Source organism: Trichomycterus rosablanca, chromosome 4, assembly GCF_030014385.1.
Source record: "Trichomycterus rosablanca isolate fTriRos1 chromosome 4, fTriRos1.hap1, whole genome shotgun sequence".
Taxonomy (NCBI): Eukaryota; Metazoa; Chordata; class Actinopteri; order Siluriformes; family Trichomycteridae; genus Trichomycterus; species Trichomycterus rosablanca.
Window position 1 is genome coordinate 15,846,895 of NC_085991.1, and position 72,089 is coordinate 15,918,983.

The 72,089-nt window shown below is 41.1% G+C and overlaps 1 protein-coding gene, 1 long non-coding RNA gene and 2 other non-coding genes across 4 annotated transcripts; 3 read left to right on the forward strand and 1 right to left on the reverse strand.

The window, feature by feature from the left end:
* Positions 1–7,481: 7,481 nt before the first annotated feature.
* trnap-agg (transfer RNA proline (anticodon AGG)) lies at positions 7,482–7,553 on the forward strand. The gene has a single exon. It is a non-coding gene; the product is annotated as a tRNA-Pro (tRNA).
* A 1,256-nt stretch (positions 7,554–8,809) lies between these two features.
* On the forward strand, positions 8,810–14,139 carry LOC134311850 (uncharacterized). Its single transcript, XM_062993505.1, has 2 exons — positions 8,810–11,224; positions 14,092–14,139. The coding sequence occupies exons 1-2, from the start codon at positions 8,810–8,812 to the stop codon at positions 14,137–14,139; spliced, it is 2,463 nt and encodes an 820-aa protein (XP_062849575.1).
* A 1,293-nt stretch (positions 14,140–15,432) lies between these two features.
* LOC134311419 (uncharacterized) lies at positions 15,433–17,439 on the reverse strand. Its single transcript, XR_010011416.1, has 3 exons — positions 17,056–17,439; positions 16,670–16,813; positions 15,433–15,570 (listed from the first exon to the last, which is right to left on the reverse strand). It is a non-coding gene; the product is annotated as an uncharacterized LOC134311419 (long non-coding RNA).
* Positions 17,440–28,527: 11,088 nt separating this feature from the next.
* Positions 28,528–28,599, forward strand: trnap-agg (transfer RNA proline (anticodon AGG)). Its single transcript has one exon. It is a non-coding gene; the product is annotated as a tRNA-Pro (tRNA).
* The last annotated feature ends 43,490 nt before the right edge of the window (positions 28,600–72,089 follow it).

A 72,089-nucleotide genomic window follows, 5' to 3' on the forward strand; every position in this document is an offset into this window, starting at 1 on the left:
AATTAACGCTGGAAAAACACACACAGAGGCAACACTTGGGCAGTTTAACGTAACAGGGAGGAGAAATGATCGTGATACCAACCCCTTAGTGGGAATACTCACCACATTAGCGTGTAAAGAGAACTTTCCTGGGGTCGGCGCCAATCGTCGTGGATTTACAGGGCAGTTGCGCACCTGATGTCCAGACTCACCGCAGTACAAGCACAAGCCCTCATAAAATCGACGACGTCTCTCCTCCGGGGTTAAACGTGTAGAATCACACTGCATGAGGTTCTCTGGATCAGCAGAGCTTCGAGGGTTAAACTCCCATTCTTGATACCCCTGCGGCTGTGCAGGAACATTGCGCTTCCTCACAAGTCTTGTAGCCATTCGGTCTGGTTTGCGTGCATTCAAGAGATGATCCAAACGAGTAGCTAAATTATAAAGTTCTTCCAAAGTTAAATCCTCATCCTTGCATGCCAACTCCTTCAGAATGTCCGTGTTCAATCCATTCCGAAAAATTACTCGTAATGCCGGCTCATTCCAGCCACTATCTGCAGCCATGGTACGAAACTGTAAAACATAGTCTGCCACAGATCGATTACCTTGAGATAATAGTGACAAAAGTTCACCAGAGGAACGACCCCCGTGAGGACGGTCAAAAATGTTTCTAAACTCCGTTTCAAACTGAGTATAGGTGTACCCTTGTACTTTAGGCCAGACTGCTGTGGCCCATTCCAAAGCTTTGCCAGTCAAACATGATATTAAAAACGAAATGCGGGCTTGATCAGCACGGGGAGGAGTGTTACTAAAATACAACGAGCATTGCAACAAAAACCCCTTGCACTTATCAAACGCCCCATCGTATTTATCCGGTGCACTAACAGGATAAAAAGATTCCTGTTGGTTAGGCGAGGCGTCCGCAGGTGTGGGAGTGACCAAAGAAGTGGAAGGACGAGACCCCAGCAAATAGGTGGACAATTCCTTCAATTGGTCCTCAATGCGTTCCAGATGAGAATACTGAAGGGTCTGCTGTTGAGATAAACTCTCAACTGAACGCGAGAGATTTTCAATAACAGTGCGGTGCTCACCTAACATCTGTCCTTGCGTGGAAACTGCATTGATGATCCTTTCTGGGTCCGCCGTCTGCATGATGTGGCGAAGTATTCTGTCACGCTGAGTAGAAAGTGGACAGACGCTCGCGGAGAAAGATCCAAGCAGTTTAATAAAGTGCACAAACACAGCAAACAAATCCAAAAACACGAGGCTAAGAGAGGTCAAAAAACGAATACAAAAGTCCGATGCCGAAATAAACAAGCCAAGGAGAATCCAAAAAGCGATATCCAAAAACGGTAAGAAAAGGGTCATACACGATAAAGACTATCAGAACTATCAGAAACGCTCGGTATACCACAAGAATTGGCAATACTTCGCAATCTGGTAACAGATTGTGCTGCCTTAAATAACATTCTTAATTGGCCAAGTGCACACAGGTGTGTGACTAGAACTCAGGAGAGGGGGGTCGCTGAAATGCGTCCGTCTGGTATTCAGCGCATGTCAACAGTTCCGTACGTTCATCTACTGCACTCTGGGAATCGTAGTCATGCGTGACACTCAGGTTCAGACAAAGTTACAAAAAGGTCCAAATTAATGTAAATTTACATTTTATGAGCTGTTCCTTGTCACGACTTACGGATAAAATAAACTCTGAACTGCAAACATTAGCAACTACCAAGAACTACACTTAACTACACTCAGCAGAGTTGTAATTGACTTCAAAAGAACTGAGAGAAAACTTACCAGATTAATGTTCCAAGCAACAGGAGAACGGTCACCGTAAGAAGAATAAATAGCAGATGTGTGGAATCTGGATAATTCGATAGCAGGGGCTCACTTTGCATATTCAGGATCTCCTCCGTCCCTTTCAGGTCCGACCGTTAATTAAGCGCGCGGATAACGACTCACAAACGCGCGCGCTATTCAAAAGAGTTCTTAAATAAAACAAACTTGTACTTTATCGCAATCAAAGCAGAGCACTAACACAAACTGAATGTCTGTGGACCACGGTTTAGAGAGTAAATGCTGTGTTGTATTAAACTATTAATAAGAAACTTGTTTTCTTGCACCTGCAGTTGAATCCACCATTTTGCTCAAAAATCACAATATGCTAATTAGATGGTTTTAACCAATAGCAAAAGAGTAACGTATTACGTCAGACGCTTGTTAAATATTAAATTAAAATCATTGCGTTTAAAGGTTACTTTTACTTAAAAATTTTAAGTTTTTTTGAATTAAAACTGGCCATTTCGTTGTATGGACTTAAATGTTTTAAGCTGTTTGAACTATTTTGCATGTTTTGAGTAAAGATAGAATAATTTTAATGAGTCAGTTATACTATCAGGGAATACAGTGTTGGATTTCCTGTCACTGTGGGCCGCAGAGCACAGTAGTAGAGAGCAGAATCTGATACTGCAGCAGAGGAGATGATCAGATCCACTCGATTTTTATCTTCATTTATCTTTGCAGAAAACTTAGAACCTGTAGCTTCTTTTTGATATTCAGCAACCAGAATAATGAACTCTGGTCTGAATGTGGAGAACTGACGATACCACAGCAGGTTATCATTTCCTGATCCACTGTAATTACAGGATAAAGTAACAGAGTTTCCCTCCAAGAAAGTGTCTTCAGTGGTAGAAACTGATGTAATAGTCTGTGCAGAGGTATCAATTGTAAAAAAAGGAAAATAAATGTCATTTAATTAAAAACAAATAAAAGCATTAGATTATTAAAAATACATTAGATATAATAGTATTTCTCACCTAAAATGACTGAAAGAAGGGAAACAAATCCAAGCAATGCCATGACTGAACTGCAGACTGGTGCAGCTTAAAGCCTGTTATCATTCTTATACATGTTTGAATCACTTCCTTTATTCAGCTTCTCTTTCCAACAGTGCAGCTCTGTTACAGTGTTTAGTAAAATGTAGATGGGAGTCTGCCATCATGTGTTTACTTTCCTTTCTACATCTGTGTGCAGAAAAAAAAAAATTCAGCTGTTCTACAACTGATCAGTTATCCGGGGGTGGGATAACTGTGCTGACATGCATATATTTACTTCATATATAAACAGTGTAAATCAAGCACAAGTGTTGAAAAAGTAATAATAACGTAACAACGCATCTCCTGTAGTTCTGACTTTTGTGTTTGTATATTTGACGTGCACATATTTGCTCTATCTGCAAAAAATTAAACAATATGGGGAAGCGATTTTCGTACTGGACGTTGTACACCGCCGTGGTCATATACTGGATGATCGGCCTGACGTCCGAGACTTCATTTATTTATTTTTCTTGTATTAAAGTATTTCTTGTTCTCAGCCAATAAACATCCAAAAATGAATACAATTGCACGAACTAACTCTGCAGTAAACAATGTTCATATGCGAGGTTCATATCCGATAACAAACTAAGTGAGCTGATTAAAATGCATTAAATGTTGTACTGGTGCTGGTCATAAAATTAGAATATCATGAAAAAGTTGATTTATTTCAGTAATTCCATTCAAAAAGTGAAACTTGTATATTATATTCTTTCATTACACACAGACTGATATATTTCAAATGTTTATTTCTTTTAATGTTGATGATTATAACTGACAACTAATGAAAACCCCAAATTCAGTATCTCAGAAAATTAGAATATTACTTAAGACCAATACAAAATTTTTTTAGAAATGTTGGCCAACTGAAAAGTATGAACATGAAAAGTATGAGCATGTACAGCACTCAATACTTAGTTGGGGCTCCTTTTGCCTGGATTACTGCAGCATTGCGGCGTGGCATGGAGTCCATCAGTCTGTGGCACTGCTCAGGTGTTATGAGAGCCCAGGTTGCTCTGATAGTGGCCTTCTGAATTGTTGGGTCTGGCATATCGCATCTTCCTCTTCACAATACCCCATACATTTTCTATGGGGTTAAGGTCAGGCGAGTTTGCTGGCCAATTAAGAACAGGGATACCATGGTCCTTAAACCAGGTACTGGTAGCTTTGGCACTGTGTGCAGGTGCCAAGTCCTGTTGGAAAATGAAATCTGCATCTCCATAAAGTTGGTCAGCAGCAGGAAGCATGAAGTGCTCTAAAACTTCCTGGTAGACGGCTGCGTTGACCTTGGACCTCAGAAAACACAGTGGACCAACACCAGCAGATGACATGGCACTCCAAACCATCACTGACTGTGGAAACTTTACACTGGACCTCAAGCAACGTGGATTCTGTGCCTCTGCTCTCTTTCTCCAGACTCTGGGACCTTGATTTCCAAAGGTAATGCACAATTTACTTTCATCAGAGAACATAACTTTGGACCACTCAGCAGCAGTCCAGTCCTTTTTGTCTTTAGCCCAGGCGAGACACTTCTGACGCTGTCTCTTGTTCAAGAGTGGCTTGACACAAGGAATGCGACAGCTGAAACCCATGTCTTGCATACGTCTGTGCGTGGTGGTTCTTGAAGCACTGACTCCAGCTGCAGTCCACTCTTTGTGAATCTCCCCCACATTTTTGAATGGGTTTTGTTTCTCAATCCTCTCCAGGGTGCGGTTATCCCTATTGCTTGTACACTTTTTTCTACCACTTTTTTTTCCTTCCCTTCGCCTCTCTTTTAATGTGCTTGGACACAGAGCTCTGTGAACAGCCAGCCTCTTTAGCAATGACCTTTTGTGTCTTGCCCTCCTTGTGCAAGGTGTCAATGGTCGTCTTTTGGACAACTGTCAAGTCAGCAGTCTTCCCCATGATTGTGTAGCCTACAGAACTAGACTGAGAGACCATTTAAAGGCCTTTGCAGGTGTTTTGAGTTAATTAGCTGATTAGAGTGTGGCACCAGGTGTCTTCAATATTGTACCTTGTCACAATATTCTAATTTTCTGACATACTGAATTTGGGGTTTTCATTAGCTTTCAGTTGTAATCATCAACATTAAAAGAAATAAACATTTGAAATATATCAGTCTGTGTGTAATGAATGAATATAATGTACAAGTTTCACTTTTTGAATGGAATTACTGAAATAAATCTACTTTTTCATGATATTCTAATTTTATGACCAGCACCAGTAATAGTTACACTGTGACATGTACGATTAGTTATGCCTGTATTACAGAATTGAGTCCTACACAGTAATATATATATATATATATATATATATATATATATATACAGTGTATCACAAAAGTGAGTACACCCCTCACATTTCTGCAGATATTTAAGTATATCTTTTCATGTGACAACACTGACAAAATGACACTTTGACACAATGAAAAGTAGTCTGTGTGCAGCTTATATAACAGTGTAAATTTATTCTTCCCTCAAAATAACTCAATATACAGCCATTAATGTCTAAACCACCGGCAACAAAAGTGAGTACACCCCTAAGAGACTACACCCCTAAATGTCCAAATTGAGCACTGCTTGTCATTTTCCCTCCAAAATGTCATGTGACTCGTTAGTGTTACTAGGTCTCAGGTGTGCATAGGGAGCAGGTGTGTTCAATTTAGTAGTACAGCTCTCACACTCTCTCATACTGGTCACTGAAAGTTCCAACATGGCACCTCATGGCAAAGAACTCTTTGAGGATCTTAAAAGATGAATTGTTGTGCTACATGAAGATGGCCAAGGCTACAAGAAGATTGCCAACACCCTGAAACTGAGCTGCAGCACAGTGGCCAAGATCATCCAGCGTTTTAAAAGAGCAGGGTCCACTCAGAACAGACCTCGCGTTGGTCGTCCAAAGAAGCTGAGTGCACGTGCTCAGCGTCACATCCAACCGCTGTCTTTGAAAGATAGGCGCAGGAGTGCTGTCAGCATTGCTGCAGAAATTGAAAAGGTGGGGGGTCAGCCTGTCAGTGCTCAGACCATACGCCGCACACTACATCAAATTGGTCTGCATGGCTGTCACCTCAGAAGGAAGCCTCTTCTGAAGCCTCTACACAAGAAAGCCCCCAAACAGTTTGCTGAAGACATGTCAACAAAGGACATGGATTACTGGAACCATGTCCTATGGTCTGATGAGACCAAGATTAATTTGTTTGGTTCAGATGGTCTCAAGCATGTGTGGCGGCAATCAGGTGAGGAGTACAAAGATAAGTGTGTCATGCCTACAGTCAAGCATGGTGGTGGGAATGCCATGGTCTGGGGCTGCATGAGTGCAGCAGGTGTTGGGGAGTTACATTTCATTGAGGGACACATGAACTCCAATATGTACTGTGAAATACTGAAGCAGAGCATGATCCCCTCCCTCTGGAAACTGGGTCGCAGGGCAGTGTTCCAGCATGATAATGACCCCAAACACACCTCTAAGACGACCACTGCTTTATTGAAGAGGCTGAGGGTAAAGGTGATGGACTGGCCAAGCATGTCTCCAGACCTAAACCCAATAGAACATATTTGGGGCATCCTCAAGCGGAAGGTGGAGGAGCGAAAAGTCTCGAATATCCGCCAGCTCCGTGATGTCGTCATGGAGGAGTGGAAAAGCATTCCAGTGGCAACCTGTGAAGCTCTGGTAAACTCCATGCCCAGGAGAGTTAAGGCAGTTCTGGGAAATAATGGTGGCCACACAAAATATTGACACTTCAGGAACTTTCACTAAGGGGTGTACTCACTTTTGTTGCCGGTGGTTTAGACATTAATGGCTGTATATTGAGTTATTTTGAGGGAAGAATAAATTTACACTGTTATATAAGCTGCACACAAACTACTTTTCATTGTGTCAAAGTGTCATTTTGTCAGTGTTGTCCCATGAAAAGATATACTTAAATATCTGCAGAAATGTGAGGGGTGTACTCACTTTTGTGATACACTGTATATATAAAATCAAAATCAAATCACTTTATTGTCACGTCACATTAACACAGGTGTGAAAGAGGAAAAATAGTTATTGTGTGAATTACAAGAGCAGGAAAAAGTACGTCAGACACAAAAGTCAGAACAGGGGATGTGTCGTCACGATATTACTACTTTTTACTCTGTCTTCTCAACACTTGCTTAATTTACACTGAAGCAAATATGAAGCATTTGCTTATGAAGCAAATATACGCATGTCAGCACATGTACGGTCAGTCACGCAGATCAAACTAACACAAAGACTCTTGTTCATGCTGGCTCGTAGGGGTATGATTCTCGCTTTGGGTGCGAGTGGTCCCGGGTTCAAATCCCGGACGAGCCCTCATTTAGTTGAATGCTTCGTTGAACTATACAAAAAACGTATCAAGTGTCCCGTTAAAATCTAATGATCAAACAAAAATGACACATGCTGATACACTGGTAGAATTTGGTAAGCTTATGTGGATGCAAATACCTTTCATGCCTTTAATGACACCTCATGCTTAAACTGGTAGAAATGCTTTAATGAAGCTCTGCATTGAATTCTGTGTTGTCATGAATACACTTCCCAGTGCAACCAGTGGTTTTGACGCTAAGCCACAGAGGTCAAAGAAATGCCCTGACATTCTTCCAGGTTGGCTCGTTGGTCTAGGGGTATGATTCTCGCTTAGGGTGTGAGAGGTCCCGGGTTCAAATCCCAGACGAGCCCTTGTTTACCCACATTTAATTCACCAACTGCCTCTTCAGGTTTTAATCCCAGTGTGCAAATGGAAATGAAACAGGGCGATTAAATGGCAAAACTTGAACAGCTTTCTACGTGGATGCCAGGCCACATTATTAAAATTCTAACCTTTAGCTTAAACTTTGTCCTCGTACAATTAAAACAAACAAAAAAAACCTTTATAAAATCATGCTGCCAGAGTTATTCTAAAAGCCACTGAACTAAATTGTTAGACAAGATCTGTTTTATTTTTTTTGGTTTGTATTTAAAAAACAACACAAATTGAACCAACTAATCAATGACATGTAAATTAAAGTTTATTTAATTATATATTTAAGATGACCTAAAGAATTGTAACTTTAGTTATTTGGTTACTGTAATATTTGGGTAAATTTAAAGAACATTTAGTTGTAGTAGGTTTGTCCAGGATTTGTGATTCTTGGATAAATTTCGGGAGGTTTTTTTGTTAGAATCCAAGTCTTTACAGTTGACTAATTAAAACCAGTTTGCCAAACTGTTGGCTTTAAATATGATTAAAGTAACACAAAGATTTTTGTTCCCACTGGCTCGTTGGTCTCGTATGATTCTCACTTTGGGTGCAAGAGGTCAAAAATGACACATGCTGATGTAACAGTGTTAAAAGATGCTCATGTTTATGTGTATAGCCAGCACCTTTTTCTAATAAGCTAATTGAATGCTGGGAGATCCGCAGCAGATAGACTGAGCACTGCTGTGGGTAAGTTCGTCTAAGCAAAGCTCCTGAAATACTCTTAAATATATACTTTTATTAAGCTAGTAACTGTTCAGCTCTGCAATATTTTGTTCATTAACAATATGTAGATTGACATTCATGAGCTGGTTGTGAATACAGGCTATTTTACACTCTTTTAATCAAAGTTTGTAAATCACACGTGCTCAGTTACTGATTAGCCTTCGTTGCAGGTGGGTTTGTTTATTTTGTCATAAACAATGTATTATTTATTTTGTCACTGTTAAGTTTACGTTGTAAAAATGTTTTGGCTTTGCCGCCATTATAGTATTTTGTGTCCGCCACAAGACGGCAGTGTTCTTTTTATTTCACTATACTTTTTGTCATGGAAAAATACAAACATGGATGGTGTGGTAACTGTTGATGCATGCTCAATAATCCAGGTACGTACGTTTCGGAAACGTATCTCTACAACAAACTTGTGTCCAGATGAACTGATTCAACTTTGTGGATTTGTGTACCTGGATTATTGAGCATGCATCAACAGATTCTGACTCACTTCGGCAAGGATTGCCTCAAACTCGTACGAGAGTACGAGAAAACGGCACGTAAGATGGCTGACTACAGGAACCACCTGCGATTTAACATCAGATGCAGACAGAGCAGGATCACACCTAAGAGCCTGCAACTCAGATCTTCTGTCAAAGGTCACCGAGCTAGCAAGATCATTCAGAAGGCACAGAACCAGCTATTGAATGAACGGGTGAGACAAACTAACTTCACAATCGATGTCTTAAAAACTAGAGAGGAGCAGATTGTTCAAAGACTTACATCACGTCTAGATGAGCCCACTCTCCAACAGGTGATTAACTTCACGCAGAAGGCTCGTCTAGGACAACATGAAAAGTCAAAAACCAGGCAGCGAAAAAAGTTTGACTTGCTTGCTGCGGGACAGAAACACCAACAGACCATGGATGGCCGAAAGAGGAATGAAGGGCAAACACACGCTGGTGATGTGGACAAGTGGGTGAAGAACTTGTCGGACAGACAACTCACACAAGCAGAGAAAGACATCTTGGCTAAGGGGTTGAATTTCGCTGTTACACCAAAGCAAGTCCCACTAGTGGAACTGATCACAGCCACAGAATCAGCAATCCGCAACAACAACATCTCCGACCTGGAAGCGGAACAGTTGCGGATGAAAGTGTCAGCTTGCCTGAGTAATGCAAAGCCACCGCCATCCAACATCAGCAGAGACGAGAGGTATGCACTTACTACACTTAGTAAGGACAATAACATCATCATACTTCCTGCTGACAAAGGTAGATGTACTGTTCTGTTAAACCAGATAGACTATCATGAGAAAGTGATGTTGTTACTTAGTGACACTAACACATATGAGCTGCTGAAACAAGATCCAGGTAGCAGCTACAAGAAAAAGGTGATAGATTGTCTGAAAGTTTTAGAACAGAACAATGCTATTGACAGGGCTTTGTATTACAAATTATATCCGGGGGAGGCTACTCCTAGTCTGTATGGGTTACCTAAGATACACAAACAGGATGTACCTTTACGACCCATTGTTTGTATGATTAACTCTGTGACTTATAACATTTCTAAGTTTCTAGCATCGATTCTCAACCCGTTGGTAGGTAGCACGGAACATCACATTCAGAACACCATGGACTTTGTGGACAAGGTGAAGGGCGTCATCATTGAGACGGAGGAAACAATGGTCTCGTATGATGTTACATCCCTCTTCACGTGCATTCCGGTTGCTGAGGCAGTGGAGGTGGTCCGTAGGAAACTACAAGGCGACCCCACCCGGAGCACGAGGACCACCCTTACCACGGACCAGGTGTGCACACTCCTAGAACTGTGTCTTCAGTCCACCTACTTCTCGTACAGAGGACAGTTCTACAAACAGAAACATGGGTGTGCTATGGGGTCCCCTGTCTCACCTATTGTTGCAAACCTGTACATGGAGGAAGTGGAAAAGAAGGCACTAAGGACCTACTCAGGGACACCACCGAGTCATTGGTTCAGATATGTGGACGACACCTGGGTTAAAATAAAATCAGAGGAAGTACCACATTTCACGGACCACATCAACTCAGTGGACAAACACATCAAGTTCACAAGGGAGGATGCAAGCGACAACGTTTTAGCCTTCTTAGACTGTGAAATTGCTAGTAAAGATGGGGGACGGTTGAAAGTAAATGTTTACCGCAAACCAACACACACGGACCAGTACTTAAGGTTTGACTCCCATCATCCTCTGGAGCACAAACTAGGAGTCATCAGGACGCTGCACCACCGGGCAAACAGCATCCCCACAGACACTACGGCCAAGGATAGAGAGAAATCTCATGTCAAGAAGGCCCTGGGTGAATGTGGTTATCCCAACTGGGCATTCGTAAAAGCGGGAAAAACGCCCAAACACAGCTCCAGTGGATCAAAGGGAGGAGAAGAACAACCGCGGTCTAGACGCAAACCAGTGGTGATTCCGTATGTGGCGGGAGTATCGGAACAATTAAGACGGATATTCTCCAAACACCGTGTTTCAGTTGCTTTCAAACCCCAGAACACGCTACGCCAGAAATTAGTTCACCCTAAGGACCGGGTTCCTCGACACAAACAGAGTAACGTAGTGTATGCTGTTAGGTGCCGGGAGGATTGTCGGGAACTGTACATCGGGGAAACTAAACAGCCACTGGCGAAACGGATGGCCCAACATAGAAGATCGACCTCTTCTGGCCAGGACTCTGCGGTTTACACCCACCTGCAAGCCAGCGGCCACTCATTTAATGATGAAGATGTGCAGATCCTTGACAAGGAGGAACGCTGGTTTGAACGTGGAGTCAAAGAGGCCATTTACGTGAAGAGGGAACGACCATCTCTGAACCGGGGAGGGGGCCTCAGAGTACATCTCTCACCATCTTACAACGCCGTAATTGGAGCTTTACCCCAATCATGTGTGAAAGACACACATGACCATTGTAATTAATGGTCATTGTGAATTTCATATAGACCTGATCACCAGTTCCATTGTTATGCAATGGGCGGTGATCGGTCGTTATGCAAATCAACTGCATATAAGGTTGGGGTATTCAACACCAGCTCAGACTGAAGAAGTCATTCGGATTGAGTGACGAAACGTATCTCTACAACAAACTTGTGTCCAGATGAACTGATTCAACTTTGTGGATGGTGTGGTAACAATATTTATGTGTAATAAGAACTATAGAGGTATGCATTTATCACTTATTATTGTTATTATAAGTATAAAAATAACTATATTAGATTGCTATAATAGATATTAGAAGCTATAATAGATAATATACTTGAAGCTATAGATATTAGGAGCTATAATATGTATTATATTTATGAATATGGAATTACATGTATAATGTATATGTATTTTAATTATTATTTAATAATATATGTAACTATATGTATATTATTATACTATACGATCATTGGTTTGATAATTTTGTTTATTATATAAAGAAAACTGTAAACAGCCGCAGCAGATAGAGTGAGCACTGCTGTGGGCTGGCTAGCTGACCATTCTGTTGACTTTATGTGGTTGCTGAACTCGTTGCAGATAAATAAAAAAAGCCCTTCATCTACCAACCAGTGTCTGTGATTGAGGCCGGAACGAGACACAAAAGGTCACACAAGCACCACCAAGCACAAGCTAGCCACGCTAATTACTAACTATTAGCATTAGACTGTCGTGTGCAAAAAAAGCAGTTGTGACTTATGAAACCATATCTAAAATGTAATTAACTTAAATAACTTACCTCAGAAAAAGTTCTGAATCCAACAGCTAATCCTGAGTCTGGAAAGTTCTCCCGCTATGCTTTGTTGCACATGCACACTGCAAAGCACAGACTGGAACCAGTGTACTTTAAGTGTACTTTACTCAAGCATATCTAGTTTGAACTTTTTAAAATTAGGGTATGTAGTTTAAGCATATGTGCATATTATTTTACCACAGGGCATCATGGTGGCACAGCTGATAGGCTGGGAGTTACTTCCCAAAATTGTGCAGGTGGACTGGCTGCTATAAATTGGATTTAAAGTTGTTATTAATTTTAAAAAGTGGATGTTGCTCCACTTTTAAATGTTATAGGTAAAAACACAGAAGTTTTCTGTGTCAAACACAAACAGAAACATCTAGACTGTTTACAGCAAAGGTGCAAAAGTCAACAGTCAACAGTCAATAGCATTAAGCTTTCATACCACCCATTGTGTGGTGTACCACTGATGCAAAAATGTATATTGAGATTTTAGAGAGAGACGTGCTGCCATCTAGGTGACATCATTTCCCAGCAGGTTCATGGTTATTTTAGCAAGATTTTCCAGACCTCATTCTGTATGTGCTATAACAGTGTAGCTTTAGTATTTTCAGTTTCCAAATTATTGTAAAGTGTAATAAAGTGTATAAAATGTATTAAGTGTGTCCCATTTTTTTAAATGCTGAATTTGATTACTTTTGTACTTAGAAAATGTTACAAAGTTGGTCAGTAAAAAACATCTTTGTATTTAATATAAATAATATGACTTTATAAGTCTGTCCTGAATCTAAAAAAATAAACCATGTGATACTCAGTCTGTGATCTGTGTACACTGGTTTTTGTACAGTGTAGTAGAGTTTCCTGTTACTGTGGGCTGCATGGCACAGTAGTACAGAGCAGAATCTGATACTGCAGCAGAGGAGATCTTCAGATTCACAAGGTTTTTTGTTCCATCAACTGTAGCTGATAAACCAGAGATGCTGGAACTCTTGTAGGATTCATATGCACTGATAAGAACAATAAACTCTGGTGTAGATCCAGGATACTGACGATACCAATGCAGGTTAGTTGCAGTCTGATATTTACAAGAGAGAACAATGCTGTGACCCACTGCTGCATTTAATGTATCATTCAGTGATGTTATTGACTGTGCCAAACTCCTCCCTGCAAATGAGATAAATATGTTATATGTGATGTAATAAATAAATACAGTCAAACAGCAAAACTGAAACACATTGTGTACTGTGACAGCATAAATAATGAGATGCACTTACATTGTATAGCTGAGAAGAGAAGAAGAGAACACAGGAACATGATGTTTGTATTGTGAGAAGTGAAGGAAGGATGGGGTGATTACTACTTTACAGTTCTATACAAACTCCTCCTATTTTCTATTGATATGAGTGGGGAATAAAAGCAGAACTCTACATTAATCACTCACAGCCATACTAAATATTTTAACTGAATACACTGTATTTTTTTACATAGATAAAAACATTCTATCTAATTACATTATATACATTTTTGTTTGCAACATAATTCCACAATGTATATTAGTTAATTAACTTCTGACTGATACTGTATACATACACACATCTGTTTAGCATTTGCATTTTTTATCAGAGAAGATCAGAAGCGGAAGTGAAAGAATCTATTCCAAAATCATATGTGGAAAAATACTGAAATGATATATGATTGTACAATTACTTTACCATTATCTTAATGTAACCCAAGTTCAGTGCAAGGTGTCATGCTGCCCCCTATCAATGGTATCTTTCCTCTGTGTTTGTTACGGGGTCACATTGGTGGAGGGTTTTAGCCACACCTTTTGTTCTTTTCTTATTGGTGCACGGGGCTTAAGTAGTCTAATCACGAGCACTATATATAGAAGTGGTGTGGGAATCCTTGTTGCCAGTTGGTCTCGTTAGGTCGTCGGACTAGAGCATTCTTAGTAGATCCCTGTTCCTATTTTGTTGAGCCTTTACCTCGGCTGTGTTTATTCTGTTTGTTGCAGGTGGGAGCGGTCCAGGCGATACTGGAGATTGGGACACTTACGTTTTAGAAGCCCTGGAACCGACTCCGTTCGTCTGGACATGTGTTATGTGCTTATGAACATTAACTTCCTTTACTTACGCTGTAGTATTTTGTTACATTGCTGATTGTAGTTTGGGGTACTGGTATTAAAACCCTCTTTCATTGATTTCTGTTTCTGAGCTTGATTTCCCGAGTAGTGGTTCCAAACTAACCTCTAGGGGTTGTTTGAATCCCCATAACAGTGTTTATATATAATAAGGGAGACTGGACACCATGAACGTTCGTTAATGCAAAACATCAGTGGAAAATTGTTCTGCAACACTTCAGTCCAAACAGCAAGGGGCTTTAATTTAATTCAGGGTTCTTGCACCATTTTAAAAGTTTTAAAATTTAAGGCTTTTTAAGACATTTTAAGACCTCAATACATATAATTTAAGACCCAAAAATGTCATAAAAAATTATTTGGTAGAAAATATTCAATTTATTGTCTCCCACATTGGAAATCAAAACTTAACTTAATTGTTATCAACAATCTTTTCAATTTTGTTCCATTGTGATGCAGAACAGAGCCAGCATAAGATACATAAGCTGCATTACATTAAACAACACACTGACTTGCATGTAGAAACCATACAGAATTATAAAATAACACGTAAAGCATACTGCGTTGTAAATATAAGCTAAAAAAAAGTCCTCAAAACAGCTTGTTTGCAAAACAACACAAAATGTTATCACATGAATCTTAGAGAGAAACCAATGAACAGGTCAAATTCAAGAGGTCAAGATTCTCTTCAAGACATGTAGCGTAGCTCTGCCACTCTCTTCTCAATTTCATGGTCTAGGTCCATCAACTCCCCTCTCTTGTCCTTGCATCTTTTTCTCATGGAGTTGGATTTAGTGATGAGCTCTGCCATCTTGGTCCCAGCTGTATTCTCAGCCTTCTCTGCAAGGCTATCTGCCTCCTTCTCTAGAGTGTCACACACAGTTAAGATTGTTCTTCTTTTCTTGCGTAGCTGTTCAAGCTCATTTTCAGCCCCTTTTCTCTTGTTCATCTGTTTTGCCTTTTCCTTTTTCTTCCTCTCATCTTCCAAAAAGATCCTATACCGGTTGCGTGAAGTTGCACATTCATTTAGCAGCTCTTTTGTTAGTGGCACTTTGACCACTCCACCACACATCCTCACATAGTCGCAGATCAGTCTCTGTGAGACTATAGTGTCCTAGTTCATATTGCACATCGCCACCTCCTTGTTTATGGAGAATCCACACTCCACAGTCGCTTGTCCATGGGACAGATGCAGTAGCTTTTCCACAAAGCTCCAAAGTTCTGCATATCCATTCATGGCCTTATGCAGGAAGCTGTCAACTCGCAATGTCCCATCCAATGCACTGAAGACCATGAATTCCTCTCCTCTGGCCTCATTAAACAGGAACTTCTGAAACTGTTGTGCAATCTTATCACCTGCATTTACATAAAGACAAACACATTTGTATATTTTCCAGTTAAAATTATATTTTGTGGAAATCACAAGAGATTTATATTTAATATACTCTGGAAAATGAATCTCAGATTTCCAACTATATTTGAACTAAGTCCAAGAACATTTATTAGGCCTACAGACATGTGTTACAACTCCTACTAGGCTATATTTCCAATAAAATAAAATACAACTAAAAAGATGCAAGTAATAGGCTAGTATAACTTGACATCTAAAATATGGCTATTTACTGAAATAAGATATTGTCTTAGTCAACGACATTGAAGGGAGAGATGCAATAACATTTAGAGCAGTGGTTCTCAAGCTTTCTCATGTCAAGGACCCCGAAACTGGCACAAATTAGACCACAAATCCCCATCTTTTAAGATTTTTGCTTTTAGAGGTCTTATTACAAAAAGTGTATGAATCCTATGACCAAAATTGTCATACATTCTGTCACTGTGTGATTTATTGATGGAATTATAGTGAGAATAAATGATTCCCCTGGAGTTCACTTTTAAAACCACTGGTTTAAAGAAGGTGCCTAAAGACTCCCTTTGCTAAACCATAGGTAACTGTTCTTATTTCTAATATGTCTACAGATGTTACCCGCTGTGACTCCTCCTGACAACTTCTTGTCCTGCACAAATTTCATGACAAGGGCCTTCATTTTTTTCAAGCACATGTCTGGTTCAGTGTGCATCTTTTGGGGGTCCAGGCACAGCATATTTCGGACAGTGGGGTACTTCAGTGGGCACTTCAATAGAATGTTCTGACAAATTTTTGACAGAGCACTCTGGCTGTCTCGCATGAACTGTAACACATCACGCTCACTTCCACCCTGACTGCCTGACATGCCCTGACAAATGCACAAAAGTCATGTGTCACCTGAAACATCAAATAAACTCTCCCTATGTGTAACTTACACTACACAACATTTTACAAATCCTGTGAATAAGTCAACTGCTTGATGTCTAATCTTAATCTAATCTATTGGTTGTTTTAGAATAAATACTTAAGTAGTCAAATTACTTGCAGCTGATGTAGCACATTGTTGAAGTCATCCAAGATAATAACTGGTACCTTGAGGGCAGCTGTGGCTCCCAAGCCAATGTCCACTTGCTTTGGACTGACCCAAAATTTTTGGTCTGTCACATCAAGCTTGACCAGATTTACTGGGGAAACATCAACCTGAACATCTCGCTTTATAAACCGCCTGAGAAGGCTCTGCAATTTCCCTCTGGGATCAATAAAGTATTCTGATTCTGATTCGGAAAACAGAATAGCACAGGCATAGTAATTATTATTAATAATCAAAATCTGAATAAGTATTACTGTATTTACAATATATTCTACAAACATCAACATGCTGAAAATGCATTACTTTGTTTTATCTTTCATATCCTCTGTAAGTAACGATGCTTAAATGACTAAACCTTTAATACATTTTCAGCTGTCATTAGGCCTACCCTGATTAGATCCTCCAAATCTCTGCCTAAGAAGGGAATCATCGGGGCATCTGTCTGGTACTTGGTGAGAAATGGCTGAAAAGTTCTTGAGATACTCATGAAGAAGTGCAACTTTGCCAGGATAATGGGATCCATCCGTGCTTCTGCGATGGTGTCATACGATGATGACCTTGGATTGGGGAGCTTCTTGGCTTTGACCTGATCCACATAGGAGACAATATATGGCCAAATTTCAATGGCTCTCTCAACTGCTGGAAGGTTTTCCAGCCAGCGATGTCCACAAAATGGCAGAGGAAATCTATCACACTTGGTCAATAACACAAAGTCTTCCCTCCTTGCAGGTGCATAATGAAACAGGTAGTGCAGGGCTTTCAGAACTTTTTCAACTTGCCAAACCGTGAAGCCTTTCTTGAATGAGTTGTGCATTGTGTGTGTCACGCTTGGAGCCTCAGGGTGATCCTGTGCTCCAGTGTGCCACGCCCTTCTCTCCCCAGTCTCCAGCCAGCCTCCCTCTCCTGATTGGTTAGCTGGGGCTAATTAGCCCCAGCTGCTACTATTTAGGAGAGGCTCAGGGAAAGGCTGGTTGGAGACTATTGAGTGTAACTCTGTCTGTTTGCCCCTGGTAATTCTGTCTGTTTGCCCCTGGTAATTCTGTCTGTTTGCCCCTGGTAATTCTGTCTGTTTGCCCCTGGTAATTCTGTCAGTTTGCCCCTGGTAATTCTGTCTGTTTGCCCCTGGTAATTCTGTCTGTTTGCCCCTGGTAACTCTGTTTTACCTTCCTCCTAGCTCCTGTCGGTCAGTTTAGCCTGTTCCTGTTATGTTAGCCTGTTTAGTCTGTTCATGCCTTGTCTAGTCTGTTTAGTTCTTGTTTAGTTCTGTTCATTCCATGTTTCATCTGTTTAGTCCTTGTCTAGCCTGTTTAGTCATGTTTACCTGTGTAGCTTGGTTAGCTTGTTTAGGTTAGTCCCTGTTTAGCCCCTGTCTGTTAGCCTAGTCCTTGTTTGTTAGCCTGTGTGTACTAGCCTCCGTTTAGCCTTTGTTTAGTCCTGTCCAGTCTGTTTAGTCCTGTCCAGTCTGTTTAGTTCTGTTCAGTCCTGTCAGTCTGTTTAGTCCTGTTAGTCTGTTTCGTCCTGTTCAGTCTGTTTCGTCCTGTTCAGTCTGTTTAGCCCTGTTCGTCTGTTTAGTCCTGTTCAGTCCTGTTCTGTCAGTTTAACCCTGTCTTGTCTTTATTATTAATAAATTATAGTTTTTTTTACACATCTCCGCGTTTGTGTCCGCCCCTCCTGTCCGTCTAGCCCACAAACCGTTACAGAATAGTCTCCCCAATAGGACACAGCGAGATGTTGCTAGTTTATTCATTCCCAGACTTTGGCTCTATAAGATTTCCTCTGGTCTTCCCGCTTAGTAGGCCGGCTCCTTATGATGGAAGCAACCATAGTGTTGAAGGCTTCCTTCTACAGAGCCAGCTCTACCTGCAGAACCTTCTGGACCCCCAGCCAACTGAAATCGACAAGGTACGATTTATGATGTCTAGACTGAGGGGTGCTGCTCGTGAGTGGGCTAAGCAGCTTTGGTCTGACAGGGGAGTTGTGCTGAACTCGGTGAGGGATTTTGAGGGCCTCATGAGAGCCAAGGTTTCACACAGCAAAGCGCCCACTGCAGCTTATACCCGGCATCCAGTGCCCACTGGGGAGGTTAAAATTCCCCCAGTGCCCACTGAGGATGTGGTCCGGGTGCCAGTGCCCGATTATAAAGCTCGTGACAGTTCCAAGTCCTCTCCAGTGTTTTTGCAGTCAAGTCCAGTTTCTCCAGGGTCCAAACAGCTGAGTTTTGACGCCTCTCCAGGGTCCAAGCAGCTGATTCCGGACGCCTCTCCAGTGTTTTCGCAGCTGAGTCCAGTTTCTCCAGGGTCCAAACAGCTGACTTTTGACGCCTCTCCAGGGTCCAAGCAGCTGATTTCGGATGCCTCTCCAGTGTTTTCGCAGCTGAGTCCAGTTTCTCCAGGGTCCAAACAGCTGGCTTCTGACGCATATCCAGGGTCCAAGCAGCTGATTTCGGACGCCTCTCCAGTGTTTTCACAGCCGAGTCCAGTTTCTCCAGGGTCCAAACAGCTGGCTTCTGACGCATATCCAGGGTCCAAGCAGCTGATTTCGGACGCCTCTTCAGTGTTTTCGCAGCTGAGTCCAGTTTCTCCAGGGTCCAAACAGCTGGCTTCTGACGCCTCTTCTCAAGGGTCCAAGCAGCTGACTTTGGACGCCTCTCTAGTGTTTTCGCAGCTGACTTTGGACGCCTTTCCAGGGTCCTCACAGCTGAGTGATGTTTCTCTAGTATTTTCGCAGCTGATTTCGGACGCCTCTCCAGGGTCATCACAGCTGAATGACGTTTCTCCAGTGTTTTCTCAAGTGACTTCAGACGCTTCTCAAGGGTCCTCGCAGCTGACTCCGGACGCCTCTTCGCCAGGGTCCTCGCAGCTGACTCCGGACGCCTCTTCGCCAGGGTCCTCGCAGCTGACTCCGGACGCCTCTTCGCCAGGGTCCTCGCAGCTGACTCCGGACGCCTCTTCGCCAGGGTCCTCGCAGCTGACTCCGGACGCCTCTTCGCCAGGGTCCTCGCAGCTGACTCCGGACGCCTCTTCGCCAGGGTCCTCGCAGCTGACTCCGGACGCCTCTTCGCCAGGGTCCTCGCAGCTGACTCCGGACGCCTCTTCTCAAGGATCCACGCAGCTGACTCCGGATGCCTCTTCTCAAGGGTCAACGCAGCTGACTCCCGAAGCCTCTTCGCCAGGCTCACCGCAGCTGACTCCCGAAGCCTCTTCGCCAGGCTCACCGCAGCTGACTCCCGAAGCCTCTTCGCCAGGCTCACCGCAGCTGACTCCCGAAGCCTCTTCGCCAGGCTCACCGCAGCTGACTTCCGAAGCCTCTTCGCCAGGCTCACCGCAGCTGACTCCCGAAGCCTCTTCGCCAGGCTCACCGCAGCTGACTCCCGAAGCCTCTTCGCCAGGCTCACCGCAGCTGACTCCCGAAGCCTCTTCGCCAGGCTCACCGCAGCTGACTCCCGAAGCCTCTTCGCCAGGCTCACCGCAGCTGACTCCCGAAGCCTCTTCGCCAGGCTCACCGCAGCTGACTCCCGAAGCCTCTTCGCCAGGCTCACCGCAGCTGACTCCCGAAGCCTCTTCGCCAGGCTCACCGCAGTTGATTTCTGTTCCCGAGTTGGCGCATCCCGATGGCGCTCCTGTTCCTGAGTTGGCGCATCCCGATGGCGCTCCTGTTCCTGAGTTGGCGCATCCCGATGGCGCTCCTGTTCCTGAGTTGGCGCATCCCGATGGCGCTCCTGTTCCCGAGTTGGCGCATCCCGATGGCGCTCCTGTTCCCGAGTTGGCGCATCCCGATGGCGCTCCTGTTCCCGAGTTGGCGCATCCCGATGGCGCTCCTGTTCCCGAGTTGGCGCATCCCGATGGCGCTCCTGTTCCCGAGTTGGCGCATCCCGATGGCGCTCATGTTCCCGAGTTGGCGCATCCCGATGGCGCTCCTGTTCCAGAGTTGGCGCAGCCCGATGCCGCTCCTGTTCCCGAGTTGGTGCCCCCTGATGGCACTCCTGTACCCGAGTGGGTGTCCTCCGACGGCACTTCTGTTCCCGAGTTGGTGTCCTCCGACGGCACTTCTGTTCCCGAGTTGGTGTCCTCCGACGGCACTTCTGTTCCCGAGTTGGTGTCCTCCGACGGCACTTCTGTTCCCGAGTTGGTGTCCTCCGACGGCACTTCTGTTCCCGAGTTGGTGTCCTCCGACGGCACTTCTGTTCCCGAGTTGGTGTCCTCCGACGGCACTTCTGTTCCCGAGTTGGTGTCCTCCGACGGCACTTCTGTTCCTGAGTTGGTGTCCTCCGACGGCACTTCTGTTCCTGAGTTGGTGTCCTCCGACGGCACTTCTGTTCCTGAGTTGGTGTCCTCCGACGGCACTTCTGTTCCTGAGTTGGTGTCCTCCGACGGCACTTCTGTTCCTGAGTTGGTGTCCTCCGACGGCACTCCTGTTCCTGAGTTGGTGTCCTCCGACGGCACTCCTGTTCCAGAGTTGGTGTCCTCCGACGGCACTCCTGTTCCAGAGTTGGTGTCCTCCGACGGCACTTCTGTTCCTGAGTTGGTGTCCTCCGACGGCACTCCTGTTCCTGAGTTGGTGTCCTCCGACGGCACTCCTGTTCTCCGACGGCACTTCTGTTCCTGAGTTGGTGTCCTCCGACGGCACTTCTGTTCCTGAGTTGGTGTCCTCCGACGGCACTTCTGTTCCTGAGTTGGTGTCCTCCGACGGCACTCCTGTTCCAGAGTTGGCGCCCCCTGATGGCGCTCCTGTTCCAGAGTTTGTGGCCTTCGAAGGTGCTTCTGTTTCCTCGTCGGCACTCCCAGATGGCGCTCCTGTTTCCGAGATGACGCCCCCAGATGGCGCTCCTGTTTCCGTGTTGGCGCCCCCCGATGGTACTTCTGTTCCCACGATGGCGCCCCCCGACGGCGCTTTTGAACTCTCGTCAGCGCTCCCCGACAGCGCTTCTGGTCTCCTATCATGCCTACCGCAAGGCATATTAAATGACTTCAAATTTGCCCCTCAGGGTCCAGGACCTCCTTTTTGTTTTTGTTTTTGTATTTGGGCACGCCAGGAGTCGTGCCTTCGGGGAGGGGCCTACTGTCACGCTTGGAGCCTCAGGGTGATCCTGTGCTCCAGTGTGCCACGCCCTTCTCTCCCCAGTCTCCAGCCAGCCTCCCTCTCCTGATTGGTTAGCTGGGGCTAATTAGCCCCAGCTGCTACTATTTAGGAGAGGCTCAGGGAAAGGCTGGTTGGAGACTATTGAGTGTAACTCTGTCTGTTTGCCCCTGGTAATTCTGTCTGTTTGCCCCTGGTAATTCTGTCTGTTTGCCCCTGGTAATTCTGTCTGTTTGCCCCTGGTAATTCTGTCAGTTTGCCCCTGGTAATTCTGTCTGTTTGCCCCTGGTAATTCTGTCTGTTTGCCCCTGGTAACTCTGTTTTACCTTCCTCCTAGCTCCTGTCGGTCAGTTTAGCCTGTTCCTGTTATGTTAGCCTGTTTAGTCTGTTCATGCCTTGTCTAGTCTGTTTAGTTCTTGTTTAGTTCTGTTCATTCCATGTTTCATCTGTTTAGTCCTTGTCTAGCCTGTTTAGTCATGTTTACCTGTGTAGCTTGGTTAGCTTGTTTAGGTTAGTCCCTGTTTAGCCCCTGTCTGTTAGCCTAGTCCTTGTTTGTTAGCCTGTGTGTACTAGCCTCCGTTTAGCCTTTGTTTAGTCCTGTCCAGTCTGTTTAGTCCTGTCCAGTCTGTTTAGTTCTGTTCAGTCCTGTCAGTCTGTTTAGTCCTGTTAGTCTGTTTCGTCCTGTTCAGTCTGTTTCGTCCTGTTCAGTCTGTTTAGCCCTGTTCGTCTGTTTAGTCCTGTTCAGTCCTGTTCTGTCAGTTTAACCCTGTCTTGTCTTTATTATTAATAAATTATAGTTTTTTTTACACATCTCCGCGTTTGTGTCCGCCCCTCCTGTCCGTCTAGCCCACAAACCGTTACAGAGTGAAGGCCACAACTTCCAATTATTTGTAGTTGGGCTCCACCACACTGCTCTCTGTGTTCCTCTTGTAAGGAACATCTTAATTGTGATAATCACAAGTATTCTTTTGCTACTATTTGTTATTTTAACGATTTCTTGCTTATATATACATACACTCATACATCATACACATTAAAATAATTGTGTGTGTATTATTATTTCTACAGGTTCACTAACTGGTAAAATCATGTATTCTGTGCTAAAATACAACAATTCTAATCTGTACTTACAACATGGCTTGATTCTGCATTCTGAGTTAATTTGCAAAACAGATAAAATCCATTTGTTATTGATGAAAAAGCTTGCTTTTTATTGTGCTTTGCAGATTCGCAAAAAAACAAGGTTTTTCAAATTCAATTTAATTCATAAGTCATGTGTTATTGTGCATTGAACGCACTATCAATAAAAAAAATACATATTTAATAATAAAAATGGAGATGAACTCTTTATAGCTCTTAGGTGAATGTTTACAGTTGCTATAGCAACAAGTGACAGCTGACGTTACCAGCTGTTAGCTAGATTTGCCCAACAGTCTGAACAACCCAAAAAAAATCACAAAACGCCATATTTCAACAAAATCTACCAACAGTTACACCCCTTAAACTCTGAGCTAACGTGTTGCGAATAGAACAATGGTATACAATTTCAAACACAGTCGTAAAGTTACTTACACTGAAATGTCCCAACATGTCCTCGGCTCTCGAGTGACCCATAAACTCCGACCCATAGTAGCGGGAGATGACATGGTGTGTGCCCGTCTCATCATCAGTAGTCCAGAACCGCAAATGAAGGTCCATTTGTTTATTCTTTGTCGTTTTATTCATGCTTTCGTCAAACATGATAACATACGGCTTCTCACTAACGCTGCGCGATAGCTCCTTCTTGATGAACGAAGCAATGCCATATTTGGCGATATATGCAGTTTTATTTTCACCACAGCTGAATGACTTTGCAAGCTGGGAATCGGGGAACATGGCAGCAAAGACTTCACTTATCTCCTCATTAGATTTAAATGAATTGTGCCTCATTACGGTATGGAGAACCCACATTACCTCTGCCTTCTGGGTCTCTGGCGGTGAAACAAAGCTTTTAATAGTCGACTGAGAGGTGGCGTCTGAACTTGCAACATTAGGTGGAGCTGCAAACAATGCAGGGATTAGCCCGGGCTTGCTATTAGCTGCGGCCATATACCGCAGGTGCTTTCCTCCCTTCATGTGCGACTCGACGGCTTTGACCCCCATGGTCCCTAAAGAAAAAGTTTTTTTGCAGAATTTGCACATTGCCTCATTTTTGTTTTTGGCTGGTGCCAGCCACATCCTAAATACATCCTCTTCCATCCATTTGTCGTTAAATTTGCACTTTCCCATCCTTACATGCATCACCGCTCACCTCGACAACCGCGAAATGTCACGCCGCCCGACGTCAGGCGTCTGTCGCAAACGTACCGTAAAACGATTATGCGCGGGGGCTCTCATTTTCTACACCTTCTTTGTAAAGTTAATCAATCAAATACACACTATTAGATGCTTTACCACTGTGTTTTTCCCATCTGCATTAAACTCACCATCCGAAAATTTAATACCTACAGCAAATTTACGGTAGATTTAAGACAATATAAGACCTTAATTAATGATATTTAAATTTAAGACATTTTAAGACTTTTTAAGGACCCGCGGGAACCCTGTTAATTATACGTAGTTTAGTTTAGCTTTTACACACTTCAATACAGCAGCTTCACAGATGTTACACACGCTGTCCTCCTCTTCAAAACACATAACTGTGATTACTGTGTCAATAAACAATTAATTATTCCAAGATGGGGCCAGTGAGGTCACGACTGCTCCGACCACTTTTTGTCTGTTTTTATTTATTTTGTGCTTTTTATTACATTTTAAAACATTTCTATTTTCAATATAAGTATTTTTTGTTCAATTTTGTACTAATTACTAATTGTGAATTGCTTCTAAACTCTTTCTGCTGTGTTTTGATTTATGACAATGTAACTTATTTCTATGGTTAGTAAATGCACATGTACCCATCATCCTGGGATCACAAAGCCCTTCCATGGGGGCACCAAGGAATCTGTTTGTGAGGCTCAGCAGCAGGAGCCAGATGATGGTAGTGTCCCCTTTGAAACTATATTCATGCCCACCACAGTGCATTGGATTCATGTGCCCCCTGTTGTGAGACACCCAGGCAGTTAATGATGGACAAACTTTTGCTGTTAAAAATGTAAAAAGTGCTCCGGTGGCGCTCAGTGGTGTTACTGACTGTGCCAAACTCTTCCCTGCAAATCAGATAAACAGTGTTTTATGTGAGATAAATGAAAAGAAGTTATGCACCTAACTCTTACACAACATGAACACATGTTCTGGGATTGCATAAAATATAATGAGATGTATTTACATTGTATAGCTGAGAAGAGTAGAAGAGAATACAGGAGCATAATTACAAAAAATCACGATCACTTTTTACAAGGTTATTATGGGTGTTAAATATTGTTAAATAATACAAGCTACTAACAATTAATCAGAGAGAGCAGGTGCTATTTATATTTTACTGTGTGTGTGTGTGTGTGTGTGTGGTTAACTAAATAGCTTTGTATCACTGGGTGTCTCTAAGAGCACAGTCATAGAGAGCAGAATCTGTCAGCTTTAGATTGCTGATGGTAAGTTCAGTAGATGTACTGGTTGTTTTAGACGTGATTCGAGGGTCATCAGGAGTGCTCTCAGCTGAACTGCCTTTTGCACCTTTATACAGTAAAAATTGTAGTGCCCTGTTAGGATTTTGTTTGTACCAGTAAAGCCAAACACTGCCGCTTGAACATTTTAGAGTAACAGTCTCTGTTTCTTGTCTGATAATGTTGGAATCTGTTGGCTCAATTTTATCTGCAAAACCACCTGTTGTGAAGAAAAAAAAAATAATGTGTCATTTATTACAGAAATTGTCAGTGAAACAAACTGTTTTAACTCCTAATAATGTTACAGTGAGAATCAGTGTTATGTATCTCCCGATATGGAGTAAGTTGCATAGTTGAGCCATTTCTGAACACAGTCTACTGAGGACTGTATAATAGTTCAGTATGAAACTCATGACGTCTTTAAGAAACCACATACAGGATGTGCAGATGTTACAACATCACTACACACATCCATTTAGAGTAACAAAAAGTGTCTCTATTGTGCTGTATGAACTGGAGCATGATACAGCAAGTTTGGGAGATTTTACCTGAATGTTTGGCAGGTGGCACCAGCAGTAGAGTAAGAGGGGGGTACAGACTTAAGTTCCTCCTGAGACATTAGGAACAAATGTGAGTGATGGCGTGTGAGAGGCCAAATGAGAGCAATTTACCTTAAAACAATGAGCACAAGATGAGAGTATAATTATCACTGTTTGAAACACTGAAACTCCATCACAGTTCCAAATGATTGAGATGTCATCATCTTCCATTTTGCCACTTTGTTTCATGTTTTTATATACTGCTCCACATTGTACGTCATAAAATGTTGGTGACTCCAAAATATCCACAATCTGGCTTGACAGTCTAAGTACAAGAAAATAAGAACCAACTCTAAGATTATAGTCAGTGTCAAATGTAGATTTACAAAAAGAACAGACAGTTGGAGCTGTCTCCCTGGGTCATATGTAACTTTCACATTTAATACAATAAAATGTGGCACATAGTGGCCAAACTGTCCGTAGGCTTTATCAAAAAGATACAGGGTAACTGGAAAGCCTGGAAAATGTTCATTGAAAATGTCAAGAAGATGCTGAAGAGCTACACCAGTCAGGTTGTGTGTCAATACATATGACATGAGCAACAGCAGACTCTGTCCTTTAGTGAGAGATGCACCAGGGTACACTGGGTCATCACCATGTTGTATCTATGATAGCAGACAAATTGCTTATTTTCATACATCAAGAAAACTAAAATGATTTAAAGATCCATAAACTGATTTGTAGTGATGACAGGGAGAAGAGAAGTAGACTGAGCACACAGCCCTGGGGCAAATCTGTATTCAGGATGAGGGTGGATGAGGTAAAATGGATGAGCTTAACAGACTGTGGTGTATTAAGAAAGTCCAGTTACAGCGTGAGAACTGATGCCCAGATCTAATAGCTTTTCAAGACATTTCTAAGGTCTAACTGCTTCCAGTCTGTGTGCTGCAGCTGATGTTGTAACGAGGCATCAGCCCACTCCAGTCATACTTTCATACTCCTTACAATGGGTTTGACACGACAGATGATGGGGGAGAAGAAACACAGAAAAGTGGTTTAATTGTCAAATGTGGGGAGGGGAATTCATTTTTATTCAACAGCAATGTTGGTGTACACACGATCACAGTTGGACCTGAGGATGTTTGGAATGTACTCCATAAGCCATGCCTTGGGTTAGTATAATAATGTTGTAAAGGATAATAATTAAGGTTATTAAGGTTAGTTAAGGTTGTGTAGGTTTTCTGATAAAATCTGGGTGGATCCCTTCTTTAATCCCCGGCTCTTTAACTAAAGAATGTTGACTTATCAAAATGTCTCTTCAAAATGTATCACAGTGTGCAATTAGAAATCAAAGGTGGCATTAAATTGGTAAACATGTAAAGCCTGTCTAATTACATGGGGTTACAAAGGTACTTTATGAAAACAGCACAGAGCTTTCAAATGCTTCCTAGTCCTGACAGTTGACTAATTAAAAGAAGTTTTTACTATTTGGAACCTTTAAATATTTTTCATGTTTCAACTCTTTAAGAAGAGGTTATAACCAGTCTATGTACGCACAACCTGATATTGCAGAGTGAGATGTGGCCCTGGGTCAACAGGGGAGGTGCTTCAATCGAAATCGTTCGATCAATCACAAACTAGCTGCTGCTATGACATCACCACATTTGCCGGGGCTAGCTAATCCTAGCTAGGTAATGAGTATGCAAGCTAAAAGATCCGGCAACTTTGTTACTTTCAGTATTTGATAGAATGTTGGAAATCATTGTTCCAAGCAAAATATTAACAGTGTGCAAAGCATGAAATAAATTTCTCAGATTTACCATTAGGTTAGCCAGCTAGCTTAACTACTACTAGCTAGCATAGCAAAAAGCTATGAGAGATTAGCCAAGCCAAGGCTAGCTACAATATGTAAAATATTATTCTGTGTAAAGCAAAAAAAACTGTACTACTACATGTTAAGCATGTATTATAACAAAGGGGTGCGTGTCACAGAGCTTTTTCTCTGGTTGAGGTTAAAAAATGAGAAGAATAGAAAAAATGGAGAAAAACGAGAAAGGCCCGACAAATGTGGTGATGTCATAGCAGCAGCTAGTTTATGATTGGTTGAACGTTTTTGACTGAAGCACCTCCCCTGTTGACCCAGGGCCACAGCTCACTCTGCAATATCAGGATGTGCATCTATGTACTGATACTGCATGTTTTGATAGTTTTGTAATGCAAGCACCGACCACACTTACCAGCTCAACCAGACAACATAGTATTGAAGGTCAGTCACGCAGATCAAAGTAACACAAAGGTTCTTGTTCCTGCTGGCTTGTTGGTCTAGGGGTATGATTCTCGCTTCGGGTGTGAGAGGTCCCGGGTTTAAATCCCGGACGAGCTCTCGCTTTGTTGAACTATCCAAAAAAAACTTATCAAGTGTCCCGTTAAAATCTAACGATCAAACAAAAATGACACATGCTGATTCACTGGTAGAAGTTGGTAAGCTTATGTGGGTGCAAATGCCTTTAATGACACCTCATGCGTAAACTGTTAGAAATGCTTTAATGAAGCTCTGCACTGAATTTTGTTTTGTCATGAATACACTTCCCAGTGCAACCAGTCAACATGGTTTTGACGCTAAGCCACGGAGGTCAAAGAAATGTCCTGGCATTCATCCAGGCTGGCTCGTTGGTCTAGGGGTATGATTCTCGCTTAGGGTGCGAGAGGTCCCGGGTTCAAATCCCGGTCGAGCCCTTGTTTACCCACATTTAATTTATCAACTGCCTCTTCAGGTTCTAATCCCAGTGTGCAAATGGAAATGAAACGGGGCGATTAAATGGTAAAACTTGAACAGCTTTCTACCTGGATGCCAGGCCACATTATTAAAATTCTAACCTTTAGCTTAAACTTTGTCCTCGTACAATTAAAACAAAATAAATAAATAAAAAATGAAATCATGCTGCCAGAGTTATTCTAAAAGCCATCGATAGGTTTTGTGAATCCATGTTTAAATTTAAAGCACTGTCATTGTTGATAGTTTTTTATTAACAATTGATAAAACATGTTTATCTCTATTTTGTTTATTTATAAAAAGTGGAGAAATTCCTCACACAGATCAGGAGACTCATCAAGGTCTTGACCAGACTTAAAATTGTACTAATGGTATTGTAAAGAACATGCAAGATAATTAATAGAGAAAGTACTGTTCCATCATTATGAAAGACACAATATAAGCACTACATGAGCTAACAAAGAGGAAATGTGATAAGGAAAAGATTTATTTTAATCTTAAAAGATTAAATTTACATGAATTTACTACCTGAGCCTCAGTACAAGGAGAACCAGAAAGATTGTGTCTATTTATTTGGAACTTAAATGAATAAAACAGATAAAACTTGTTTTACTTTGTAAACTATTCCAGATAAAATACATCTGTTTAAAAAGCAAACAGCTCCACCTAGTGAGAAGAAAACAAAGAATGATCACATGAAAGACTTTTTGTGCAGCATGACAGGAGTTGCTGTTACTGTGGGCTCCATGGCGCAGTAACACAGAGCAGAATCTGTTACAGCAGCAGAGGAGATCTTTAGCTCCACTTTCATATCTTCTGTATTAAGATTTATAGACAGACGTGGATCAGCTGGTTCAAGTCAAGTCAAGTCAACTTTATTTATATAGCGCTTTTTACAATAGACATTGTCTCAAAGCAACTTTACAAAATCCAGGACCAACAGATACAAAAACCCCTGTTGAGCAAGCCGAGGGCGACTGTGGCAAGGAAAAACTCCCTGAAAATTACAGGAAGAAACCTTGAGAGGAACCAGACTCAGCAGGGCCCATCCTTCATGGGTGGCCTGGAGGATACTTTAAATAAATACACGATTTACACAAATCATACAAACACAGAATTAAATGATCTAAAAGTCATAACTGGTAATAAATAGATAAATAAACAATTAAATAATAATAGAGTTGTTATCCGCTCTAGTCTTCAATAAAGTCTGTAGTGATTTCTTGTCGTTGCAATTACTCCAGACCCGTCACATCTGACAGGAGAAGCATCGTTGTCCCGGCAGTCTCGACTTCAATCCTTAACCTCGGCGGGTAAACAGGTTTCCATCAGAATGCCCTCGGGGTAAAACAACAGAGAATGTAGTTAATAATGCACAATGCTAGTTGACAAACAGTTTTACAGAGAGTTTTAGACTCCGGCAGCCCTAATTATTACAGCATAACTAAAAGGGAGAGCGAGCAGGTAACAAGGTCATGAAGGCTTTCACAGGACATCAGCGCCCATCTCCCCACCGTCACCAAACCTGAGTGATCGGACAAGAGAGGCAGAACGACAGCAACCCAACATCCCTGATCACCACAAGTTTCTATGACCAAGAACCCCCAAGCTCTGCGCCTTTGTCTATACTAATCAAAAGCCTGAGAAAATAAATATGTTTTCAGTCTAGACTTAAACATTGAGACTGTGTCCGAATCCCGAATAGAGGCAGAAAGATTATTCCAGAGTTGTGGAGCTTTGTAGGAAAACGCTCTTCCACCAGCCGTGATCTTTTTAATTTTAGGAACTATAAGTAACCCTGCATCTTGTGAACGAAGTGGACGCGCTGGGCTGTAGTGATTAATAAGCTCACTCAGATACTGTGGACCCAGACCATGTAGCGCTTTATAAGTTAGTAAAAGTATTTTGTAATCAATGCGAAATTTAACTGGCAGCCAGTGTAGAGAACAGGAGTAATATGGTCAAATTTTTTAGTTCTAGTTAGCACTCGAGCTGCTGCATTTTGAACTAACTGGAGTTTGTTTAAGGATCTACCAGAGCATCCAGTTAGAAGAGCATTACAATAATCTAACCGAGAAGTTATAAACGCATGGATCAGTTTTTCGGCGTCATTAACAGATAGTATATTTCTTATTTTAGAAATGTTACGCAAATGATAGAAAGCAACTCTAGTAATATTATTAACGTGTGTATCAAATGAGAGATCTGAATCTATTGTGACACCTAAGTTTTTTACATCTGGGCTGGGAGTAACAGAGAACGTGTTTAAGTTTAGCACCAGGTTAGACAACTTGTCTCTTGCAGCTTTAGAGCCAACAAGTAAAACCTCTGTTTTATCTGAATTAAGTAAAAGAAAATTACACGACATCCAGTTTTTTATGTCGTTTACACAATCTTCTATCTTACTGATTGTGTCAGTATCATTTGGTTTGGCTGATATATACAGCTGTGTGTCATCTGCATAGCAGTGAAAGTTTATGCCATGTTTATGAATAATTTCACCTAGTGGAAGCATATAGAGTGTAAATAATAGCGGTCCCAGTACCGACCCCTGTGGAACACCATACTTTACTTTTGTAGTTTCCGAGCATTTATTATTTACATAAACGAATTGAGAGCGGTCAGTCAGATATGATTTAAACCAAGAGAGTGCGAGTCCTTTAACACCTACTGTATTTTCTAGCCTCTCCAGTAAAATGTTATGATCGACCGTATCAAACGCTGCGCTAAGATCTAATAGAACAAGAAAAGAGACACATCCATTATCAGAAGACATTAACAACTCGTTAACTACTCTAATTAATGCGGTTTCTGTACTATGATTGGGTCTAAATCCTGATTGAAATTTTTCATGAATACAATTTTCATTCAAATAAGAACATAACTGTTTGGAAACGACTTTTTCTAATATCTTAGAGACAAAAGGAAGGTTTGAAATTGGCCTATAATTAGCTAGTACATGTGGATCAAGATTAGGTTTTTTAATCAGGGGTTTAATAACAGCACTTTTAAACAATTTAGGTACGTACCCAAGGCTAAGGGATGCATTGATTAATGTAAGCAGGGGCTCTACAATAGCTGGGAGTAAATCTTTAAGTAAACGAGTTGGAACAGGATCGAGTATACACGATGATGACTTCGATGACTTAATCAACACAGTTAGTTCATTTTGGGAGATTGGATTAAAGGAATTTAGTTGGATTAACTCGTTACTATTATCACCACTGTTATCACCAATGCTGCTCGGAGTGAGTCCATACTTAACATTGGCAAGTGACACACTCTGACTCTGAAGTCGTATTTTTTCTATCTTGTCATTAAAGAATTTTAAAAAATCATCGCTGGTACAGTCAGGCGATATATTAGATTCAGTTTCCTTAACGTTTTTAGTTAATTTGGACACTGTCTCAAAAAGGAATCTGGGATTGTTTTTATTTTTCTCTATTAGGGATGAATAATATAAAGATTTAGCTTTTATAAGTGCATGTTTATACTCAGTTAGAGCATCTTTCCAAGCAATCTTATACACTTCTAGTGTAGTGTGACGCCACTTGCGTTCTAATTTTCGTGCTGCTTGTTTAAGTGCGCATGTGTGGTCATTGTACCATGGAGCAAGTTTTTTCTCCCTAATCAGTTTAGTTTTGAGTGGGGCTACGTTATCTAAGGTTGCGCGCAATACAGTCTCTAGGTTTTGAGTTGCCTGATCTAGTTCTTTAGGTTCTGATGCTGATATATTTGGTAATTCTGGTAGGCAGTTTATGAACGCTGCTGCAGTTGCAGATGTAATAGTGCGCTTATATTTAAAACGATGCGGTTGCTGTATATTATTGGACAGGGACACTTCATAAATTAGTAGAGAGTGATCAGAGATTAAGTCATTCTGTGGTACAATTTCCAGGTTGTCTATGTTTATACCATAAGTAAGTATTAAATCTAAGGTATGTTTACAGCGGTGAGTGGGTCCTGTTACATTTTGGGTGATGCCTAAAGATTCTAAAATAGAATCAAACGCAGTTTTGAGTGGATTACATTTATCCTCATAATGGATATTAAAGTCACCAACAATTAAAGCTTTCTTAGTTAATAAAACTAATTTAGAAAGAAAATCGGCAAATTCGTTAAGAAATTCTGAGTAAGGACCAGGGGGTCGATAAACAGTAACCAGCTTAAACATACTAGTTTTATCAGATGAACATTTATTGGTTATGTCAGAGATAAGAACTTCAAACGAGTTTGTTATGGGAGTTGATTTTACAGTGAGACCTATGTCCTTGTCATAAATTGCGGCTATTCCTCCACCACGACCACTAAGACGTGGCTTATGTTCATAACTGTAACCCGGAGGAGATGCTTCATTTAAACCTAGATACTCATCAGGTCTAGCCCAGGTCTCAGTTAAACAAAGTGCATTAAGACAATTATCTGTAATTATTTCATTTACAATTACTGTTTTGCATGCAAGTGACCTGATGTTTAGAAGTCCTAACTTTAGTTTAGCCCTACTATGGTTTTCATGATGCTCATTTAGATTAATTTTAATTAAGTTATTATGACATACTTTTTGATTTTGTTTTGGCTTACACCTGCCACGGTAAACAGACACAGTCTCAATGGTTTGTGACCTAAGGATTCCGGGTGACGTCCGATGGCGACTCGCAGACAGTCGGTTAGGCCTGTTAGTCTGCTGCCTGGTCTTGGCTCTGGGTAGTCATTTAACACTATCTGCCGCTACACTAACGCGGTGGTAAAGCCTGTCACCTATGCTGCAAGAAATGCGAGCAGCACCCTCCCACGTGGGGTGTACACCATCCCGCTTCAAAAGACCAGGCCTTCCCTCAAAGGTGGACCAGTTATCTACAAAATCAATGCAGTTTTCTGAGCACCATTTAGACATCCAGCGGTTCAGCGACAACAACCTGCTGTAGGTTTCGCCACTGGGTCGAATCGGTAAGGGGCCAGAGCACACTACTGCCTCGGACATCGACCTAGCTAACTCACACACCTCTTTAACATTACTCTTAGTAACCTCAGACTGCCGTAAACGAACATCATTAGTGCCAACGTGGATAACAATCTTCGAAAATCTACGATTAGCATTAGCCAGCACTTTCAGATTTGCTCTGATGTCGGGCGCCCTGGCCCCCGGAATACAGGTGACTATGGTTGCTGGTGTCTCTATGGGGGTTGCAATACGCACGTGTCGGAGCTGAGAATCTCCTATAACCAGAGCACTTACATTAACAGGCTGCTCAGCGGGTGGCTCACTGAGTGGGGAAAACCTGTTGGACACGTGCAACTGAGATGGTCGGTGCTTTGCCCTACGACTATGTCGCCGAGACGTCACCCAGTCGCCCCGCTGTGAGGGCTCTAATGCCGGAGTCTGGGGTTCTGTACCTGAACTGCTGGCATTCGGGGCTGCTACAGCTGAATCTAAGTCCTCACTAGTAGTAGTCTGTTCTAAAGCCCGAATGCGCCCTTCTAACACTGAGATCTTCTCCGTCAGACTAACAACTAATCTACACTTATCACATGTAAAGTTATCACTAAACACGGAGAAGGAATAACTGAACATGTTACACTCGGAACATGGATATAATGCTCCTGCTGGGGCCATAGTAACAAAGAAATATACTTAGCTTTACAAGATGAGTTGGAGATGATGTTTATGTTGGATTCACCGGCGCTTCTGCTGGTAGTCACAGAAGAACGGCTTTAATTCCGGATGAAACAGGCGATGATAAGCTGGAATACAAAAACCACCAACCAAACCAACACAAACGCGCTTCGTTCGGACAAAAGCGGCTGTAATTCTAAAGGAGAACGGTGTTATGCGCTGGTGTACTAAACAAATAAACGCGCTTCCTACGAACAGAAACGGTTATAACTCCCCACAAAACAGAGGTGTTTTAAGAGCTGAAATACAGAACACAACCAAACACAAACGCGCTTCGTGCGGACCGAAAACGGTTTTAATTCTGGATAATTAAGATGTTTATGCGCTGAAGTACAAAAACAAACAAAACCGGCTTCGTTCGGATGCCGGTAGCAGAAGTTTCCTAGTTTCCAACACAGCACGAATTTACGTTAGTAAACACAAGCGCTTTTTTACGATAAACAAAATAAAACTAAATCAACAACACACGGAAGATAAACGTATAAATTATATGTTTAAAACATACGTATATAAAAAGTTATTTAGCTAAAGGCTACAAACAAACAACTAGGCTAGCGTCTCAGCGTGCGTACCACCGGAAGTCTGGTTCAGCATATGTGGCCTGTTTTGTGGATCGTACAATCAGCCCCAGAAACTCAGGTTTTGATCCAGGTTTTTGATGATACCAGTGGAGACTAAATGGTGATCCTGTATATGTACAGGACAGTGTGATGCTCCTTTCTTCCCTTTCTTCTGTTGAAGATGAACTGGGTTGGTCTGGTTTAATGCTGTCAGCAGCCTCTGCTATAAAAACATAATTTACGCAAACCAATATCAAATAAAGTGTATTAAAATAAAAATAAAAACTTATAATAACAACAATACAAATACTACTACTACTAATAATAATATGTAATTAACAAAGAATAAATAATATATATTTACCAGTGTGGGCAACAATAATAAATACTGAGAGTAGGAGTAACATGGTTGTTCTGTGTCAGTTCAAATAACCAGGTTTAAAAAAAATGCACATTTTTACATTTGTTCTCACATGTAGCTCCCCCCACAGTCATAGTGAATCATAGTGTCTAAATCTAGAAGAAACTTCCTTAATGCTTTTCTGCCTGTGCTGACTTATATGTAAGTGTTTAAGTACACAGTGCTAGGCTACTTACAAAGACTGCAGTTACAGAAGATGGTATGAAACAACTTTCTTTTTTCCAGAAGACAGAAGTCGCCCACAAGTCATGCAATTTAATTGCAGTTTTATAGATTACAATTTTATACATTACAAAAAATAATTGAGTACACCTGGTAGTATTAAGATCACTTATGCCAGATTTCTCAGTTGAGTTGTTAAGTAATTAATGATCTCATGCCCTAGCTTCTTTTATCATATATAAAAAGCACAATTAAAACACCATAAATTGGTGAAATCAAACTGCCAGTACAAAACCAATACAGATCAATTCTTAGTATGTCACTGTACACCCACAGCAAACATTAAAAAAAATGGACTGCAGATAATTTAAGTTGTTACTCATCACATAATATTTAAATAATAATTTAACAAAGAAACAAATAAATATATAAGAAAGTGAAATAAAACAGATACACATCATCTACAAAACTAACACAGAGCAGTTTTCCCTAGCTGCGTCCGGAATCGCATACTTCCATACTTAATAGTACGCGAAATGAGGACGCGAGAGCGGTTAGTATGTCCGAATACACAGTATACATAAAGAGGTACGCGAGAAGTACCCGGATGACCTACTTATTGGGCAGCCATGTTTGAGTATGCAAGCGATGCACACTTGCGGTCCGCTAATGTATCCCATAATGCAACTGGAGCTGCGTAGGCGATTGAAGCGGAATAAGAAACAAGAAAGATGGCGGAAAACTGAGTCCTCTGTTCACAAGTGTAAGTAAGATAAATAAAATTAAAATTTTTAAAGACGAATAAATAACAAAAACACGATAAATATCCAAAATTTTGGCGAGTGGGGTTTGTAATGAGTCTGTAACTATGGTGAAATTACGTCATCACGTCCCACGTCATCACTTGACGCTGGTATGATGGCGGACGTAGTACGTACGGGTGTTGTGTGCATACTGCACACTTCTGTACTGAAAGTATATACTTTTTTACCGGCCGAGTAGTGCATACTTCCTCCAATCTAGTACGTACTCTGTAAGTATGCGATTCCGGACGCAGCTCCTGTGCCATTCCATGCCTACAGCAAGAAAAAAAAACATCATTACTGTAAAATACATTAAAAAGAAAAGCAGCGCAGATCATGTCAGTAGGAAAATCATTTGCTCATCATATTAATTTAAATGGCAATTGTAACTCTGTGATTTGTTCATATTCTTAAACATTTATTCAAGTGACAAAAGATTATTTTATTGACCCATGTAATAAAATCTAAAATTGATGTCTGCAACACATAAGACAAATGCATGTTTAGCACTGTGTTACATTACTATTCCAATTGCAGTGCTACCTTGTAACTCGACATCCCCTAAACTCAAAATCTTTGAAACTTGACGCCCTCCGTCGAGAAATTTGTACCCTTAAACTTGACGTTGTTCCATTAAACTTGACGTGTGCGACTGCTGTATTTAGCACTGAGAAACTGTAAGAATCAGCTTTTCCAAGAGAGTCTAATATGCTTGCTGTTAAAAAAGCTTAATGTGATTTAATGTATTAAAAGAACCGACACAGGAACACTAAACCTCTCTTAATAATTACTGCTCATAAGTTCTCTCTACTTATGAAATTCCTTGGTCGTTGTTTTAGTACAATAAGTCACGTTAAGCTTTGTGCACCGCCACACTCCATAGGAAATAACAGCAAAGCCAGCACAAAAGCGGTTTTGCCACTTCTCATATGAATGCGCCTTTACTGATACGATATTCCAAGATCAAGCATCTCCACGATTAAGATGCATAAGAAACCTATAAAGAAGTAAAGCTAAAGAGCAGGTTTTATTGTATTTTTATATTTATATTTACAATTGTATGTCAGTGTTTTTATATGGTATTTGTGTTATTTTCAGTGTATAAGTGTCAAAAACAACCCCAACTTTTATACAAATAGAGCTTGTATTATAACATTTAAAATTTTAATTAATCCTACTTTAATTTTAATATACCATATGGTTATTTTCATACAACCCCAAATCAGAAAAGTTGGGACAGCATGAAAAATGCAAATACATTTACTTTGACTTTTATTTGATTGCAGACAGGATAAACCTGAGATATTTCATGTTTTGTCTGCGCAACTTCATTTCATTTATTAATAAACATCCATGTCACAGAGAGCAGGTGCTGTTTTGTATTGTGTGTGTGTGTGGTTAACTGATAACAAGCTGTGGGAATAAATAACTTTGATCTTCTGAGCTTTCTTATAAGTGAGTTTTTGTACAGCATCTCAATAGTTTTGTATCACTGGGCTTCTCTAAGAGCACAGTGATAGAGAGCAGAATCTGTCAGCTTTAGATTGTTGATGGTCAGTACAGTGGAGTCCCCGGTTGTTTCTATCTTTAATCGAGGATCATCAGGAGTGCTCTGAGTTGAACCAACTTTATACAGTAAAAACTGTGGTGCACTGTTAGGATTTTGTTTGTACCAGTAAAGCACATTCCCACTGCTGCTTGACTCATATGAACATTTTAGTGTAACAGTGTCTGTGTCTTTTGCAGTAACGTCGGAATTTATTGGCCAGATTTTATCTGCAAAACCACCTGTAAAAAGTAACAGAGAAAATAATATAAAAAATGTTGTAATATTCAACTAAGATTTTACATCTTAATGCCATGAGCTTTATTTAGAATGATAATAAATTACCTGATGCTACAGTAAGAATCAGTGCTGTGTATCTCACAATGTGCAGTAAGTTACATAGTGGAGCCATTTCTGATCACAGCTTTGTGAGGACTCTGTATAATAGTGCTGAACTCATCACATGAGGAAACAAGTCTCTAGGAAGCCACACACAGGAAGTGCAGGTGCTGCAGCAACCTTATACGCATCATTATTGTAAAGTATTTATTCTTTATCAAAACACTAATGGAGACCTTTAAAGTTACTGTGCTGTTATTAGTCAATACTTCAATAATTGTACATGATACAACATTTATTTGGGACATTCAGTAGCTGCACTGCAATATATAACATTATAAACAAAAAATATTAGTTATATAAGTTTAAAACTGTTAGCAAATTAGGTTTGTAAAGATCTGTGAGACTAAGTACAGAAACTCAATCTAAACTCAGCACAGAAACTCACACAAGAAAGAAATATTCTGTGAATCCAGCTTGACTCTAAGCAACACCAGGCTGTGTGATAAAGTTCTTAACAATCTTAGTATGAAAGTAAAGTTTTGGAATTGCAGGTGTGCCAATATTTTTGGCCATGACTTTAGTTAATTCAGTAGATCATTCAATCTAAATATGTTCATACATGTTTTTAATACTGTAAAAACCCTACCATCTAGCCAATTAAAGCAATTCTGCATGAATATGGAGTTATCTCCCAACTACTGCAGGTTATAACAGCTTCCACTTATCTAAAAGGGCAGAGGATTTAAAAGTGTGTCTGTGAGAATTTGTGCCCATTGAGTTGGGTGTTTGGGTGAGAAGGTCTGGTTTGCACTCAACCTTTCAACTGATTCCAAAGGTTGTTCAGCAGGGTTGAGGTTAGGACTCACATGAAGGCTGACCACTGAAGTTCCACCACAGCAAAACTGGCCAGAAGCAAATAATTATTTTAATATAATTAATTTTATTCAGTTAGTAATTAAGGGGGTGTTTCTGTAAAAGGCATTTAGGAACACTACAGCTCATCAGAAAAATGATGATGAGCACAACAAGTTTAGAGCTAGAACTAGAAACGAAGCAATGATGAAGATGTTGATGAAACAAACTAAAGAGTTTAGGGAAGAAACAGCTTCCAAGCAACAGCTGACTTGCCAAACTCAAAGCTTTGTGTTTAATGTTAGACTAGAAACTGTGATCAGGGCAGTTAACTGGGCAACTGGATCTCTGAATGTGGAGCTGTGAATGCATAGCCAGTGCTACCTCTGAGTGTGTTTATATGTACACTAATAATCTGATTAGGATATCTGGGTATCTGCATGTGTGCTTTATAATGTATAAATGTATTTATTACTGTTAAAATCTTTTATGTTTTATGATGATGTTGATGATGTTTTATTTATTTAGTGTCTAAAAGAGTGAACAGTGGACAGTGAGTGGACACGGCATTTAAAAACTGCAGCAGCACTGCTGTGTCTGATCCACTCATACCAGCACAACACACGAACACACCACCAGTCAGTGTCAGTCAGTGTCACTGCAGTGCTGAGAATCATCCACCACCCAAATAATACCTGCTCTGTAGTGGTCCTGTGGGGGTCCTGACCATTGAAGAACAGGGTGAAAGCAGGCTAAAAAGGTATGTAGAGAAACAGATGGACTACAGTCAGTAATTGTAGAACTACAAAATGCTCCTATATGGTAAGTGGAGCTGATAAAATGGACAGTGAGTGTAGAAACAAGGAGGTGGTTTTATAGTTATGGCTGATCAGTGTATTTGTATGTTGCATGGATATGACTCATTTGTATAGCATACAAATCATGTATTGCTAGTTTCTTTTTAATAAGTATTGAGTTATTTATTTATCCAAGTAGTTTATCCTTTTATTAAAAGTAACATGTATCTTTGGTTTGGTTTTTGTACAGTATAGAATGATTTCCTGTCACTGTGGGCTGCAGAGCACAGTAGTAGAGAGCAGAATCTGATACTGCAGCAGAGGAGATGTTCAGATCCACTCGATTTTTATCTTCATTTATCTTTGCAGAAAACCCAGAAACTGCAGCTTCTTTTTGAAATTCAGCAACCAGTACGATGAACTCTGGTCTGAATGTGGAGAACTGACGATACCACAGCAGGTTATCATTTCCAGCATCTCCACTGTAATTGCAGGATAAAGTGACAGTGTTTCCCTTCAAGGCATTTTTAGTGGTAGAAACTGGTTTAATTTCCTGTGTGGAGATATAACCTGTTAAAATGAAGGAAAAATGTTAATTTAATGTAGTGTTAATGTAGAGATTTAGATACAGAACCATTATATGTAAATCACAGAGATAGGACGGTAGGAAGAAACTCTGTAAGGATCTTCCATCAGATAATACTTGAAGATACATTTTAATTTTTATAATAAGTTTAAGTCATTTTTGCTAACAAATTTGTATTGTCTTTAATGCATGCTGTATGAAGTGTGTTTACTCACCTAAAATAAGGAAATGAAGACACACAAATACAACAAACAATGCCATGACTGAACTGCAAAATCATGTAGCTTAAAGCCTGCTGTCATTCTTATACATGTTTGTACCACCTCCTCTCTTCAGCTTCCTTTCCCAACAGTGCAGCTCTGTTAGTGTTTAATAAAATGTAGATGGAGTCTGCCATCATGTGTTTACTTTCCATCTCTACAGATGTGTGCACAGAAAAAAGCACAAGAAAAGCGAGTAAGGTTTCCATATTTTTAAGAACATCATGCTTACAGCAAAGTATGTAGGTGAGAGCATTAAGATAATTGGGTCAGATCTTTGCAAATGTGCTGTAATTTTAATCAATGATTTTGCAGTGGTTGTACTAATATTACTACTACAGTACTAGTATTGATTTGTAGTGTCTGAATACCTTTTTCCTCACCAAATTTGCTTTATTACAATATATGTTTATGCCTTTATGTTTTCTGTTCATATTAATCAGTTTAAAGTAAAATAAAGTGAATATATGTGCTGTAAATATATTAAAAGTAAAGAAATAAAGTTCATTGAATGCTCATTTTTCCTCAGTTACGAAGTACTACATGAGAAATCAATACAGTAAATGAATATCACAGGACCCATTTACCACTGTAAACATAACCTAGACTTAATATTAACTCTTGATATTGACATAGACAACCTGGTTGTTTTACCACAAAATGACTTGGTCTCAGATTATTCTCTCCTAAAATATTAACTGTGTTTATCTAATAATGTTTAACTACCATGCTGCTATCAATTTAGGGGCACTACTTCATCTGCAACTGCAGCTTGCTTTCATAAACAGCTTATTAGAATTAACAACTGTGTCAGCATCAGAGCCCAAAAAGCTAAAACAGGCAACTCAACATTTAGAGTCTGTATTCTGCACAACCTTAAATAATGCTGTACCAGTTAAACCTAAACTGTAACTGTTTAGGGAGAAAAAGCTAGCTCTATGGTACAATGACCACACAGGTGTTCTAAAACAAGCAGCACAAAAATCTGAGCGCAAATGGAGGCACACTACACTGGAAATGTATACGATAGCATGGAAAAAGATCCTAACTTAGTGTAAACATGCACTTATACAAGCCAAATCTCTATTTTATTCGTTCTTATTAGATAATCTAAGATGCCAACCGACTGTACAAGTGATAAGTTCTTAAATGACAAGATATAACTTTAAAATACAACTTTAAAGTCTGCGACCTGACAATATTAAGCATCAATTCACTTGGATCAGCAAGGGTGTAAATAGTGACTTATCCATCAAGGTTAGCCAACTAAATTCCTTTTATCCAATCTCCCAAACTGAACTAACTGCGTTGATTAAATCATCAGTCACTGTTATGTATACTTGACGCTGTTTCAACTTGTTTAGAAGACTGTGTTGATCGTATTGGCTTATCTAAACTTACCAGTAAACTTGACCTTCTAAAAGGCTACTGGCAAATCCCCCTTACTACTCGTGCTTCTGAGATCTCTGCTTTCTCTACACCAGATAAATTTTTGCAGTATACAGTAATGATGTTTGGTTTAAGAAACGCTCCTGCCACATTTCAGTGCCTCATGAATATTGTGTTAGGTGATGTACCGAACTGCGAAGCTTACTTGGATGACGTGGTTATTTATTCAGATACTTGGATGCATCATCTGAAATCTGGGTCAGAAAGAACTTCATTGTGTCTTTGTTGATTTAGAAAAAGCGTATGACAGAGTGCCAAGGGAGGAGCTGTGGTGTTGTATGAGGAAATCTGGAGTGGTGGAGAAGTATGTCAGACTGGTAAAGGGCATGTATGAGGACAGCAGGACAGTGGTGAGATGTGCTGTAGGAGTGACAGATAGCTTCAAGGTGGAGGTGGGACTACATCAAGGATCGGCTCTGAGCCCCTTCTTGTTTGCTTTGGTGATGGACCGACTAACAGATGAGGTCAGGCAGGAATCCCCATGGACTATGATGTTTGCAGATGATATTGTGATCTGTGGTGAGAACAGGGAACAGGTGGAAGATAACTTGGAGAGGTGGAGATATGCACTTGAAAGAAGAGGAATGAAAGTCAGCCGTAGCAAGACAGAGTACATGTGTGTGAATGGGAGAGAGACAGGTGAAACAGTGAGGCTACAAGGAGCAGAAGTCACAAAGGTGAAGGACTTCAAGTACTTAGGGTCGACTGTTCAGGAAAATGGGGAGTGTGGTAAAGAGGTCAAGAAGAGAGTCCAGGCAGGATGGAGAAAAGTTTCAGGAGTGATTTGTGACAAAAGGGTGACAGCAGGGGTCAAGGGAAGAGTTTACAAGACAGTGGTGAGACCAGCTATGTTGTATGGTTTGGAGACAGTGGCATTGACAAAAAGACAGGAGAAAGAACTGGAAGTGGCAGAAATGAAGATGTTGAGGTTCTCCTTGGGAGTGACAAGGATGGATAAGGTTAGGAATGAGATAATCAGAGGTACAGCACAGGTTAAACAACTAGGAGATAAAGTTAGAGAGGCCAGACTGAGATGGTTTGGACATGTCCAGAGGAGGGACAGCGGGTATATTGGTAGAAGGATGTTAGATATTCAGCTGCCAGGAAAAAGACAAAGAGGAAGGCCAAAGAGGAGTTATATGGATGCAGTTAGAGAGGACATGGAAGTAGTTGGGGTGAGGAAAGAGGACGCAGTGGACAGAGTGAGATGGAGGAGGATGACTCGCTGTGGCAACCCCTGAAAAGGGAAAAGCCGAAAGAAGAAGAAGGATGCATCATCTGAAATAGCTAGAAACGGTATTTACCAAAATTTGAGATGCTAACCTTGTGCTGAACCTTGAAAAGTGTGAATGTGGAAAAGGCGTGATAACCTACCTTGGTAATGGTACTGTACGACCTCTTAATGCAAAGGTCCAAGCAATTAGCTCCTTCCCCGCTCCTAAAACAAAACGTGAGCTTAGACGCTTCTTATCTTACGGGTTATTATCGGTGTTCTTGTAAAAATGTCTCTGATGTGGTGTTGTCTCTTACTAACCTTTTAGGTAAGAATGTCCCGTTCGTGTGGTCCTTTGCTTGTCAATCCACTTTTGATACCTTGAAGATGCTATTAAGTAGTTCCCCAGCAAAATGCCAACAAAACAGGTGCCGGCACTGTCCTATTGCAGGAGGACAATCACCAGATTGATCATCATATTTGCTATTTCCCCTGCAAATTTGTCAAACACCAACTTGCTTATAGTACCATAGAGAAAGAAGCGTTAGCTCTTCTCCTCGCCCTGCAACACTTTGAGGTTTATTTAGGTAGTAGTTTGGTTCCAATCACAGTTTATACAGATCACAATCTCCTGGTTTTTCTTCAATGCATGTCTAATACAAACCAACGCCTTATGCGCTGGTCACTCATTCTTCAGGGTTTTAACTTGGTTATCCTTCACAAAAAAGGGCTCTGACAATATTGTTGATGATACCTTGTCATGCTGTTAATAACCTTGAGTGAACTTAGTGATAAAGCTCATGCTTTATGAGGGGGGTGTCATGTCCATGAAATGTTGTACTGTGTATGTATGTATGTATGTGTGTGTGTTTCAGGATCCAGTCCAAAGTCTACCTCCCACCCTCCTGGATTCAGATCCACCCCAATGTCTTCAACTATGCCACTCACCTATAAAATGAGCTGCTATAGAGAGAGTCCCTTCCCTTGTGGTGGTGTTGTGACTTTTGATTGAGCTTGCTGATTTGAACTTGTATTGCTGTATAAATGTAGATATATATGTTGTTTGTACACTGGTGGTAAAGAGTGGCTGTCATTTTGTTTGTAATCTGTGTTTTGTCTCTGGTTATTTTAGTTAAGGAGGTATTGTGAAGCATCTTGTATTTTATTTTGATTTTCTTTTGGTCAGGGAAGATAGTTTGTGTGTACGTATATTAGACAGTGTGTGTTTTGTTTGTTATTTTGGCCTGGGTCACTTCTGAAGTTGTACCGGTTTGTTTTGTGTCCAGACTTGATACAGGCCTTTGGTCCTCTTGTAGCTATGTGGACAATGCGTTTCGAGGCTAAACATAGTTTTTTTTTAAACACGTAGTACGACATATAAATTCGTTCAGGAACATTTTGCTATCTCTTGCAACAAAACATCAGCTTCTAATCAGTCACAAACTACAGTTTTTCAAAACCAGCCCTTTCTGTTTCACATGTTTCCCTCGTGTCTTTGGATTTGTTAAAGGCTGAAATGCAGGAAGCGATTATAAGCAAATTCCCAAATCAGACATAAGTACAATTGGCTGTGTTCTGCCATGGAACAAAATATTGTGCTGGGATGATTTTGGCCCATGGCTCCACTGCAGGGCTCACAGATTTTGTGCAAATCCGCCAAATTGTTATTGTTGAGAGTTTGGTTGGATTTATGTGAAGACCCGAGTAGCATGGTATGATAAGCATTTGAGATCATTTGAGCAAGAAAAACCAGGACATTTTAAGTTCCTTCTCCAGAGTGACTTGAAGGACACTGTGCCATTAGTTGCATACAATGTTGGGAAGAAATGTATGGTTACCCTGAAACGCCACATTGATGTTCTATTGTAATTGATCAGCTTGGAGCCATCACTTGACACTTGCTCTTTTTTGATGAGTAATTTAAAGGAATTGTTTACATTAAATACATTATGCAGCAGTTATGTTAATAGGATGGTAAACTGTGTTAAAGGGCTGCCTCTCTGTAATCATTTTTTGTAACAGACTCCCAAAATGTCACCAGCAATGCTAAGAGTGATTAAACATGACACACACAAACTGAGCTTGCCTTCTGGGATTCCTGATGCAATTGAAGAACTGGAGAAGTCGGTGAAAGAAGAATTTAATTTTGATTTTGAACTGCTTGCTGTAGGACTCAGACCATATTATTTACCGAGGGAGTTCTCGCACGTCATAATGGTGGCTGTTTATATTCCCCCCTCGGCAAACCCGACATCAGCCTGTGACGCTATACATTCATCTATAGCACGTCTCCAAACCCAACACCCGAATGCCTTCATAGCCATTTCAGGTGACTTTAACCACGTCACTATGACGAAGGCACTACCACACTTTACTCAGTATGTGGACTGTTCCACCAGAGAGGAGCGAACACTGGATCTGCTGTACTGCAATGTTAAAGATGCATACAGCTGCTCCCCCCTCCCCCCTCTGGGTAGATCTGACCACAACCTGGTACATCTCAGCCCCTGTTATGTGCCCATTGTTAAGAGCCGACCTGTGACCACACGGACAGTGAGGAGATGGTCAGAGGGGACTCATGAGGTACTGCAGGACTGTTTTGAGACCACAGACTGGCAGGCACTCTGTGAGCCGCACGGAGAGGACATCGACGGGCTCAATGAGTGCATAACAGACTACATACATTTCTGTGTGGACTCCATTGTCCCAACCAGGACTGTAAAGTGTTACCCAAACAACAAACCATGGGTAACGAAGGACATTAAATCCCTCCTTAACGACAAGAAGAGGGCATTTAGAACTGGAGACAAAGAGGAGGTGAGAACGATCCAGGGGAAGCTAAAGACCACAATCAGAGAGGGTAAAGACAATTACAAGAGAAAGCTGGAGTGTAAACTACAGCAGAACAACATGAGAGAGGTTTGGAGTGGAATGAGGACCATCACTGGTTTCAGGTCCAACGACAGCAGAGAAGTAGAGGGCAGTGAAGAAAGGGCCAACGAACTAAATCTGTTCTTTAACAGGTTTGACACTGCAGGCCCTGCCCTCCCCCGTCCCGACTCCACTGCTATCTGTCCCCTGCAGCCCACCCCACTCACCCTCCCTCCAATCCTTGATTGTCTACCCCCCTCCTGTGATAGCCCAGCTCACACCTCCAACCCCCTATCACAAATCTCCCCTACTGTGTACATCACTGCTGACCAGGTGAGGAGACAGCTTAATAGACTCCACACAAACAAGGCTGCTGGCCCCGATGGGGTCCCCCCCAGGGTCCTTAAAGCCTGCGCCACCCAGCTGTGTGGAGTCCTGCAGTATGTCTTCAACATGAGCCTGAGTCTCCAGCGTGTCCCCGTGTTGTGGAAAACGTCCTGCATCGTTCCTATTCCGAAGACGCCGCGCCCTAGTGACGTCAAGGACTACAGACCAGTAGCACTGACGTCCCACATCATGAAGACCATGGAGAGGCTAGTCCTGGACCAGCTCCGACCCATAGTCCAGCCACTTCTAGACCCACTCCAGTTCGCCTACCTGCCACGTCTGGGAGTTGAGGACGCCATCATCTACCTGCTTGACCGAGTCTATACTCACCTGGACAAGCCAGCCAGCACGGTGAGGATCATGTTTTTTGACTTCTCCAGTGCATTCAACACAATTCATCCGGCTCTTCTGGGTGAGAAGCTGACAGCGATGCAGGTGGACACCCCCCTCGTGTCCTGGATTACAGACTACCTGACCGGCAGACCTCAGTACGTGCGCCTGCAGCACGGTGTGTCGGACAGAGTGATCAGCAACACCGGAACACCACAGGGAACTGTTCTCTCTCCCTTCCTCTTCACCCTCTACACCACGGACTTCAGCTATCGGACTGAGACCTGCCACCTTCAGAAATTTTCTGATGACTCAGCGATAGTTGGATGTATCAGCAAGGGTGATGAGGACGAGTACAGGGCTACGGTGAAGGACTTTGTCACATGGTGCGAGCTGAACCATCTACAGCTTAATGTGACAAAGACAAAAGAGCTGGTTGTGGACATGAGAAGAAAAAAGGCACCGGTGACCCCTGTGTCCATCAATGGGGTCAGTGTGGACACTGTTGAGGACTACAAATACCTGGGAGTGTACATAGACAATAAACTGGACTGGAGTAAAAACACGGAAACCCTCTACAGGAAGGGCCAAAGTCGTCTCTACTTTTTAAGACGGCTAAGGTCTTTCAACATCTGCAGGACTATGCTAAAGATCTTTTATGAGTCTGTGGTGGCGAGTGCTATCCTTTATGCAGTTGCATGCTGGGGCAGCAGGCTGAAGGTGGCAGATGCCAACAGACTGAACAAACTGATCCGTAAGGCCAGTGATGTGGTGGGTGTGGAGCTGGACTCGCTGACGACAGTGTCAGAGAGGAGGATGCTGTCTAAGCTGAAGTCCATTATGGACAATACCTCTCACCCGCTGTACAACACACTGGAAAGACGCAGAAGCACGTTCAGTCAAAGACTCATTCCACCCAAAAGCACCACGGAGCGCCACAGGAGGTCATTCCTACCTGTGGCCATCAAACTTTACAACTCCTCACTTAAGTAATAGACCTTACAATACGTGCAATATGATAGTTGTATCATAAATAGTGCAATATATGTCACCACTGCATCTGCCACTTTATTTTAAGAGCGTTTTAAGTGTATTTTAAGAGCGTTTTGCCACTTTATTTTAAGAGCATTTTTACTTTACTTTACTTTTTAATATATTCTTACCTTTTAATATTCTTAATACATATATACAATCTGAGCAACTGTAACATCTGAAATTTCCCCTCGGGGATCAATAAAGTATTCTGATTCTGATTCTGATTCTGATTAATGTACCTGTAAACTTTGCTCTGCATTACTTGCATGCAGAGTTTGGAGATTTTTTTGAAAGACAAAGACACCATTAAAGTTGTTTTTGTGGAACCTTTGTTTATCAGCCTAACAGCAATTGAAAGCCCTCAGAATGTGTCCTCCCCATCTCAAGATGCCCTATCAACATTGTCTTCAGTTAACACATCAGATGTCTCATCCATTCAGTATGGATCATCAGATGAAACAGTGTCACAACAGTGGCCAACTCAATCTGAAATTCCTGATTTTCCATATGACACTGAGCTGACTCTGCAGACAGGAAATGAAGAGTTTTTAAAGAATGTGGTTCTCTTAAATGACCACAGTGTGAGGTCTCAGGTTTCTGACACACTTGTCAAAAAAATGTTCCAGCATTGTGCATACCCCACTAGCAAGCAGATTTGTGCAGTTGCACAGGCATTAATTGAAAAGTATCCATGTCTGAGGGAGCCTGGATCATTGTCTGGATACGGTGGTTGGTTATCAAGACTGAAGAATAAGATGGCCAATTACAGAAGGAAACTAAAACAGCTTGGATGCCCTGAATTGGCTGTCAACTCCTCATAATACAAGTAAAAAAAGTTAAACTACCTTTCACCTCTCCCAACTGGTAAAACTAAGCAGACGTTGGAGAGAGTGCGGGTAGAGCTTCTCAGTGACATCAAGATTAGGAACAACCAGAAAGTTGTTGGTGAGAAGATGGACAGAACCTTTTCCTGTCGCAGGCAAGAAATAGTTGAAGACAGCCCACCTATACAGGAACTGCTGGAGAGATGGCCTGCCCTTTTTGATGTCATTCAGGTGACAAGTGATTTTAAAATTACATGATTACGTAAGGTTTTTTAATTTATTCCTTGGATATCACTATATCTGCTTGTTAAGACATGACGTATCGACCTTATGATATGTCACATCCGGGTCCGTGTTGGCCGAGTCCCTCGTATTTTTAATATACCACAGTGCTGTGTCCCGTGTTGCTTCAACAGGTCCGAGTCGAAAAAACTAGCCAACTGTCTTTCTACCGCTTTCCTTGCAATGAGAAAGAGAAAAGAAAATGGCTGCAGATAATAAGGTAAGTTACATTTCTTATAAATAAATAAATAATAACCCTTTCGTCCGTGGTCTCTAACTACCTAGCACTAGCTAGCTTACCTCGCTAATGTTAGCCCCCACGGCAAAAGCCAAACTGCCCCTTTGCGGACATATTTATATTTTATAGGGTGCTTCTTGCTATAAAACACATTTTCGTGTTTCTGTTGTTTACTTTACTGCCCAGTTAAAGCAAATATAGCGTTAGACAGCTAGTTTAGCTAGCTAACGTTAGCACCCCCCCAGCCTCTGTGCCTTTCATGCAAAGGGCCAGTGACTACGTTAGTGTTTTAACCAAGAAAGAACACAAGTGATGCTACTGCTTAAATCCTGTATACTTACCAGTTCTCAGTATGCATCTACATTAGTGCAGACTGTGAACTTTACAATTAATCATTACTGTACACCTTCTACCATGCATTCTTACCACTGTATTTAATTCTGTTTTATTAATGTTCTAGTGAAATTACAATTTGAATATCATGAAGTAATATTTTTGTTCATAATTTAATGTAAAAAGGTAAACTGTCAAATTGTATATTCATTACACGTGTTTCAAGCGTTTTTTGTTTAATTTCATATAATAATGTGATTCTGGATTTCTGATTTTCATAAGCTATAAGCTAAACTGATTAAAAGTAAAACCAAAGAGTTAGAAATGTCATGAATTAAAAATATGACAGCTTACCTCTTGGAATAAAATGATGACATGAACTTTTCATGATATTCTGATATATACAGTGTATCACAGAAGTGAGTACACCCCTCACATTTCTGCAAATATTTTATTATATCTTTTCATGGGACAACACTATAGACATGAAACTTGGATATAACTTAGAGTAGTCATTGTACAGCTTGTATAGCAGTGTAGATTTACTGTCTTCTGAAAATAACTCAACACACAGCCATTAATGTCTAAATGGCTGGCAACATAAGTGAGTACACCCCACAGTTAACATGTCCAAATTGTGCCCAAAGTGTCAATATTTTGTGTGACCACCATTATTATCCAGCACTGCCTTAACCCTCCTGGGCATGGAATTCACCAGAGCTGCACAGGTTGCTACTGGAATCCTCTTCCACTCCTCCATGATGACATCACGGAGCTGGTGGATGTTAGACACCTTGAACTCCTCCACCTTCCACTTGAGGATGCGCCACAGGTGCTAAATTGGGTTTAGTCCATCACCTTTACCTTCAGCTTCCTCAGCAAGGCAGTTGTCATCTTGGAGGTTGTGTTTGGGGTCGTTATCCTGTTGGAAAACTGCCATGAGGCCCAGTTTTCGAAGGGAGGGGATCATGCTCTGTTTCAGAATGTCACAGTACATGTTGGAATTCATGTTTCCCTCAATGAACTGCAGCTCCCCAGTGCCAGCAACACTCATGCAGCCCAAGACCATGATGCTACCACCACCATGCTTGACTGTAGGCAAGATACAGTTGTCTTGGTACTTCTCACCAGGGCGCCGCCACACATGCTGGACACCATCTGAGCCAAACAAGTTTATCTTGGTCTCGTCAGACCACAGGGCATTCCAGTAATCCATGTTCTTGGACTGCTTGTCTTCAGCAAACTGTTTGCGGGCTTTCTTGTGCGTCAGCTTCCTTCTGGGATGACGACCATGCAGACCGAGTTGATGCAGTGTGCGGTGTATGGTCTGAGCACTGACAGGCTGACCTCCCACGTCTTCAACCTCTGCAGCAATGCTGGCAGCACTCATGTGTCTATTTTTTAAAGCCAACCTCTGGATATGACGCCGAACACGTGGACTCAACTTCTTTGATCGACCCTGGCGAAGCCTGTTCCGAGTGGAACCTGTCCTGGAAAACCGCTGTATGACCTTGGCCACCACGCTGTAGCTCAGTTTCAGGGTGTTAGCAATCTTCTTATAGCCCAGGCCATCTTTGTGGAGAGCAACAATTCTATTTCTCACATCCTCAGAGAGTTATTTGCCATGAGGTGCCATGTTGAATATCCAGTGGCCAGTATGAGAGAATTGTACCCAAAACACCAAATTTACCAGCCCTGCTCCCCATTTACACCTGGGACCTTGACACATGACACCAGGGAGGGACAACGACACATTTGGGCACAATTTGGACATGTTCACTGTGGGGTGTACTCACTTATGTTGCCAGCTATTTAGACATTAATGGCTGTGTGTTGAGTTATTTTCAGAAGACAGTAAATCTACACTGCTATACAAGCTGTACACTGACTACTCTAAGTTATATCCAAGTTTCATGTCTATAGTGTTGTCCCATGAAAAGATATAATGAAATATTTGCAGAAATGTGAGGGGTGTACTCACTTTTGTGATACACTGTATATAAATTGGAACGTTGTTGGGGAAACCCCAAGTTGATGCATGATTAATAAATAAAACGATAAAAATAAAATGATAAAATTGCTTTTTTATTTTTTCTACAGGCGTGAACACTTCACCCCAAACTGCAACTCCAGCATGTGCAGTTGGCATTTCCCCTTTGGCAAAGCTGCTGGGCCATCGCAATTTGCCTGGAACGAGGGAAAAAAAATTCAATTTCCCGATCACCCAAGCATTCACCCTAAGCGGAAGAAGTAAGTGGTCCCTACCAGTGCTGAGAATGAAGGAAGAACAGATATAGTACCCACAGCTAACATTGCAAATGTACAGGCCCCTAGTACTTCAAAAAGTCTTGTGACGCTTGAGGTCGAGAATGACATGCTGAGAGAAGAGAATGAGATATTGGAAAAACAATTGGAGAAACAGAAGCAAACATTTTCTTTCAGTCAGATTTCCTCACATCCTGACAAGGTCCAATATTACGCTGGATTGCCCGATGCTGCCACTGTCCTTTTTTTGAAAGTGCTCCTTTCTAGATTTGAGCTATAATATCATTCTGATTGGACTGTCCAAATTAGCTTAAAGCTTAAATTGAATTGTGGCCATGTATACCTTGCAACAGGGTTTAATTGTAGCACAGCCACACTAACATCTTTACCACTATCCTTATTGCACTGTATGACATTTTACTTGAGAACATCCCCTCCACAGCCAAGAATCAGACATCACTGCCAGACTGCTTCAGACCTTTTCCAAACTGTAAGATTGTGCTTGGCTGCACAGAGGTTGCTGTCTCGAACACAGAGAGGCTGGACACACAAAGTCATTTGTACAGCCATTATAAAGGAAGGACCACGCTGAAGGCTCTAATTGGTGTGGCTCCCATTGGAGTGATTACCTATGCCAGTGACCTGTATGGTAGGAGTGCCTCAGACAAAGCTATAACAGCGGACTGTGGACTTCTCCAACATCTACAACCAGGTGATATGGTTATGGCAGACAAGGGCTTCACAATTCGGGACATTTTGCCAGAGGGAGTTCTTCTTAACATCCCATCTTTCCTTGTCAATGGACAGTTTACGCAGGAGGAAGTCAACAATAACAGACTCATCTCCAGTGCAAGGATACATGTGGAGCGGGCCATTTAGAGGCTGAAGTTGTTTAGCATTTTGGACCATATCCCATATCAGTTTAGAAAAAACATCAACAAGATACTGAAAGTATGTGTGTGTCTTACAAATTAGCAAACACACATTCTCCATGAAATTCAATGAATTAACTAAGGATTTGACATTTTGCTTGTGTCTTTCTGGTCTTTTTAATGTCAGTTTTGAATAATTCAGGCCAGTTTGTTTTGCAGACAACTTTTATTAAAAAAAAGTAAAACCAGACAAAAATGTTTTTCCTCTTGATATCCTGGAACATGTTACAATGTTATGGGAAGTGCTAAAGTCTATTTAATTATAACTCAATTCATCCAATGAATTACAAATGCAAATTAATTAAGTCTGTGACAGAATGTGTGGTAGGAAACAGTCTTTATAAAATGTTTCAATGTGTCAATGTTAACCACCCATGTTGGGTCTATGAGCACTGGCAGAATCACAAAGTCAAGAGGAGTCCATACAAGCAGATGACAACAGTTAGCTCTAGTCAGGTGTAGGTTGCCCTGGATCTGATGCCAATAGTGGTGAGTTGGTTTTATTGTTAGGGAACCAGTCAACTCCTCCAACTACAGAAAAAAGTCCTTACTCTCTGCTGCCTGCAGAATAGTCTTGGTTCTTGCCGACCATGGACATTTCACCTCAATAATGCAATCACCAGATACTGTCCCATCTGGAGATCCACCAAGCAGGCCGCTATCAGACAGGAACAGTCCCCTCTCCTGGACACCGACACCAGTGCGCTCTGTGTACTGCTGCTTTGCCCTTGGCTCATGGAGGATTCCTCAAGCGCATGCCTTTAATAAAAACATGTTTAAAAAAAATGTCACTTAATCTTAGATACACTGATAAGTTAAATCACTTATCCACTTCTTACTTTAGATCCATCTTTGACATTGTAATGGCCAAGCAGGGTTTTGAATAAGGAAGGGGGGTAAGACTTCCGCTCGACTGCTGCCAAGACCACGCCAAAGTTGCTTGCCGTGATCCGTTTCTTGCGAAATGCTGACCTGTTATTTAAAAATAAAAAAAGGCGAGAGACACGTAGACCAGTGTTCTTCAACCCTGGAGGCACCCCTGCCCTGCACATTTTAGTAGATTCCCTACTGTAACACTCCCCGCTGCAACTCTTAAAAAAAGAGCCAATTAGTTGGATCAGTTGTGTTGGGAGCAGGGTAAGCACTAAAATGTACATAGCAGGGGTGCCTCCAGGACCAGGTTTAAGGAACACTAATAGACACATTGCATTTTTTCTGAACTAAAATTCTGAACTTATGCTGACTGTATAAAAATTCTTCACCAAAATTAAATTTACAGTAAATGTTGATTACTAGTTTTGTATTATTTCAGCTTGTATCTTATTTTGTACAGTGATGCTGAGAGCTCAATGCATTATGACTTAAGAAAACATGCAAATACTGTGGACAAAAAAAGCAAATCAAGAAAACATGTACCTGACAGCCCATACAAAGCATTTAGAAAATGTGCTGCAAATTCAGACAACACATAACAACATATGAATTTGCAGCATGTTTTCTAAATGAAGTGCATAGGTTGTCAAATTGATATTTTCTTAACCCTTAAGAGGTCATTTAATATTCTAACGCATTTGTCCCTAAGGACAAAAAATGGCCACTTCCCAAAAAAACGGCTGTAAAAATATTATATATTAATATTTTTTTTCCATTTTCAAACTTTTAAAACTACTTCTGCCTGAAATATACATAGCAAATATTAATGATATTTTTAGGATTTTAACCCTTTAAATCACAGGTGTCAAACTCAAGGCCCGCGGGCCAGATCCGAGAGCTTAAACGACTGTACGATTGTTGTGATGGTTCGAGACGCAGTTATAATTTAATGGGAGTCCTGCGCCTTTAAATAGCAACCGCTGACATCGTAGTCATGGCAACTAACTTTGACCTTCGCTGAGAAGCCATGTGACTTTTACGGCAAAAGAACGCGGGGTAGCGTAGTCAATAAATGTAAACAATAATAATAAATACAAAGAATGATCTTGCAATATAATACAGAAGCATCGTCTGTAAGTAGTGGCGTTTATATTCTCAGTTGTTTGTAAATGTTTAGTGAGTATATCACAGCGTTTTAGTTACAAATTTACCGTAATTAAATACTGTTGTTACCGTTACTATAGCAATTAGTATCTTTACACAAAATGCTAACTCGTTAGCGCTATTTTACGTTTGGTTAAATCTCATATTGTACCAGATGTAACACTTGACTACAGCTGTGTGCTTTTACTGTATTAAGTTCTTTATTGTTTGTATTGTTTGTATTTTTACTTCATTCTGGTGCACACAGTGTATCACACAGCTGGGAAGCAAATAAAACCGACTGTATTCTGAAGAGAGCTGTCTGTCTGTCTGTCTGTCTAGCTGAGCAAGGGAAAACAATTGTCTTAAAATACACTGTAAAATTCTACATAAACTGCATCTCTCAAAATGCATGCTGATTTTGTGACCTGCAAAGTGACACATCCTGCCAGTAGATAATGTTAAGAAATATTTACACATAATCCCAAAATGTACAAGAAGATAAGTAAGAAAATTAAGCAGAAGGAGGAAATTTAATGAAAGTGAAAACAAGTTTGTGCTTCAGGAAGAGAAACCGGTGCGTCTCTTGTGTTATAAGGCTGTGTTTGTGGTAAAGGAGGACAATATAAATGCAGAATTCAGCCTCCAAGAAAAACAACAGACTGCAATCACAGCAGGATACGTTACAATCGGCCCTTTGAGGGCCACCATAATGCTGATGTGGCCCTCAGTGAAAATGAGTTTGACACCCCAGCTTTAAATGCTGGTATGTTTACATAGCACCACTGTTTTTATCAAACAAAAAACTAAAATAATTTCCATAAAATACATTTCAAGGAGCATTTGTTAATTATTGTTATTAGGCCCTGAGATGAGTCAGTGATTGGCAGCAACATTGATTTTGATGCATTTTTTTTTTTTTGCAGTGTCAGATTTAAAGAAATACTCACACGAGGTCCTAAGGACAAAAGATGGCTGCTTCCCAACAACTGCTGTAAAGATATATATTTTTTATTTTAAATTAGTCAACCAAAAAGGGGGAGAGGGCAAAAGAGAGAGAGAACAAGTGAGAGAAAGGGTGAGAGACAGAGAGGGCGAAAGAGAGAGACAGACAGAGAGAGAGTATGTGTCTGAGTGTGAGAGTCCAGCTCAGGTGGCGTCGAGGCTGCAAATGGACAGAATATGGTCCTTGCATGTGAATCTTCCACATTTACAGCAGGTGCTCCCAACTCTTCTCTTTCTGTTTGTGCAGAAGTCGCACTGCCTCCTGCCCTTATATTTACGAATGAGAGAGGGGCATGCAGCAGCACCTTGCATATCTGCAACTATTCCTGCAGCAACTGATGAGCGGGGAAGACGCCCTCTCTTTTTGATGTGTGGGGTCACCAGCGTTTCTCCCACCTCTTTAATCTCTTAATTTCTGCTGCTGCCAAGATGGCTCGATTGATGTCCACAGGACGTAGGCATTGTAAAGTGAAATGTCAACCAGGTTGTGGAAGAGGGCCATTGGCCACCGATTTGTTCTCCTTCTGCAGGAGTAGGTGCCAACAACCTAACAAAAAACATAAGACAGTATGAATCAGTGATCCAAAGATTCTTTATCTTGTTACACATATTGTTTATTTTATATGAAAATGCTAATTCGAAAAAAAAAACTTTGACAAGAACATAGGAGAATAAATAATAAATAAATGTGTGCGTAACTGATGCGTAATGGCGCACCTACCTTATCAAGGTTGTCGACACGTTTGCATTTGTTGTAATCTTTGATTATGATGGGCTTTCTCTTCATTTCGTTGCTTATGTCTGGACTGCAGTGTTTTGTGCTTAGGAGCAGCACTTGCCTCGTCAGGGGATGTAAAAGACCAGTGTGTGGGCCTTCGTAAAAGCAAAGGTGGAGGAGAAGACCGCTCTCGCCTGGAGCAATTGAGGGGGAAGCTCGGGCTTGTTTCGGCGAATTGTGCCAACCAGGGCCAGTTTCCTCCTGAGCAGCTCCTCTGCCAGTGCGAATCAGGTGAAAAAAATGTTACAGGTAATGATGGCCCCTCTGTCATCTCCAGGACCACCCTCATCCCCTGGTTGACTTTAGCTGGATTGCCAGCTGCTTTACCTGTGTACACCTGCAGTCTCCAGGCATAGGACATTTTGACATCACAGGTTGCCCAAATCTTTATTCCATATTTGGCCAGTTTTTTTGGCATGTACTGCCTGAAACTGTACCTGCCTCTGAATGGGATGAGCTGTTCATCCACGCAGATGTCCATGTCTAAGCTGAACAGCATCGGCAGGCGCTGCCTTCACATATCCTTTGCGGAGACTTTGCAGAAGGCAGCCAGCTTGTCATCACAGCGTCGGGATATAGATGTTACAGTAAAAAAGAGGGGCACATACTCCACCAAACCAATGAAGCCTGAATCCAGCTTAGATCCCTTTGTGGTGCCTGGATAGGACAGTCCATACAGACAGTCAGAATCACTGTAACATCGGTGGAGTTCCCTGGAAGAATAAGGACATACGCCAAACAATAAGGACATATGCCAACAAAAGAAGACAGCAACTGTCTAGCTTAGAGACCATGATTTAAATACACACACCTCCACCTGGATCTCATTAAATTGTAACCATCAACCAGTAGGGGTCAAAACTTTTATGTTTTGAGGTAGTTTGGAAACTTTTAGCAGATGCAAAATTCAAACAGTTGATACGTCTTAGCATGTTTTACTGCTGCGCCACCGAAGCACCATAATCACACATGTAATAACACCTACTCTATGGAGCTTTTGTATTGTTTTTGTACAGTTACAGTATAATTAGCACTCTTCAAGTGTATTGATCACTAGTGTGTTAGTACACTTTAGTGCACTGTAGCATATTGAAGATTAGTATACTTAAGTCTACTTTATAGTTTTATGAAAAATACACTTAAGTAAACCTTTGTATATGGTATTTAAAGTGTGCTGTAAGTGAATTACTTCAGCAGTTGTTTAACATACTTTGCAAAAATTTACTAAACATCTGTTTGAAAACAAGTATTTGAGAAGTATAATAAATTTCAAAAAGTGAGCTAAGGCACAGTTTGTTTTCCCTGATACTGCTTGAGAATTTTCTACAGTTTAATTGGAGTCCACCTGTGCTAAAATCTTTTGATTGGACATGATTGGGGATTACCAACACCTGCCTATATAAGGTCCCACAGTTGACAGTGCATATCAGAGCAAACTCCAAGCCTTGGGGTCAAAGGAATTATCTGCAGACGTCAGAAACAGGATTGTGTCAGGGCATAGATCTGGAGAAGGGTACAGAAAAATTGCTACAGATTTACAGGTCCCCAAGAGCACAGTGGCCACCATCATTCAAAAATGGAAGGAGTTTGGAACAACCAAACATCTTTTTAGACCTGGCTGCGGGGCTCAACTGAGCAATCGGAGAAGATGGACCTTGGCCAGGGAGGTGAGCAGGAACCCTAAGGTCACTCTGACAGAGCTCCGGCATATCTTTGTGGATATGTGAGAACCTATCAGACGATCAACCATCCAGGCAGCACTCCACAAATCATGACTTTATGGTAGAGCGGCCAGACGGAAGCCTAGTAAAAGGCACAAGACAGCCCGCTTGGAGTTTGCCAAAAGGCACCTAGTGGACTCTCAAACCATGAGAAACAAGATTCTCTGGTCTGATGGAACCAAAATTGAACTTTTTGGCCTGAATACCAAGCGTCACGTCTGGGGGAAACCAGGCACCGCTCATCACATGACTAATGCCATTTCTACAGTGAAGCATGGCAGTGGCAGCATCATGATGTGGGGATGTTTTTCAGCAGCGGGACCGAAGCGACTAGTCCTGATAGAGTGAAAGATGAATGCAGCTAAGTACACCGAGAGCACTCTGGACCTCAGACTGGGGTGAAGGTTTACCTTCCAACATGACAACGACCCGAATCACACAGCCAAGAGAACAAAGAAGGTGGCTTTGGAGAAAGTCTGTGAATGTCCTTGAGTGGTCCAGCCAGAGCCCAGACCTGAATCCAATCAAACATCTGTGGAAGGAGCTGAAAATGGCTGTGTACCAACGCTCCCCATGCAACCTGACGGTGCATGCAAGGATATGCCAGGAGGAATGGGCAAAAATGTCCAGAAACAAGTGTGCCAAGCTCGTAGCTTCTTTCCCAAGATGCCTTGAAGCTGTAATTGCTGCCAAAAGTGCATCAACCAAGTATTAGGCTTACGGTGTGCACAGATGTTTTGTGTTTAGATGTTTGAGGCAAAAAATAACTCAATCTAATATAGAATAAATCTGTAACGTAATACAACCCCAAATCAGAAAAAAAAGGGACAATCCAAAAGCCAGGATCTGTCATGATATGGTGTTGTGTCAGTACAATATCATTTACACTTCTCTGATGGCAGCATTAATGCAGGAAAGTACAGTGAGATTTTAGAGCAACATCTGCTGCCTTTAAGAGGACATCTTTTGCAGGGACGTCCATGTAGCCTGTCTGCAGTCCTAACCTTTCCCCAATATCAAATGTGCAGAGAATTAAATGAAAAATGCAACAACAACATCCTGTGCTGTTATACACCTTCAGAAGTGTCTGCAGGAAGAATGAGACAAAATCATGTAAAAACCACTGAGCTAAAACACTGATTATTTATTAGATAAACAGACTTGGGATACAAGAAGCAGCAAGTGATAAAATGTAAACATGACAATAGCTCCCTCCTCTGATAACAGGTTTTTGTACAGTAAAGCTGTATTTCCTGTCACTGTGGGCTGCAGGGAGCAGTAGTACAGTGCAGAATCAGATACTGCAGCAGAGACGATCTCCAAATCCATTTTTGTTTTGGTTTTGTAGCGCTTCATTGAGATTCTTGGGTCAGACGCTTGAGCTGTTTTAACATCTTCACCATCTCCAATAATCAGCACTAAATACTCTGGTTTTGATCCAAGTTTTTGTTTATACCAGTGAAGACTATAAACTGATCCATCATATGTACAGGACAATGTGATGCTGCTTCCTTCAGTTGAAGAATAGCTGTTTTGATCTAGTTTAATGCTCTCAGCAGCTTCTGATATAAAACAATATAACAATTTATAACATTTAGTTAATACCATATTAAACACTTTTTTCTTCTAAATATAGAATTTATGCTTCTAATAGTAGAAAATTAATACAAACATATTTAAATATGATGCTTACTGTATATCACTTACCATTATCATCAACAATAATGAAAATGAAGAAGAGGAGTAACATCATTGTGCTGAGTGTCAGATTCAGATCTGGCATCCAGAGTTGAAAGTGTCTCTGCTGTATGTAACCACATCTGGCTCCCCACCCCCAATCCAGTTACATCCATGTCAACTCATGTCAACCTTTATCTGATATTGTGAAGATAGACTAACAGACCATTGTATATAAATAAAAACTAAACCTTTATGTAGATAATAAAGTATAGCTGCAGTTTATGATGTGTTTGTTGCTACACTTCAACAGCTTACAGATGATACTAATATTTCTATTGCACATTAGTGAAACAATATATACATTAATTGAACTTTACACATATCACTATCCATCCATCTGTTAGTTTTATATTATTGACTCTGAATCTCTAGATGACTGGTATAAGGTGTATGTTTACAGGTGAGTTTAATGGTAATTTATTGTTTAAGTGGTAGTTAAAAAGGTAATGTGGTTAATACAGTGGTGTAGCAAAAGTCAGATTAATGTACATTCAAATGCTGCTCTTTATTGTGTTATAGCTTTATTCATAATAATGTTGATGATTAATTGAATCTTCTTTTTATTTACTACCTTCCCAGAATATAGACCTTAACTAACTCAGGTACATTGGCAATCAATGTAAATAGGGACAGTGATACATTAGTTGTTAGGATGCTGGACTAGTAATTTGAAGTAATTGAAGGGGTTTAAAGCCCACTGCTGTGAGGTTGCCACTGTTGGGCCCTTAAACAAAGCCCTTAACCATCAATCGCTTGCATTGTATAATGTATATGGTCACAATTGTGAGTACCTTTAGATAAAAGTGTCTGCTAAGTGCTGTAAATGTTAATAATAATTAAAAATCATCTCTATTTATTATTGTATAGTACTGTATATTTGGACAACTGGTGTTACAGAAACTTGGGACTTTAACAACTTGTTATCTAGGTGAATTCGAGGTGAACTATAAACAAATAGTGCCTCTTTTGAGAAAAGCAGGTGCTGTGAAAGTTGTGTTCTTGTAAAGTGTGGCACTGTGAGCTGCTGGGTGCAGTAGTACAATGCAGACTCAGATACTGTAGTACAGAAGATATTGATGGAACACCTTTTTATGTCATATTTACACATACCCGGGAACAGTACACATTCTTCTTTTGCATATCACCGCTGCTTTGGAAGTCAGGGTCAGAGTGCAGGGTCAGCCATAGTACAGCACCCTGGAGCTGAGAAGATTAAGGCCCATGCGAGCAGTACCAATAACAATAATACAAACATTCAGTACAATACAATAAGAAATAACAGCATCAAGAATAAAATCATATGTATGCATGTTTGCCTCATGCTTTAATGTCCTCGTTTAACCACTGGACCAATGGGCAGTGGAAATATATTTTATTGACTAACAAGGCAAAGAGTAAAGTGTAAATGAAAAGTAGTTAACCCTTTGAAATTAAATTAAAAAACTATTATTATTGAAGGTGATGCTCTATATTAATGTACCAATACTTCATTATTAATATACAATTTTAATATACAACCCCAAATCAGATAAAGTTGGGACAGCATGGAAAATGAAAATAATAAAAACACAGAGTTTCTTACATTTACTTTGACTTTTATTTGATTGCAGACAGGATGAACCTGAGATATTTCATGATTTGTCTGGTCAACTTTATTTTATTCGTTAATAAACATCCATTCCTGCATTTCAGGCCTGCAACACATTCCAAGCGTTTACCACTTTGTAATGTGATTTAGTGTTTTAGCTTTTATTTTGTCCCATTCTTTCTGCAAATACATCTTAAGATGTGCAACAGTACAGGGTCGTCGTTGTCTCATTTTTAATTTCAAAATTCTCCACACATTCTTTATTGGGGACATTTCGAGACTGCAGGCAGGCCAGTCCAGTACCTGTACCCTCTTCTTCCACAGCCATGCCTTTGTGCTGTGTGCAGCATGTGGTTTTGCATTGTCTTGTTGAAAAATGCATGGACGTCCCTGGAAAAGATGACGTCTTGAAGACAGTATATGTTGCTCTAAGATCTCAATGTACTTTTGTGCAGTAATGCTGCCATCACAGAAGTGTAAATGACCTTTGCCAAGGGCACTGTCATCGCCCCATACCATGACAGACCCTGGCTTTTGGACGGTGTCCATTTTTTCCAAAAAAAGACCTGGAATGCTGATTCATCTGACTACAATACATGTTTCCACTGTGTGATGGTCCATCCTAGCCCAGAGAAGTCAACGCCGCTTCGGGACATGGTTAACATAAGGCTTCTTTTTTGCACAGTAAAGTTTTAAGTGGCATTTGTGCATGTAACTCTGTATTGTAATGTTTGACAAAGGTTTGCCAAAATAATCCCTCACCCATGTGGTTATATCAGCTACCACTTATGAACCACATTGTTTGGGACTAATTTAGAAGTTACATCAAAACGTATGGTTGAGATACACAATAGATTTACATTATAGCCTGGAGACTGAAGCTAATGATAATGTAAACATGCTAATTCCTTTGAAAAAAAAGTATTTTTGTACAGCATAACTGCATTTCCTGTCACTGTGGGCAGCAGGGCACAGTAGTACAGTGCAGAGTCAGATACTGCAGCAGAGACGATCTTCAGATCCACTTTCTTTTGCTTATTGTAGAGTATCATGGACATTCTTGAGTCAGGTGCTTCAGCCGTAGTGACATCTTCAATACCTTCAACAATCAGCAGCAGAAACTCTGGTGTGGATCCAAGCTTTTGTTGATACCACTGGAGATTATTGACACTGAGATGATCATATGTACAGGACAGTGTGATGTTGCTGCCTTCAGCTGAAGATACGCTGGTTTGGTTTGGTCTAATGCTCTCAGCAGCCTCTGCTATAAAAACATTTAGCAATTTATGACATTTAGCTAATACTAACAAAAATAAATAATTTTTGCAATAGGTTAGGTATAATGAAGAACCAGTTAAACGTGATGCTTATTATATAACACTTACCATTATTATCAGCAGTAATGAAAATGAAGAAGAGGAGCAACATTGTTGTGCTGAGTGTCAGATTCACATCTAGAATAGAGTTGTTTTTACTGTATGTAACCACATCTAGATCCCCACCCCCAATCTAGTTACATTCATGTCAACTCTGCCTTCATCTGATATGTGTTGTTACACAGTTTATATATGTTATACAGACCTCTGAATTAATTAAACACAATAAAATTTAGACTTATTGGCTCATTTGTTTTGGATTGTAGATCATAGATCTGTCGATTATTGGTTGGTTCAAAGTGAAGGTTACAGTAATTAAATGTGCAAATATTTAGTGACTAGAAAAGGTTGATGTAAAATTTGATGGTAATTTATAAAAAAAAATATATTGTTAATACAACAGGTCAATAAAAGTCTTCATTCATCATTAGCATTTTAGATGGTGCACCTACACATTGATCAAAGCTCAAGGGTTTGATTTCCAGGTCCGGGTCCTTTCTGTGTGGAGTTTCCATGCTCTCCCAGACAGTTCTCTCTTTGTCTGGTTGAGAGGCAGGTGTGTCCTGTGATGGACTGGCAGCTTGTCCATGGTGTTTCCTACCCTTCGCCCACTGAATCAGACCCATCGCAACCCTGAATAGGATAAAGTGGTGGTGAAAGGGACAATGAATGAATGATTTACAAAGTCACCAGTGCACAGACCTTCAACAATTACAGCATCAGTTATATTTCTTATCTATGTTGTATTATAAATCCTGGTGTAAAAGAAACGTTAACATTTAAAACAGCTTTGAATCTATAAACATGTAAAACAGACAGATAGCTCCCTCTTTTGACAAAAGCAGGCTCTGCCAGTTGCTTTTTCTCCAGTGTTTTGGATTTCCTGTCACTATCATTTGCAGTGTGAGTTGCATATTGCAAAGAAAGATACAGCAGTAAAGATCCACTGTCTGGCTATTTATGTAAGGTTGGCAGAATTTGGAGGAATTTTAGTACATAAAGAGCAAGAGCGCACGCCTAGGATGAAAACCTGTAATGTCTCTCAGGCGACACTGTATCAAGAACCATTATTCATCAATAGTTCATATACACTTCATGGGCAAGGGATTACTTTGGCAAACCTTTGTCCAGCCTTACAATCCAGAGTTACATTTACAAAAGAGTCAGAGAGTCAGAGTCAGAGAGGTTTTATTGTCATTTCAGCTACATACAAGTACATATTGAAACGAAACAGCGTTCTTCTAGGATCACGGTGTAACACGGTACAAAAAGTGCAAGACAATACAAAACAGTGCAAATACAACAATAATACAAAAAATCCTATAATAAATAACTACAAAAGATATTCCTAATTATCCCTAATCTAAACAAGTAATTAGAACACAGGACTAAAGACAAGTGTTAGTACATGATGGTGAATAGATGGTACAATGGTTCATGAGGTAGTGACATGTTGTACATTAGCAGCGTAAAATTGGCAATGCAGATAAGGTGCCTAAAAAGTAGATAAGGTGCAAAATACAAGTAAGGTGCAGAAATTATTGTGCATTTCCAGGAGGTGTGCAAAAATGCAAGTAACAGTCAAAAATGCAAGTAACATAGTCAATACAGATCAGTGTGTGGCAGCAGAAAATTTCCTGAGGAAATTGTTACAGTACTGAGTTTAGGAGTCTGATTGCTTGAGGGATAAAACTGTTACACAGTCTGGTTGTGTTAGTCCGGATGCTGCGGTATCGTCTCCCAGACGGGAGCAGAGTAAAAAGTCCATGTGATGGATGGGTTGGATCGTCCACAATGCTGAGAGCTTTGCGGATGCAGCGGGTGTTAAAAATGTCCGTGAGAGATGGAAGAGCGACCCCGATGATCTTTTCAGCTGTCCTCACTACTCGCTGGAGAGTCTTACGGTCCGACGCAGTACAATTTCCGAACCAGACAGTGATGCAGCCGCTCAGGATGCTCTCGATTGTTCCTCTGTAGAACGTGGTGAGAATGGGGGGTGGCAGATGAGCTTTCCTCAGTCTTCTCAAAAAGTAGAGTCGCTGCTGGGCTTTCTTGGTGATGGAACTGGTGTTAAGGGTCCAGGTGAGATTCTCCTCCAGATGAACACCGAGAAATTTGGTGCTCTTGACGATCTCAACAGATGAGCCGTCGATGTGCAGTGGGGAGTGGTCCCTTAGTGTCTTTCTAAAGTCAATGACCATCTCTTTGGTTTTATCCACATTCAGAGACAGGTTGTTGACTTGGCACCAGTCCGTTAGATGTTGTACCTCCTCTCTGTACGCTGACTCATCGTTGTTGCTGATGAGTCCCACCACAGTTGTGTCGTCTGCAAACTTAACGATGGAATTCGAGCTGTGCATTGCTGTACAGTCGTGCGTAAGCAGAGTAAACAGCAGTGGACTGAGCACACAGCCTTGGGGAGCGCCGGTGCTCAGTGTGGTGGTGCTGGAGGTGTTCTTACCGATCCGGACGGACTGAGGTCTCTCAGTCAAGAAGTCCAGGATCCAGTTGCAGAGAGAGGTGTTCAGGCCCAGCGTGCTCAGCTTTCCAATTAGATGCTGAGGAATGATGGTGTTGAATGCTGAGCTAAAGTCTATGAACAGCATCCTGACGTAAGTGTTCTTTCTGTCCAGGTGTGTAGAAGCCAGGTGAAGTGTGGTGGATATGGCGTCGTCCGTTGAATGGTTAGGACGGTACGCAAACTGCAGTGGGTCCATGGTGGGAGGCAGTAGGGTCTTAATATGCCTCATGACTAGTTTCTCGAAGCACTTCGTGATGATAGGCGTGAGTGCTACGGGACGATAGTCGTTGAAGCATGACACAGATTACTTCTTTGGCACGGGTACGATGGTGGTCGTCTTGAGGCACGTTGGAACGATGGCGCTGCTCAGGGAGATGTTGAAGATGTCAGTGAATACATCTGCCAGCTGGTCTGCACATCCCTTGAGCACTCGGCCAGGAATGTTGTCTGGTCCAGAAGCCTTCCGTGGGTTGACTCTGTGCAGAGTTCTCCTCACGTCCGCTGTGGTGAGACGAAGCACCTGGTCGTCACAAGGTGGGATCATCTTCCTCGCCAACATGTTGTTCTGTGCCTCGAACCGAGCGTAGAAGTCATTCAGCGCATCTGGAAGGGAGGCATCACTGTCACAGACTGGTGGAGTCGTCCTGTAGTTGGTGATGGCCTGGATGCCCTGCCACAAGCGCTGTGTGTCCCCGCTGTTCTGGAAGTGGCTGTGCATGTTCTGGCCGTGTGCGCGCTTTGCTTCTCGGATCGCCCGGGACAGTCTGGCTCTCGCTGTTCTCAGAGCCGGCTGGTCACCTGCTTTAAAAGCGGAGTCTCGGGCCCTCAGCAGTGCACGCACCTCTGGAGTCATCCACGGCTTCTGGTTGGGTCTGGAAGTGATGGTTCTAGTGGTAGTGACGTCCTCAATGCACTTGCTGATGTAGCAGGTCACTGAAGTCGTGTACTCCTCTAGATCAGTGTAATCGCCGTATGTTGCAGCCTCCATAAACATGTCCCAGTCAGTGCACTCAAAACAGTCCTGAAGAGCAGAGATGGATCCTTCTGGCCAGGTTTTCACCTGTTTCTGTACAGGTCTGGAGCGCCTGACGAGTGCTCTGTATGCTGGAATTAGCATTACAGAGATGTGGTCTGAGTATCCGAGGTGGGGGCGGGGCTCCGCCCGGTACGCACCGGCGATGTTAGTGTAAACATTATCCAGCGTGTTCGCTCTTCTCGTAGCAAAGTCCACATGCTGATGGAATTTAGGGAGAACAGACTTGAGATTTGCATGATTAAAATCCCCAGCGATAATAAACAGTCCGTCTGGATGAATGTTCTGCAGTTCGCTGATGGCTCTGTAGAGTTCGCTTAATGCTAACTTCGCGTTCGCACTGGGCGGAAGATACACCGCGACAATAAGCACGCTGGTGAATTCCCGTGGTAAATAAAAAGGTCTGCATCTAACAATAGCAAATTCCACCATCGGAGAACAGTACGCCACAACAAGCACAGAGTCCTTGCACCATTTGGTGTTAATGTAAACACAAACGCCTCCTCCTCGTGTTTTACCGGACTGAGCTGCATTTCTATCGGCGCGATACGATGCTAGCCCGTCTAGCTGAATGGCAGTCTGGAATGTTGTCGCTAAGCCATGTTTCAGTGAAAATTAAAACACAACAGTCTCTGTACTCACATTGGGTCGTTCGCTGAAGTCTGATACAGTCCAGTTTATTCTCCAGAGAGCATGCATTTGCGAGGAATAACAATGGTAGAGCCGGCCGGCTTGGGTTAGCTTTTAGCCTAGCACGGACCCCGGCTCGCTTTCCACGCTTCTGCTTCCTCGAGCACCGCTTGCGGCGCCCCCTCCCCCGGTCACCTGCTTCAGGTAACACCGAGGACTGCAGGCCTGGTTCGCGAAGTAGGCAGAGTCCATGCAGAGTTCGCCGCAGATCATCCCGCAGGTTGGTTTCTGACTGTTTCCTCAGTTGTAGCAGTGTTTGGCGGTTGTAAACTGAGTCAAAAGTGGTTTCCATACGTTTATAAACAAAACTGTCCTAAACAAACTTACAAACTTTTTCTGAAAACAACAAAAAAACACCGTTTTTCGACCCCAGAGCGGCCGCTGCGTGTTAACGCGCCGCCATCTTGGATCATGAGCCACTGATATCAGCAACAAGTTCAAATGGCAGGTTCTATCATGGTATGGGTATGTCAGTGCCCTTGGCAAGAGTAATTTACACTTCTGTGTTGGCAGCATTAATGCAGAAAAGTACATTGAGATCTTAGAGCAACATATGCTGCCTTCAAGATGACATCTTTTCCAGGGACGTCCATGCATTTTTCAACAAGACAATGCAAAACTACATGATGCATACATTAGAAAAGCATGGCTGTGGAATAAGAGGGTACGAGTACTGGACTGGCCTGCCTGCAGTCCTGACCTGTCTCCAATAGAGAATGTGTGGAGAATTTTGAAACAAAAAATTAGACAGCAACAAGTACAATGACCATATAATGAATCTATAATGATTTCTTAGTCGGTTTAGATTAGAATACAATGTGGAACCCTAATTATAATTTTGCTCATATAGTGTGTGTATAATGACTACTGCATTGAAATGCACCATGCCACAAACCACAAGACTTATCAGACTTGGCCTATGAACGTAAAATTAAAATACTTTGTATATTGTATATTGTCATAATTCTGTTACAAAGCATTTAAATGCTATAAATTAATAATAATTAACCAAAGTGTTTACATTATTTATAAGTGCATGAGTTATTGTATTACCACAAAGAATGTATTCCAGATCTATGTATGGATAAATGCTCACATTATAAAGTACATGATTATACAATTGTTTTACTATTATCTAACATTTAGTTGAGCACTGTGCAATGACAATAAAGGCATTCTATTTAATTCTGTTATAATCTATTTTATTCTAGTATATTCTATTTTATTCTATTCTATTTTATTCTATGAAATGAAATGAAAGAAGCAAAGTGCCAAAACTCAGAAGAGAGTAAAGCATCAGTAGAAGAAATGTTTTGTTGTTTTGTTATTTAAGTCAAGTTGTGTAACTAAAGTTTAAGCTCAGACAAAAAAATAATATTCTTTATGAAATAAGTTTAATTTATGTGATTGGTTTTTGCACAGTATAGTAGTCCTGTCACTACTAGTATAGTAGTGCACAGTATAGTATAGTAGTCCTATAGTAGTATAGTATAGTAGCACAGTATAGTAGTCCTGTCACTGTGGGCTGCAGAGCACAGTGCACAGTAGTAGAGAGCAGAATCTGAATCTGCAGCAGAGGAGATGTTCAGATCCACTCGATTTTTATCTTCATTTATCTTTACAGATATTCCTGGAACTGGAGGATCAGCTTTTTTTTCATAATTACCCTCAGTAATCAAAATGAGGAATTCTGGTCTGGATGTTGAGTACTGACGATACCACAACAGTCTATCATCATCTGTACTAACACCACTGTAATTACAGGATAAAGTAACAGAAGTTTTCTCCAGGACATTTTCAGTTGTAGAAAGTGACAGAATTTTTGCTGCAGAATTATAACCTGTATAAAAAATAAAAAAATAAATCAGATGTATTTATTTTCTTTATTTCTATCAGATATAAATGTAAAATTAATGTAAAATATTAGTGTGTATTTAGCTGATGTTGAATATAAACATAAATAAAAAAAATATTGAACAAGAGCTCATGATGTCTTACCTAAAATAATGTGAAGAACACAGAGATGTGTAAGCAGTGTCCTGACTGAATTACAGTGTTACATTGTTCATTTTGCAGTTATGTAGGTTTGAACTCTTTACCGTCTTGACTTCTATTTCCTCTTTAAGTCTGCAGCTGGGTCAGATTATAGTAAAATGTAGATGGATGCTGCCACCTTCTGTTTATTTTCCTATATAATTATTCTGATTAAACAGCTCCATGGCTGACTGTTTTATTCAATACTAATTAACACACACAACTGATCCAGATCACAAAAAGTATAATATATGTCTGGATATATATGATTAAAGACTTCATAGAATGTCAGTGTTACAATATACAGTAGAATGGCATGATGGTGTAGCTGATAGAATAAATGCTGCACAGCAAAAGGAGTCCTGCAGATCTAGATTGAAGCTTTACCTCTAGTCACTGTTTATGAGGATTTCAGCATTATTCCCTGTGTCCAGTGTTACATTGTGAACAGAACAGATGTGTCTCATAACATTTTAACAGTTAATCAGATTGCAGTATCGACCAGTGAAACTCTTTGTCTGATTAACTTGCAGCAACCAGAAGTCCTGCCATAGTCAACCAATCAGATATGGTTATTCCAAAAGTTCTGACTTTTTATATTTACTTTAATGAATACAGTATAAAAGGTGGATATAAGAGACAAAGAACATTTTCAGCCACCAGTGCAACATTTTAATCATCATTATGTTACTCTTGTGTTTAAATGTTGTAGATTATAACACAGAAACATTTTACATAAAACAGAGCAAACATTTTTAAATGGTGATTTGCAAAATCCATCCAAAGTTAGAGAGGTCTTTTACACTCCTTTGTACTGAATGATGGAGACTCTCACACCCTGACCCACTTCATCACATGTGCATGCAATAATCTTTACATCAGAAGTCCTACACAATCACACACCCTCACTAGTTTTTATAACTTATATCCCATATAATGTCATTCATTTGCACATACACACACACATTTGTAAATTAAGCATTACACCCATGTTATGTTTTCTTACTGAACATCATTTTTCTCCAGTATAACCACTCAGGAGTCTTTTTACTACAGTAACAGATTTTATTTTAGCTGTTATCTATTACTGTTGTTGCTGTGCTGATGTTTTAAATGCAGAAAAGAGAAAGTGAACATTTAGAGAAAAGGAACTGATCATTATTGTTGGATATCTAAAAGCTGATCGTGTTTGAAATGTAGAAAAGAGCGATTAATTGTTGGTTTCCCAATAATGCTTTTATATGTGTCACCCTTGCTGTGAGCACTGATGTGAGCACTGATACCATGAGAGATGTTGGCTTTTGCACCTTTTGCTGACAGCACTGTGTGTAAGAGGTCAGTCCATACCGCTGGCCATCAGCAGGGGGGCTGGGCGACGCAGTAAGAGAGCAGCTGGGAGCAGCTCTCAGAACTCCAGTTCCCAGAAGCCTTAGCACTGATTAGTGCTAATCAGGCACACCTGCAGGGTGCTGCATAAAAGGCTCACACAAACCTTGCTCAGTGCTGCACCTTTGTAGAGGGGCAGACGGTATGGTATTTAGCAAAAGGAGAAAAGAAAAGTAAAAGAAAAGAAAGAGAAAAGAAAGAGAAAAGAAAGAGAAAAGAAAGAGAAAAGAAAGAGAAAAGAAAGAGAAAAGAAAAGTAAAGAAAAGTAAAGAGAGATGAAGAAAATAAAGCTGAAACAAAGGAAAAATAATTATAGACTGAGATAATTTGTGTTGAAAGGAGAGTTCAGCTCCTTGTCATTTAAGTTTATTGAGTAACAAAAATAAAACATTTTTGTTAAGAGTATTTCCAGCCCAGTGGCCGAGGATTATTTTGTGTTGGTTTAGCTATCAGTATCTCCCTTTGTTTTAACGTGCCATTTTTTTGGCGTCTCCTTTGTTTGCCGCTCCTTTGTTTTTTTTTGTTTTTTTAACTACCGCCTTTTGAGTTCGTTTGCCATGTGCTTTTTCCACTCCTCCTGTAAAGCAGTGGTAAAGCACTGCTATCTGGTTCAGTGAGTTACTGGTTCAAATCCAGCCTCAGATATTCACAACAGTAAAAGTACACAAACACATTCTCCACACCTCATACCTTGTTTTCTGTTTTATATTAGTTCACTTTCACTGTTTACCCATAAAATAAATAAACCAGGAGCTCTACTCTTGGGTCCACCACCCTATATCCCGTAACATGTAGTTATTATGCAAGTTACTCAGTCTGTGATCTGTATACACTGGCTTTTGTACAACATAGAGGAGTTTCCTGTTACTGTGGGCCTCATGGCACAGTAGTACAGAGCAGAATCTGATACTGCAGCAGAGACCTTCAGATTCACAAGGTTTTCTGACCAATTATAGCTGATAAACCAGGAATGCTGAGTTCTCATAGGGCTGATGTGTACCAATAGAAACAATAAACTCTGGTGTAGATCCAGGATACTGACGATACCGCTGCAGATAATCAGCACTCTTATATTCACAAGAGAGAACAATGCTGTGACCCTCTGCTGCATTTAACACTAGAAGTCCCAGAGAGGGGTCATTTAACATTTCTACCTTTGGAACCCAGAGACGGGTCGAATGACCTGAAGGATTTTAGCTAACATCCTATAATCACCGTCTTTTGTTCTGCAAATAAGGCCATTACTGTCGCACCACAGAAGGTTGTTGTTTTCCATTGAGTTTAGCCATTTAGTTTCTAGTTAGTTCTATTCAGTTTATTGTATTTGGTAATATAAAGACTATACATATTGTATTTAGTTTAGTTTTATTTGAGCAAAAAAGCACTGAAACAATGAATCATTT

Bases quoted from the DNA above. Each gene is read 5' to 3' on its own strand.
- LOC134311850 (XM_062993505.1), top strand. From the start codon at position 8,810: ATGCATCAACAGATTCTGACTCACTTCGGCAAGGATTGCCTCAAACTC. The intron at 11,225-14,091 runs GTAATTGGAGCT...TGTTTGTTGCAG, and splicing joins TCTCACCATCTTACAACGCC to GTGGGAGCGGTCCAGGCGAT.